The sequence below is a fragment of the Cenococcum geophilum genome, assembly GCF_001692895.1.
Source record: "Cenococcum geophilum 1.58 unplaced genomic scaffold K441scaffold_58, whole genome shotgun sequence".
Taxonomy (NCBI): Eukaryota; Fungi; Ascomycota; class Dothideomycetes; order Gloniales; family Gloniaceae; genus Cenococcum; species Cenococcum geophilum.
Window position 1 is genome coordinate 925220 of NW_027137616.1, and position 72089 is coordinate 997308.

At 36.0% G+C, this 72089-nt stretch overlaps 3 protein-coding genes across 3 annotated transcripts; 1 reads left to right on the forward strand and 2 right to left on the reverse strand.

Annotated features, from left to right (window-relative positions):
* Positions 1-15318: 15318 nt before the first annotated feature.
* Positions 15319-15566, reverse strand: K441DRAFT_467384 (uncharacterized protein; the record flags this gene model as incomplete). The annotated part of the gene is made up of 2 exons (XM_067641828.1): positions 15319-15480; positions 15546-15566. Coding segments are annotated over 2 exons (183 nt in total), but the record flags the coding sequence as incomplete, so codon positions are not given.
* An 892-nt stretch (positions 15567-16458) lies between these two features.
* On the reverse strand, positions 16459-20358 carry K441DRAFT_699996 (TRP-domain-containing protein). Its single transcript, XM_067653213.1, has 4 exons — positions 19592-20358; positions 19467-19542; positions 19336-19418; positions 16459-19287 (listed from the first exon to the last, which is right to left on the reverse strand). Exons 1-4 carry the CDS (start codon positions 19887-19889, stop codon positions 16931-16933), a joined length of 2814 nt encoding a protein of 937 aa, XP_067498794.1. The 5' UTR covers positions 19890-20358; the 3' UTR covers positions 16459-16930.
* A 1710-nt stretch (positions 20359-22068) lies between these two features.
* Positions 22069-23907, forward strand: K441DRAFT_645324 (argininosuccinate lyase). Its single transcript, XM_067646791.1, has 3 exons — positions 22069-22373; positions 22456-22877; positions 22934-23907. The coding sequence occupies exons 1-3, from the start codon at positions 22319-22321 to the stop codon at positions 23858-23860; spliced, it is 1404 nt and encodes a 467-aa protein (XP_067498795.1). The 5' UTR covers positions 22069-22318; the 3' UTR covers positions 23861-23907.
* Positions 23908-72089: the final 48182 nt, after the last annotated feature.

Sequence of the window (72089 nt, forward strand, 5' to 3'; positions counted from 1 at the left end):
GTGCGGTAAAAAAGGATATTAGTCTATAAGGTATACCCAAAAAGAATATAACAAGTCCAGAAAGAGACTTAATAGCCGTATTAACCAGTTCATTTTGGAATACGAAGAAAAGGAAGTAAAAGAGCCCCCTAATAAGCTAATAAAAGCCCTTATAATTGACTTTAACTTAAACTGTATAATTACAGCACCTGTCGTACCAACCGCGTGCTTACGCGTTCGGTACGCCGAGTACGCGTTTACGCGTTTGGTGCACCAACCACCCGCTTACGCGTCTGGTGCACTTCTGAAGCACTAACTAATTAGGGGGGAGGCGCATCAGTATATAGACTACGTAGTCTGCTTCATACAATCGACAGTCACCATCTAAATAAGCATACGATACTACATGTATTTCGTGCCCGTGGATACGACTCACTTATGCTATTAAGTTAGTACGAACACTGATTAGTAAGCGCGCATAGATCAGCAATCACTTAATACCTCCCCCCAAGCGATACACACGATAGCGACCACCCGTTTAGACTCCTAGTACGACATACTAGAAGGTCGGAAGTTAGGGATTACGGACTTATCTCTAACTCTATATACTTATTTAAGTCTTAGTATGGTTTATTAGAAGTTATAGACGCGAATATAGACCTATACGGAACCCCTATCCTTAACCTCTTCGAACCTTAAACCCCTATTCCTACTACACCCTCTTTTAACACCTCCGACGTCTTTTTAGACCCCTTACAGAGACCCCCTACCCTTCTGCGAACCGTTATAGACCTGTTAATTACCTTTACGGACCGTTACGGAGACCTCTTACCCTTCTACAAACCACCACGGACCCGCTAACCGCCTTTACGGACCCTATAAGACCTCTACCACCCGCCACGTACTACACAGTATGGCAGACATTAGCAAGCAAGTTAGCGAAGGTTAAAAGAAGTAGAAATAAGGCGTCAACGTTACGTCTATAAACAACGTTAACGACTACATTAGCTTTAAAATCCTTAAATATAGACACTTTAAGCTTATAAATAACGACCTATAGGAGCAATATAAGGAAGACTTTACGGACTTTACGGAAGCCATTTTTAAGGCTTGCAACCCTACTACCATCTATAACCTACGAACCCTTTTACGTTACTAAGGCGTATAGGTTAAAAGGGACAAATAAGTTACTGTTGCACGGTCTCTATATAATACACTACGTGAGGAGGACCAAACGGAATAGACTAAGGAGTAGATCTTAGATTATATTAAAACCAGCAACCTCTTTACCTCCTTTAAACTTAACAGAATCTCTGGCCTTATAGCTGACCTATTTAACCAAATTTATTCCACAAACCTAAGTGGCATTAGAATTAATCTTACTAGCTAAAGTATACCTAATACTTAAGTTACGGACCACAATACCCCCGTAACCCAAATTACGGACTATAATACCCCTATAAACTAAAATACGGACTAAATTACCCCCGTTGTTTAAGTCATAGATCTATAAGCCATATATCCGCAAGCCATAGATCCGTAAGTTACAGATCCGCAACCCACCTAAGTAAAGACCTACGGCAAGGAGCTAGCTAACCTGGCTAAGCTCTATACCGACGAATCTAAGTACAGCAGTGAAAACGATAACTTTGACTTTAAACTCACTATCTTTACGGACCTCTGTTAGAAGGCTGATATTCCCAAATAGGAATTTAGCTAAGCCTACTCCACTATACTGCGCGGCCTAGCACTTAACCACTACTACACCAACCTTAAGAGTAACCCCTTTGGTGTCCCCTTTGATAAGCTATACAAAGCTACCCGTAACTACTTTAAAGGACCAGAATATAGACGTAATATCCTTACCTAATAGAATGCGACCAAGCTACGGACCGTAATCGACAAAAACACTAAAAAATTGACTATAGAGTGCCTGCAAATTCTTATTAAAGACCTCCGGCACCTATAGCACGGCCTTAACACTAAGCTTTAAATAGACGACTTCCTGTATAATAAACTTATTACAGCCTGCCAGGAAGTAGAGCCCTATAAGTACGCCTGCTACAAGCCTATAGATACCTTAGCTGGCCTCATTAATGACCTACGCTCCTCTATTATAACATATAAAGTCTTAAACCCACTAGGCAGCACTTAAGCCTTTATTGCGGATATTTAATATCCGCAAACAGACTTAGACGTCTACTTTACGGACCGCCGCTACCGCCAGTAGCACCCGTACCGACTAAGTCCCACCTATAACCCCTATAGCAACCCCCGTATAAAAATATACCCCCATAGATAAACCAACCAGAAGTACTTCGTGTGCGGTAAGGAAGAATATTGGTCTATAAGGTATACCTAGGAAGAACGTAACAAGTCTAGGAAGAGACTTAATAGCCGTATTAACCAGTTCATTTTGGAATATAAAAAAGAGAAAGTAGAAGAGCCCCCTGATAAGTTAATAGAAGCCCTTATAATTAACTTTAACTTAGACGCTTAGGAATAAGAGACTTTAGAGATATTCCTAACCACTTTTAGACCTTTTACGGATAGCTAAGCCTTTAATATTACGACCGTATTAGCCGACCGTTCCTTTATACACTTAGTTGCGCCTAAAAACTATCCCGTAAGTACCCCTATTACGGATGTTATAGATTATAAGTAGGACCTATTTGTATATATTACTACAGAACGCTATACCCCTAAGGAATTCTATAGTGTTATAATTAATACAGGTGCCTCTAAGAAGTCTACCGCAGGCTACGGACAATACCTCGTATATAGGACTACTACAAATAACAATACGGATATTAATATTACGTAAACTGGGGCTGTAAACGTCTAATTCAGCATTAGCTCAACCGCATTAATTAGATTAGTTAAAGTTAAGACTCTAATTAGCCTAGTTAACTTCTACGTAGTAAAAGCGGACACCCCCTTCCTACTCTATCTTGCAGACATAGATAGGTTATAGGTTTACTATAATAATATTACGGACACCTTAATCGGCCCCGTAACTGCCCTAGGAAGCAAGCATATTACCCTACCAATTATACGACGATTTAGACACCCGTTCCTTATATAGGGAGAGACTTTATAGACCTATATTTAGGAATCTTTTAACTATAACCCATACTACCTTACCAGTACGGAGATTAACCATCTACACCGCCGTTTCGGCCACCTATTAGCCGAAAAGCTATATAGAGTCCTTAAACGCTCTGGACACGACAACGTTAACAGGAAGGCAGTTAATTACCTAACTAAATACTGCTCCTTTTGCCAGAAATACGGACGTTCCCTAGGCCGATTCAAGTTCACCCTTTATAAGGACCTTAACTTTAACCACTTAGTGTATGTAGACATTATATATATTAACGGCAGCCTAGTATTATATATAATTGACGAGGTAACCCGCTACTAAGCCGCCCGTTGGTTGTAAAATATATCCGCAAAGTATACTTAGGATATTTTACGGACCTACTAAATTGACACGTACGTTAAACCTCCTGAGTATATTACCTACGACGCCGGTAGGAACTTTATTAGCAAGGAATTCTAGTAGTATGCTACGGCCATAGCTATATTAATAAAAGCTGTTCCAGTTAAGGCGCATTAGTCTATTAGGCTTATTAAGCGAGCTTACCTAGCTCTACGGAGAGCTTATTAGATTATTATAGACGAGTATAAGGACATCTAAAAGGACCTAGCTTTACAGATGGCCGTAAAAGCCGTTAATAATACCGCTAGCCCTAACGGACTAGTACCTACTCTCTTGGTTTACGGAGCCTACCTAAGGATAAGCAACCTAGGCCTCCCTGCCCCGTCTATTACGGAATAAGCAGCTATAATACAGAAGGCAATAACTGAAATAGTTAAGCTACGGGCTAAGCAAGCTATTAATAACGCCCTATACTACCGCAATGGACCTAACACGACCCCAGTATATAACCTCCCGCTTAACTCTAAAGTCCTTATATGGCGTGAAAGCGGCAGTTGGAATGGACCTTATTATCTACTAGCCGTAGAAAACGAGACGTGCTGCGTATAGCTTCCTAGCGGGCCAACTAGCTTCAGAAGCACGTCCGTAAAACCTTACTTTCGGCCTAAAAACACCTATGATGTTAAGCTAGACAAACTAGAAGCAACTACTAAACTAGATAAACCAGAAACGACTGCCGAATTAAATAAACTAGAGGCACCCTTGCCTACCCTAGAGGTCCCCTAAAAACCCACTAAACCTACTAAACCTGCCGTAAAGCGTGGCCGAGGACGCCCCTATAAGAATCCCGTAACGGAGAACTACCTAACCTCCGTAGGCACATCCGCAAAGTAATCTCCGCCTGCGGATATATTAGTTCTAGTATAAGAAACCCCTTTTACGGACTTACGGCGTAAAGAGATTAACGGACTACTTAAAAAGGGTATTTTTATAATTATAACAGAGAGAGACGTTCCATAAGGCGTCCGTATATTTAACTTACGCTTTATTAACAAGATTAAGCACCCTAGTACTAATAAAGCCTTTAAGAAATTAAGGCTCGTTATATAAGCTTATAATAACCAGGGAAAGGACCTAATCCTTACACAATCGCCTATAATTTAACGGGTTAGTTAACGGATTATACTTATACTTACGCCTAGACTATAGCAAACTAAATCTATAGCCCTTTACTTACGGGACATTTTATAAGCCTATATACAGTCTAATACCTACCTAAGTAGGGATATCTTTATACAACTACCCTATAAGCTCAATCTATAACTAGGAACAATTTTATAAATTATAAAACCTCTTTACGGAGTACCAGAAGCCAGAAACCATTAGTTTAAGACATACTACTAATACCACGTTAGTAAACTTAAAATAGAGCAGTTAACCTATAACCCCTACCTCCTATACAGCCTATTAAACGGCCTTAGTATTGTTAGACTCCAAATAGATAATACCCTCTTCTTAGCAGACCGGACATTTGCGGACGCTAAAGAGACTAAACTATAAGAAGCTAAGTTCCTAGCAAAGCCGTAAGAGTAGTTAACTAAGTAGACTCCAATTAAGTTTAACGGAGGCTTAATTATATAAAAGGGTAACTTAATTTAGCTAACCTAGGAACGCTAAGCTTAAAACCTAAAGCTTGTTATAGCAAAGCCTATAGACCTCACTAGTTCCTATGGAGAGACCCGTAAGACCGTAAATATAAAGGACTAATACGCTGCACAGCGTGCAAGAGGCGCCTATATTACCACAGTCTGTCAACCTAAATCTACCTATAATCTGTCCTTTGCGGCCTAGGCAGTAGACCTATAAGAAAAAAATATTAAGTAGCTTAATAAGCGCATCTAGTAGCAAATCAATAATGCAGTAAGGGGATTTACTTTTATACTACTAGACCTAAATTCCCTTAGCCTACTGGTATTTACGGACGCATCTTTTACTAATAATAAAGACCTATTATCACAAATTGGCTTTATAATTATACTTACGGACCGCAATTAGGACGCAAATATACTATACTAGTCTTTAATTAAGTGTAAATAAGTAACCCGTAGTATACTAGCTTCTAAACTATATGCACTAGCTTATAGATTTAATATAGCAGCCGTAATTAAATTAACGGTCTAGAAGATTCTACAACTAGAGCAGTTACCCCTGGTTTTATACACCAATTTAAAGTCCCTTTATAACTGCCTAGTTAAACTAGGTATAATATAAGAGAAGAGGCTTATAGTTGACCTAATGTGCTTACGTTAGGCCTATAAACAACGTAAGATTACAGAGGTTAAATGGATTAGTAGCGGAGACAACCTAGCAAACGCTATAACTAAGGTAAAGCCGTATTAAGCTCTTAAAACCCTAATTAATATAAATAAGCTTAACCTAAAGGTTATAAAATAGGTAGAGCGAGACTAATGGAGCATTTATGGTTCAGCTATGGCCCGTCAGAAGGCCGTACGGTGCATTCACGGCCCGTCAAAAGGCCGTACAGTTCATTTTACGGACCGTAAGCAGGACTTACAGCCAGCTTGGAGCACCATTTGGAAGGCAACCCAGAAGGCACCTCAGGAGGGATTTCTTATGTATTTTCTTATGTGTTTTATAGTTCTATTAAGACAATTACGAAGGCTATACATAAGTGGTTTTATTTTCCAAGTACCGCTAGTGTATAATTATAGCACCTGTCGTACCAACCGCGTGCTTACGCGTTCGGTACGCCGAGTACGCGTTTACGCGTTTAGTGCACCAACCACCCGCTTACGCGTCTGGTGCACTTCTAAAGCACTAACTAATCAGGGGGGAGGCGCATTAGTATATAGACTACGTAGTCTGCTTTATATAATCGACAGTCACCATCCAAACAAGCATATGATACTACATGTATTTCGTGCCCGTGGATACGACTCACTCGTGCTATTAAGTTAGTATAAACATAAACACTTAGGAATAAGAGACCTTAGAGATATTCTTAACCACTTTTAGACCTTTTACGGACAGCCAAGCCTTTAATATTACAACTATATTAGCTAACCGTTCCTTTATACACTTAGTTACGCCTAAAAACTATTCTATAAGCACCCCTATTATAAACGTTATAGATTATAAGCAGGACCTATTTGCATATATTACCACAGAACGCTATACCCCTAAGGAATTCTATAGTATTATAATCGACATAGGTACCTTTAAGAAGTCTACTATAGGCTACGGACAATACCTTATATATAGGACCACCATAAATAATAATACGGACATTAATACTATGCAAACTAGGGCCGTAAACGTCTAATTCGGCATTAGCTTAACCGCATTAATTAGATTAGTTAAAGTTAAGACCCTAATTAGCCTAATTAACTTCTATATAGTAAAAGCGGACACCCCTTTCCTACTTTGCCTTACGGATATAGACAGACTATAGGTTTACTATAATAATGTTATAGATACCCTAATCGGCCCCGTAACTGCCCTAAGAAGTAAGAATATTACCCTACCAATTACACGACAATTTAAACACCCGTTCCTTATATAGGGAGAGACTTTACAGACCTATATTTAGGAATCTTTTAACTATAACCTATACTACCTCACCAGTACAGAAATCCACCGCCTATACCGCCGTTTCGGCCACTTGTTAGCCGAAAAGCTGCATAGAGTCCTTAAACGTTCTAGATATAACAACGTTAATAAAAAGGCAATTAACCACCTAACTAAATACTGCTCCTTCTGCTAGAAATACAGACGTTCCCTAAGCTAATTTAAGTTTACTCTTTATAAAGACCTTAATTTTAACCACTTAGTATACATGGACATTATGTACATTAACGGCAGTTCAGTATTATATATAATTAACAAGGTAACCCGCTATTAAGCTACCCATTAGTTGCAAAATATATCCATAAAATATACTTAGGACATTTTACAGACCTACTAGATTAATATATACCTTAAACCTTCTAAGTATATTACCTATAACGCTAGTAGGAACTTTATTAGCAAGGAATTTTAGCAATATACTATAGCCATGGCTATATTAACAAAAGCCGTTCCAATTAAGGCGCATTAGTCCGTTAGGCTTATTAAGTAAGCTCACCTAGCTCTATAGAGAGCTTATTAGATTATTACGGACGAGTGTAAAGATATTTAAAAGGAATTAGCTTTATAGATGGCTGTAAAAGCTGTTAATAATACCGCTGGCCCTAACGGGCTAGTACCTACCCTCTTAGTCTACGGAGCCTACCTAAGGATAAGTAAACTGGACCCTCCTACCCCGTCCGTTATAGATTAAGCAGCTATAATACAAAAGGCAATAGCCAAAATAGTTAAATTACGGGCCAAATAAACTGTTAATAACGCCCTATACTACCGTAACGGACCTAATATAACCTTAGTACACAACCTCCCGCTTAATTCTAAAGTCCTTATATAGCGTAAAAGTAGTAATTAGACTAGACCTTACTATCTACTAGCCGTAGAAGACGAGACCTGCTATATATAGCTCCCTAGCGGACTAACTAGCTTTAGAAGCATGTTTGTAAAACCCTACCTTCGGCCTAAAAACACCTATAACGTTAAGCTAGACGAACTAAAAGCACCCACTAAGCCAGATAAACTAAAAGCACCCACTAAATTAGGTAAACTAGAAATACCTACCAAATTAAATAAACTAGAAGCACCCTTACCTACCCTAGAGGTCCCCTAGAAACCCACTAAACTTACTAACCCTACCGTAAAGCGTGGCCGAGGACGCCCCCGTAAGAACCCTATAACGGAGAATTACCTAACCTCCACAGGTATATCCATAAGGCAATCTCCGCTTATAGATATATTAGTTCTAGTACGGGAAACCCCTTTTACAGACTTATAACGTAAAGAGATTAACGGATTACTTAAAAAGGGCGTCTTTACAGTTATAACGGAGAGAGACGTTCCGTAAGGCGTCCGTATATTTAACTTACGCTTTATTAATAAAATTAAGCACCCTAGTACTAATAAAGCCTTTAAAAAGTTAAGGCTTATTATATAAGCTTATAACGACTAGGGAAAGGACTTAGTCCTTACGTAATTACCTACAATTTAACGGGTCAGTTAACGGATTATACTTACACTTACGCCTAGATTACAGCAAATTAAACCTATAGCCCTTTACTTACGGGACATCTTATAAGCCTACATGCAGTCCAATACCTACCTAAGTAGGGACATCTTTATACAACTACCCCGCGAGATTAACCTATAACTAAAAACAATTTTATAAGTTATAAAACCTTTTTACGAAGTACTAAAAGCCAGAAACCATTAGTTTAAGATATACTACTAGTATTACGTTAGTAAACTTAAAATAGAATAGTTAACCTACAACCCCTACCTTTTATACACCCCATTAAACGGCCTTAGTATTATTAAACTCCAAACCAATAATACCCTTTTCTTAGCAGACTAAACCTTTGCGGACGCTAAAGAAACTAAACTATAAAAGGTAAAGTTCTTAGTAAAGCTATAAGAGTAGTTAACTAAGTAGACTCTAATTAAGTTTAATAGAGGCTTAATTATACAAAAGGGCAACCTAATTAAGCTAACTTAAAAACGCCAAGCTTAAAACCTAAAGCCTATTATAGTAAAACCTATAGACCTTACTAGTTCCCGCGGAGAGACCTATAAAACCGTAAATATAAAGGACTAATACACTATATAGCGTGCAAGAGGCGCCTATATTGCCACAGTCTATCAACCTAAATCTACCTACAATCTGTCCTTTGCGGCCTAGGCAGTAAACCTATAAAAAGAAAATATCAAGCAGCTTAATAAGCGCATTTAGTGGCAAATTAACAATACAGTAAGGGGACTTACTCTCGTACTACTAGACCTAAGTTCCCTTAGTTTACTAGCATTTATAAACGCCTCCTTTACTAATAATAAAGACCTATTATTATAAATCGGCTTTGTAATTATACTTATGGACTATAATTAGGACGCAAATATACTATATTAGTCTTTAATTAAGTATAAATAAGTAACCCGCAGTATACTAGCTTCTAAACTATATACACTAGCTTATATATTTAATATAGCAGCCGCAATTAAATTAACGGTCTAGAAGATTCTATAACTAGAGTAGTTACCCCTAGTTTTATACACCGATTTAAAGTCCCTCTATAACTACCTAGTTAAACTAGGTACGACATAAGAGAAGAGGCTTATAGTTAACCTAATATGCTTACGTCAGGCCTATAAACGACGTAAAATTACGGAGGTTAAATAGATTAGCAGCGGAGACAACCTAGTAGACGCCATAACTAAGGCAAAGCCGTATTAAGCTCTAAAAACCCTAATTAATACAAATAAGCTCAATCTAAAGGTTATAAAATAGGTGGAACGTAACTAACGGAGCACTTACGGTTTATTTACGGCCCGTTAAAAGGCCGTACAGTTTACTTTACGGACCGTAAGTAGGACTTACAGCCAGCTCAAAGCACCGTCTGGAAGGCAGCCTAGAAGGCACCTTAGGAGGGATTTCCTATATATTTCTTTTATGTTTTATAGTTTTATTAAAACAATTACGGAGGCCATATATAGGTGGTATTATTTTTTAAGTACCGCCAGTGTATAATTATAGCACCTGTTATACCAACCGCGTGCTTACGCGTTCGGTACACCAACTACGCGTTTACGCGTTCGGTGTACTAACCACCCGCTTACGCATCTAGTGCACTCCTAAAGCACTAACTAATTAGGGGGAGGTCGTATTAGTATATAGACCACGTAGTCTACTTTAATATAAGAGATAATCACCACTATCCCAAAGAGCATATAATACTATACGTATTTTATGCCCTGGGATATAACTCACTCGTGCTATTAAGTTAGTACAAACAGTATCCTTTTTGTAGGTTTTCCTAGATAAACTCTTTTAATACTCTACCTTTTTCTTTAGTAAGCTTATAGATTAAAAAGAACTTTAAACTTATTTCTAGTTCTAATTTTATTTTATAGTCCTATACTATATACTCTAACAGCTTTTTACTTTCTAGTAACTATAGTTTTTTGCTATACTTATAGTATCTCTTTAGTATATAGCTTAGCCCTTTCTCTATTTCTTTATAGGTCGCTTCTACTTAGTACTATACTATCTTAGCCTATTATCGCATCTTACATTATTAAGTATCCCTAATATTAACCTAACTTATAACTTAATTAATCCTTAGATTATATTTTTATAACTAAGGTATTCCTAATACTGCCTTATTATTCCTTAATGGTAATATATTAAAAGACATCTTAATTTATCTCCCTTTAATAGTTAACTAAATAGGTCCTATTTTAAGATTAATAATACCTTCTCTATAGGCTATCAGATCTCCTAAAATCGTTACTAATAGGTAAAAATACTCCTTTTTCCTATATAGTAACCCTATTCTTTTAACTGCTATTAATAATATATAGTTCCTTATTACTCTACTATCTATTAATACTTTAAACTATTAATCTTACCACTTAACTTATAGGTTTAGGTGTTATCCTTAAATTCCTTTAAGGGTTTAAGGCTCTACTACTAGTTCCCTCTAGTCCTATAGGCCTCTACTTTTCCTAACTATTAGCTGCTTAATTCTATTTATACTTAGTCTACTTTTAGCTAATACTTAATTTACTTTTTATCTTTAATATACTATAGACATATATTCTTTAGGTATTCCCACTACTATTATTTATCTAGGTATTCTTCCGTAAGGAATCTTCCTAGCTAAAGTACTAAGTCCCCTTAGCTTTATACTTCTACTAGGTGCTAACTATATATATATTTAGCGTTTTAATATTTCGCTTTATCTAGTGCCTAATATATCCTTACTAGGTACTTCTAGTTCTTATCCTTAGGTGCTCTATATATATTATATATATAATCTATATATATAATCTATACTAATATATAGCATACTTAGTGTCTTAGGTTAACTCTTAGCTTATCTTTATCCTTAAGTTTAAACCTTTTCTATGTTAATCTAAGCGTTACGACTTTATTTACAAGTACTAAGATTTGCCTCTTACTCCTCTAGTCCTCTAATCGCTCCTTTAGATCTTTTAATATTATAATTAAGGCTCCTTTAATATAACTTATAGCCTTTTCTATAATCGGGTAGTCTTAGATAACTTTTTCGTCTAACTATATATAGAAATCTTCCTACTTATTATTATGCCTCTACCTATACTACTTTTAGTATAGCTACTGGAGTATATACAGCTTATCTATAAGGAAGTATCTTCTTATTACTACGCCGTAATAGCCCTTTATATATCGTTCTTTAAACCTAGTTAAAATCCCTAAATCCTCTTCTTGTTCTAGTTTAGTAAGCCACTTAGCTCTTAGTATGCCTGTCTTAAATCTATTAATAATTCTTTATATAGGTGCTTTGTCCCTTATATAACCTAGTACGCTAGACCTCTTATTTAGTTTCTGCTCTTACTATAAGGTAATTCTTACTCTAAATTCCTCTATAGTTTCTTTTTTTTATTTACATCTTATAAGTAGATCCTTAAAGTCTTCTTACTTCTTAATCTTATTAATAGTCCTTATTTATATCTTAAAATCTTAGTTCTATAGGATTCTTAATCCTAAGCTTACTTTTAGCTTAAGCTTTACTCCTACCTTAGTCTAACTAGGCTTAGGTATTCTTATCTTATCTTAAGAGTCTTAAATCTCACTTATCTTGTTTTAAGAATCTTATACCTATAGGAAACTCTATCCCGAGCTTATTTATATATCTTTAAACTAAGCTATTACTCTACTCCATCGGTTTCTATTTATTGTAGGTCCTTAAGCTTACCTTATCTTATCTTAAGAATCTTAAGCCTTTAGCCTTTTGCCTTTATTAAGTAATAAAGTAGTATTAGCAGTTATCTGCTTGCTTAGTCTTTATAAAATACTCTTCCTTTTATCTTATAAAACAATAGATGCCGTATTTAATGGTATTATAATACCTATTACTAATCCTTACTTTATAGCGGTCTTAGTCTCTACTCCTAATATAACTTCTTTAAGGTTTATATATTCTTAGTAAACTGCCTTTATTACCTTATTATCTGTAAATATTTCGCCTATATTAAACTCGTTATCTTTAATATTTAGCTTACGTAATAGTTTATTAGTTCCTCTATACTTTAAGGATTTTAGGTCCTATAGCTAATAGCTTACACTATACTTAGCGTCTTTATAAATTTAGCATGCATTATTATAATAAAACGCGAAACTTTTAATTAAACACTCTTTTGTTCCTCGTAGTATATTATTATCCCTCTATACGTATATATCTTCTACTAGTCTAGTTTCCTTTATTATATAGTAATTCTAACTATCTTTATAATCCCTTATAAAGTGACCTTATTTCCTATAATTTATATAAGCTCCGTTTTTAAACTATTAACTTTACTATAGAGTCCGCCTAAATGTCTTCTACTACTAAGATCCCTAGTTTAGCCTTTACTCCTTAGTCCTATAATTACTAGATCCTTAACCTTTAAATTTTTATAGCTTCTTACTCCATCTCTTATAGGCTTCTTTAGTACTACTTAGGTCTATTAGCTTTGCGCTATACTATAGTTTCTAATTTAGCTTTAGTCGTTACGTACTTTATATCTTATAGAACTATAGAACTTTATCCTAACCTCTTTTAGCCTATTCCCTTTAGTAAATCCAATTATTAATCTTAATTACTTAATCTATTAACTCCTATAGGGTATCCGCATCTTTTATTAGGATAATTACATTCTAGACTTTAGCCTTAAGTCCCTATTTATACTATACTATAAGCGCCTTATTATTCTACTTAACTTATATCGCTAATATCTGGAACTATATTATATACTTAATTGCTAAGGTTTATTACGTAATATCTTAGAGTTTTCTTTTTACTATAGTTACCACCTCTGGGTTTTTAAATATTTGTATAAGTCGCTTTATAAATCCCTTCTAGCTTAAGAATATAAATTATACCTCCTAATTAGTAGTCGTTATTCCGTTTACTTATATTTCCATAAGGTAAGGCTTAAACTATTTAAGTGCTCTTCCTAATAGGAATAGTTCTATATAGGCTATTCAATCTATAGATATTGGCAGCTTTACCCCTTCTTATATAACTTTAAAGTATATTTATATAAGGAATCCCTTAAGTTTTAATTACTCTCCTAAGAATCTCTTAATTAATAGTAACTTAATCCTTACTATACTAACCCTATTAATTTTTTCTTCTAACACTGCATTATTTGTTATTAACTAGTTAACTATCTCTTATAGTTGTCTAACTGTTATAGGTTGCTATAAGTTAGTATCTACCATACTAGTATCACCTAACCTTAAAGTAATTGCCGCCGTTAATAGCATTATAGTAGCTGCTTTTAGTAGCATATTATTTAACTTTTTATATTTAATACTATAACTAGGTAGTAATTATATAACAGAATCTTATAGTAGGTACTATAATAGGCTCGTTATTAGGCTAGGTATATAGGTAATATAAATTAAAGTTAATAATATAATAATAACTAGTAGAGTGGTTGCCTAATAAATTAACTCTAATTATATTCTAAGAATTACTATAAGGAAGGAACTATCTAGGTAGGGACTAAGGGTCCTTAAATATACAACCGTACTCCTATAAAATCCTTCTTATACGTAATATACGTATGCTCTATCTACTCTATTACGGATTATACAGATCCTACAGATTATACAGATTACGTCACATGACCTCGGTTACCATTCCTCGTTACATGGCTCTATTGGCTCCATTCTGGACCGTGCTTGTATTAACCAACTAGCTTCTTCCGACTCTTCCCCAAGTAGTCGTAACATCGTACTTAAAGCGTCCGTAACAAAATTAGTATTATTAGGAGGTTAAATATATAGGAGAAAGTGTCTCTTATATAAAATTACGAAAATTAAAGTTAAGTACTAGAGAGTTCCGCACTAAAGGCCCTTAGACCAGACTTAAGGCTAGTAGTAGCTGACTGGTTAAAAGAAAGTGGCGTTTTCTTAGGTAGAGGCTAGTGACACTTTAGTGTTAGTGAGTGCGCCTTAAGCTCTTCCCTAGCCGTCTGAGTCGCTTACTGAGATAACACCGAGGGTCCGACCCACGAGATAATTAACTCCAACGGGCTTTTTCACTACGACTTTACCTGGAATACCCCACAATTTCCGATTTGGATATGTGCAAGCATCCAAGGAGTTACTCTAACATCACAAATTATCATAATCAAGACACAGGTTTTCTGAATTCTAAAATTCGTGTAATCCATGAGCTGAGCAAGAAAGGGGTATGTAGCGTAGCAACCATAGCATCCGCTAACTCGCCATCAATCCACCGAACCACCCGCTAAAAAGAAAAGGGAAGAAGAGGCAAACCGAACCCAAGTCCATGAAGGGAGAGGGGAAAAACAGGGAAAGTGCAGACCAAAAGCACAATGCAGGAGTAGGAAAAGTTAAAAAAGCGATCCGGTCGTCGAACCCGAAAGCCGTAAGACATCGAAGGGCTGCGTAGGCGAAGAGCACCAATGATCGAGAGCCGAGTAGCGGCTGCCTTTCTAGCTGCAGAAGCCGAAGCCGATGCCGTCGCTCAAGCATATCCCCGCGCGTGCAAGTCGTGAAGTCGTACACCCGTCGTCGTCCCGCCGTCCGGACGGCGTCCTCAAAATTTCCGTCCTGCCCGCGCCATCAACCATCCGCTGCGAACATGACCCACGCACCCAGGACACGCTCGTCATGGCATGAAAACGGGAACAGGTAGTGATTGTGTGCTTCCCCTCCTCCTTGGCGCGGACTAGATCCTACTCGTAGTCATGTGGCGGTGATGCCCACCCGTCATCCGAGTACGCCTTCGTCCGCTGCGGCCGCAGGTGAGGCATGAGATGACGATATCGAAGAGGGAGACAATGGCGTTGATGATGGCTTTTAGGGCGGCGCCAATGGCGTTGACGATTGTCATAAGGCAGTTGCCAATGGTTCGGAAGATGGCCTCGACCTGTGAAAATTTAGTACCTGAATGATAGTTTATATTCGTATGTAAGTGAATTGGATTATACGTACGCAAGATACGACGGCACCCATGATGTCTGAGTTATGAGGAAGTTCTTTTCGGAACTGAGATGGAGGTTGTGCTTGAACTAAGAAAAGTCTCTTGATAGTTGCTGTGATGAATTGCGATGTGACTCTGCAAGATACCAATGGTGGTTGGAAAGTTAGTGTGGAAGATCGGGTTGAGATCTTGTATTAGAGTGGTGTCACGGCAAGCACGACGATGCCGCATTTATAAACAAATGACCACTTCACTACAACGTCATCGCTCCTGCATCCCATTCACGATTCTCGCAATCTCCACGACATGGGCTCACCTGCCCCCAGCCGACGATGTGCGTCTCACACATTACAACCGCAAGCAGCAAAATGTTCCTCAGAAAACCTGCTCTGCACCACTCACCTGCGTGTCTGACGTTACTATTGCGAATTCCGGTTTCACCTAACGCGGCAGCGATCTGCCCTCATGTCCGCATCGGTGCAATGTGGCTTGAGGACGAGGATATGCGCCACATGCTTAAATTCCTCTGACGTCGTTGGCTTTGCTGTGGCTTGCATCCTCACGCTCTTCCCCAGGCAAATACAGTAGTGATCCTCGCTCTTGTGGCTAGTGATCGAGATCATGAGCCTCTCTTATTCATCGGCAACTGAGCGATGTACACTTTGAGACGAGGCCCGATGGGCACTTGTCCAATGCCGTGATTTGTGATATTGCTGACAGTTTTGGTGATGACGTAGATGCGGCTTTACTTTTCCATTTCTTGTTACATTTTCGGTGGCTGGAAAGCTTTGACCCATTACATGCACGGATGGAAAGCAATGGTAATGCCATCTTTCCATACCCATCGTGTTTTCTAGACATTTCGATAAAGGTCTTTGTTTTTAACAAGGATGTTAACATTCACATCACTGTGATTCAAGAAGGTTCAAGATTTCCTATGCATCCATATCAAATTCATTTCACCTATCTCTTATCTGAGCATTGCTCCAATAAGCCATCCATTACTCATCTACTCACCCCTCCTATCAATTTGTCCAATGCTAGAAAGGACGACGCCATACGCCCACACAATGGCCCCTTTATGGGATGCGCAATGCGTCTAATGCAAGGTAAAAAGGAATGGATTGTACAGATGCAGAAGTAGACAAAATGAGCGTGATTTTCAGAGCTGCCTCTATGCAGCAATGCCTCCATGCAAAGTCCGAACTCCCCAAAACTCCAATGTGAAATCAAAACACCCAAAATGGTGTACATCATGAAGGCCAAATGGTCCTACCGTCCCTTCGAATCCGTACTTTTGGACTTCGCTTCCCTGTTCGTAGAGTCGTTAATCTCTCCAGCTCGTACATCGATGTAATGCCTATGAGAACTTTTATATCGCACTCCCCGGCTAGTTTTATTGCTTCGAAACGGGTATCTCGTTCTCGCTAACCAGCGTTTTTAATGGCGGTCGGTATGGTGAGGAAGGTGATGCAGTCGGGTTCCGACTCCTAGGTACAGGTAGCGGGCTGGGTACTCGATCGGCGTCAAGTGGTGTTAGTGGCCTGCTGATTATGCCAGAAAGCGGACTTGGGCCCCGCTGTACAATGCTCTCCCTGCTGTTCATGTATCGAGCATTCAAGCCAATATTTTGACTAACACGCCGGGTCTCTGAATCTGGTACAAGCGGTATCGTTGAGCTTGTCGTTCGCTTGCGTTCATGTGCGTGGAATTCGCTGAATTCTCGCGAACTCCAGCTAGCACGGTGGACGCGTGCTCCATACGGAAGGCTGGTGTAGGATATTTGACTGCGAATACTACCAGCTCGGCTGGCCCGGGTAGGAACATCTGGCAACCCATCATGCTTACCCATCATACCTAGCGAAATTTGTGAAGCATTCGCATCTCCACCAATTTCGGCAACAAATTCAGGATCCTCATCCTCGATCTTAGGCATTCGCCTAATGGAGTTGACATTGAAGTATGGCCCCTTCGGTTCTTCCGGAACTGGTGGTGGAGGCGGTAGGGGGAGAGGGACATCCTTTTCGGCTTGATCAAGATGCTTGAAATACTTCTCTCGGAGCGGGATCCATCGTTTGGGTTTAAACTCATCCCTATTACGCATGACCGACATGTAGCTGGAGATGGCACCAAGGACAATAGCGATCAAGAGCACAATGGTGAGAATTCCTTGGATAACAATTATAACAATGCCGATAACCGTTGTGGAAATTCGCGGTAGGTTAAAGCGAATATCGAAGGCTGCTGAGAGGGCGAGTGTAGCGACCTTGCTGAAGCCCAGGAGATAGACGACAATTGCATTAAGGCGTTGCCCTTCAAACGGACGCATGATGATGATGGCGATGAAAGCAATGAACTCCACGACAAGGAGACCGAAGACTTGGGTCATAGGATGGCCAGATGCACCAGCATAAAAACAAGCTCTGACAAACTCGTAGACAAGCCACACGGCGAAGAACCACCATCGAGTTCGACGGAAGCGAGCAGCTAGCCAACCAAACTTTTTGACATAGTCTTCATCCTCGTGTATTGGCTTTGTTGACTCTGGTGCGACTGGAGAAACTCGCCACCACGGAATGGAACCGGCGTAAATCTTCTCCTCATCGTTTAGTTGTTCACTCGCTCTCGCAAAGCCATACCACGGAATAACCTTCAATACCCTCTTCCTTTCTAGGTTGAGACGGTCCGGTTCTGATATGTAATTGCCAAACTTGATTCGGTAGAAGCAAGCGTAGGCAGCAAGCCCGAACATTCCGACGAACACGATGAGGAATACAATCGCCGCAATCGCTAATACACCAGCCGCTCCCATGTATGTGAACTGGAAGATACATAGGAAGATGATCATGAAGAACCCAATGAAGACACTTCGGAGGACTGCAACAGCGGTATATCCAAGCCAGTGAGTCCTGAAAAATGCGAGACGGTCATTCCTGATGATTTTGACACGGCTTAGCCCTTCCAGAAGCCACTTGAAGCCCACGACAGCTGCAGCGATAATTGCCAAGAGAATGAGAAACCAGAGGAAACCAGTCATGAATGCATTTGAAGCAGCGATGCTCTCTTGACCTAAAGTACCCGCGAACCCGGAGAAATTTCCTGGAAGCGGAAGTCCTGGCTTGACTGGTTGACCATACCAATTGAAACCGTCTGTGCTGTTGGCAAGATCTCTTTTGGCTAGAGTCCGCTCGAGATGTCGAGCAACGCGGTTGAATTTAGCCCGACGCATCAGTCCGGGGATGTTTAGGGCTCTCTTGTATATTTGATGGATGTCGTATCCACCTCCTAGATCCTCATTCAAAACGCCAGTACCAGCAGCACCAACAGCAGTAGTGTTGCCTTTGTTCGATCCAATGAATTTGTTGATAGAGTTTTGCATCGATTCGGCGTATATCATTCCACCAGCCCAGGCATAGTTGCTCCAAAAGGCCACTAAAACGCTTGGCCAGTTCATGGAAAGTGCTCCAGTGAAGAAAATGTGTTGAAACACGGCAAAAATGACGAGGACGGATATGGAGTGTGCATAGTGTGTGCGCATCACTGGTATGTTGTTTCCGTAAATTGCGGTAGCGAATGAAGCTAGAAGTGCAATGACTGTAAATACTCCTAGAACAGTACCAACCGACCTAGGTTGGGAGAAAGTAGCTCCGTTTGTAACGACGGCGGAGAAACAACCGATTTCGGTCTCGGTCGAATTGGCAAAGATTCTGAGGATAGCTTCTCCTTCAAAGTCGGGAATGGTCAATGCGATACCTGGTTGTTGTTAGCATTGCCGGTGCTTCCTGACTGTTTATGACTTACTGGGAATTCCAGCGACATCACTCTGGCTAATGGGGATAATGCCGTTTGCTTCTATAGGGACTCCGGCCCTCATAGGGCATAAACTGTGCATGGTTAGCTTACGAAGCTTACCATGGAGCAATTATCCGTACCTGTTGATGTTGGCGTAGCATGGATTGAAGGTCAAGTCGAACCGACTCTCTCCATACGCGAAGACGCCAATATACACTGTATATCATCAGCTGCTGCCCAATTTATAAATCGCAACATGCCATACTCATGAGAGATTCATTCTTAATCGCGGTGTTTCCTGCCAGGTGAAACAACACAGTCATGTTGTCCTTGTAATACGCAGCATCGAATCGAGTGACGTTGACATTGCTGCTACCTAAACAATCCCCAAAATTTCCAGTATACAGAGCCGGTCTACGGTTGTCCTTGAGATATACTGTGTTGCCCTCTGCATCGGTTCCCTGAACATATTGGTTGTCTTCGGCGGAGAGTGATAATTGGAATAATGAGAGAAACGCGACCAGAACGACGAACGCCGACCGTGAGAAAAATGGAAATGCCATTATTATTATTGTAGACGACCTGGCAAGGGTGTTGAATGAGAGGTTTTATGTGACGAGTGTGTTGGAGAGTTATGTGGCTGTCGTGCTGTGAACGGCCTGTCTTCCAGCCTCCGAATTTATAGGTAGGCCGAGAGTAGTTGATAAAATTCCTAAGACGTTGGATTGGCTCTCCTACGTATCGATGCGACCTTAACGAAAGACGAGAGACCTTAGAAGGCTCTCGGGGAGCTGGAGAGAATGACAAGGTGAATCAATTGCGGGGGGTGGTGAGTAACGATATCGATGTTTCCTTTGTCGCGAGCAAAACTTCAGGTTCCGGAGAGTCCGCAGCTCACGGAACACCTTGAGGACGCAGGACAGTGAGTGAATCGGGCATCGTCCAGGTAGCAGAGACCCTGGTGAAGGTATTACGAAATGGCGAAGAGCGAAAAGTTGTTAATAGAGAAGAAGAGTGAAACGACAGACGTGGTGTTCAACCTTGAGGATGGGAAGGTGCTGGCTCGCCCCGGAACCCAACTTCCCTGCTCAGCGACAAGTCTATGCCGCTTTGGGGCAGCGTCAGCAAAGGAGAGCGCGCGGTGATACACCGATTGGAAAACCCCAAGCGTTGCTGATTGGCCGCGTATTCAACGTGAGATTGATTTGTTTATAGTATCCGAAAACAACACATGCTAGCCCTGCGAAGAAATTATCCCTCCTCGGCTTCAGCGGCTCCACTACTCCGCTACTCCGCTTTTTAAAAGAATGCTTGAGCCCTCCCTGCACATTTGCCCCACGCAGGAATGATAAGGAGAATATACTAGCTATCTGAGCAATGCTGGATCGCCAAGCTTCATGAGGGGGCCATCTGAGGACGCACACTAAACACGGCCAATCGGATAACAAGGAGATGCGGTCGGATCAAGGGCGACTTGAGGGATCGTGTCAGACGCTTTTCGCTGCCACTCTTTTCTAGCCACTCGTCCAATCCCTTTTTAGGAGCCTCAAACTCGCATCGCTCTTCCGAAACGTTCAACAAAGCTTACGTGTCGCTCAATAAACGCCCGTGCGACGTCACCAACCGCCAACTTGCGTCTTTTCCTGTCCAAAGCGTTCGCAGACAACGATCAGGTCGTGCAGATGGTCGTGCAGGTTTAAATCATCGAGATCTATGCGCCTACAAAAGCTCTGGCTTCAAAACCAGATCTACATCTTTCCATCAAGCAAAGGATTCAGCAATTTGAGCTCCTGCAGTAGTTATCCGATTGTATGAATCATCAATTCCTCTATTTTCTTCGCCCGAGACTTGTCCCAAGGAAAAGCGCCTCGAGTTCTCACACTTATCTCCCCTATCCTTCCACGTCCCATTAACCTTGAATGTGGTACCATCATCATTCGAGTTATATCCAGAAGGCAGTTCTGCACGCAAAACCTTTCGCTAGCTTCTTTCTCTTTTCTCTTTTTCTTTTTTTTTTCTTTCAAGTTTTTTTCCCCGGCCCGTCTCTGAAAGCTCTGAAAGTCGGAGCCACCTGACCATCCTGCGCCTTGTTACCCCGGATAGTCTTCTCAGAGCCACCACGTTTGCCGCACGATCAGATCACAATGTACATGCCGAGCGCCGCTAACATATGATCTCACAATACCTGCCCCACTAATTGTAGCACCAATGGGAGTGGGAAGACGCCTCCTTCCAACCTGTTTTACCCCCTCATGATACCAATCTTAACAGTCCCATGAACTACCATTGAAAGATTTTGAAATAAATCACAAGCATCGGATGCTCGCTTCTTGAATGCCTTGATAATACCTGCTAGACTTCTGCTAGATTTCCAGGATTCTGAACCCATCCATGAACTCTGAATATTGCCACCCAGTGAAATCATACTTAACCATTTTCCTGTTCTTAACGTCTGACATATACGAACGGTCTAAATGAGTACGGATTTCAAGCAGGATCTCAACAATTAGAACGTGAACGCTTCCATTGAACCTCCCCGAACTTATCCCTTCGTATAGTAGCGTCCTACGAGCGTGGTCCGTGCGTAAAAGCTTCGAATTCCCGAGTACAGATACTAAATTCAGCTCCTCTAATTGGCTAGCTCTTATCGATACCGGTAGGACGCAAATTACTGTGCTAAGGGATACTCTAGAAAATCGACATTAACTTCAATTACCTCTGAACTATTTCTCCCGTATATACCTTAGATACAATTTTCATGGGCTGCAGGTCACACTGACCCCCCAACTCGCGACAACACAGATGCAAAGCTCTCAGATCTCTCTGCACTTAGTCATAAAAGTCATCAGCCCGCCAGAGATTTTATTTTCCTTGCAAGCCCCGGATAATCCTTCCTCCGCTGCATGTGAAGCTCAGATATAATGTTTGGCGGGGACAGCAGCCATCCCACTCACCAACCCACAATCCCTCCAATCGTACCCAGACACACACAATGGCCTCAAAACAAGCGCCCGCAGAGAACATGCTATGGGGTGGCCGATTCACACGTATGTAATTACTCAAATGCCCAAATCATGCTTCGTATCTATCACCAGAGGGCTGGAGATCGGATTGCTGATAGCTAGATAGAGGGCCTTGACCCACTTATGGTCAAGTATAACACGTCACTTCCGTACGACAAGGTCTTTTGGTCGCAAGATATCCGAGGCTCCATTGCCTTTGCTCGTGCTAACCTCGCCGCCGGGATCCTCACACAAGCTGAGTTCAGTGCCATTGAGAAGGGCTTCGCACAGATCGCGGAAGAATGGCGAACTGGGACATTCGTCGAGAAAGAGAATGATGAAGACATTCATACTGGGAATGAAAGACGGTTGAGCGAGTTGCTGGGCAAGGAGGTCGGCGGCAAGTTGCACACAGGCAGGAGCAGGAATGAGCAGATTGCTACGGATATGAGGCTTTGGTTGCGAGATGAACTAAGGGTGTTGGAGGGATACTTGGAAGATTTCATCAAGTGTGCGATTGGGAGGTCTGAGAGGGAGATTGATGTCTTGGTAAGCATTCCTTTCTCTTCTGGTAGCTGAAAGGCACTGTGCTCACATAACCTCAGATGCCCGGTTACACCCACCTCCAAAAAGCTCAACCAGTCCGCTGGTCTCACTGGCTTCTATCTCACACCACCGCCTTTGCCTCAGAGCTCGAGCGTCTACGCGAAGTCATTGCCCGCGTAAACCGCAGTCCTCTTGGATGTGGTGCTCTTGCCGGGAACCCTTTCAAAATCGACCGCGTAGCCATGGCCAAAGAGCTAGGCTTCGACGGCCTGCTGTACAACTCTATGAACGCAGTCGCAGACCGAGATTTCGTCCTCGAAACAATGCAGTGGGGCAGTTCATTCATGCTCAAGATTTCACGATGGGCAGAAGACCTGATCATATACTCCTCTCTGGAATTCGGGTTCGTGAGGTTGGCGGATACATACTCGACTGGCAGTTCGCTCATGCCACAGAAGAAGAACGCAGACTCTCTCGAGCTGCTGCGCGGAAAATCTGGCCGAGCATTCGGCCAGATGGCAGGCCTATTCTGCACAATCAAGGGACTACCGACTACTTACAACAAGGACCTACAGGAGAGCGTTGAGCCGCTGCTCGACCACGTCAAGACTGTTGCGGACAGCATGCAGATTGCCACAGGCGTGCTGTCGACACTGACGATCCACCCGGACAAGATGCTCGCGGCGCTAGCGCCCGAAATGTTGGCGACAGAGTTTGCCGATTACCTGGTCAGGAAGGGCGTCCCATTCCGCGAAGGCCACCATATCTCCGGCCGCGTGGTGCAGCTGGCGGAGCAGAACAGCGTGCCCATGGATAAGTTGACATTGGGGCAGCTGAAAGAGGTGGATTCGCGGTTCGGCGAGGACGTGCAGAGCTGCTTGGACTACGAGCGGGCGGTGGAGCTCAAGGATGCCACTGGAGGAACGAGCAAGAGCGCGGTGAAGGAGCAGATCGCGGTGCTAATGAAAATCTTGGGAGCGAGATGATGATGCATATGACTGTACGTAGACGAAAGTGCTTAGATAGCTGGAGTATTTACTGGATACCCATTTCTGCCATATTCCCCCCAATGGGTTTATGAATTTGCTTTTTTTAATTGGATGAAGCACTGAGGAATGCTGCAAGTTCTCCTACACGTAGCATTCGCGCTTCCTAAATACTGCCCCCCCCTTTTGGCGAGCGCTGCGAAATTTCAATTCGTTACGCATATCCGCCACCAACCGTACATAGTAACCGTAGCGAACAGACCTGCGGAGGATAGCCCTCTCGGATAATAGACCTATCAGCTGATAGTATCTGGATAGTCTTGGCAAAATCCCCTAATATAGGTACTTACACTTGTAATGCACCCCTGTAAGGGATATTATTGCGGTCACCTCGGGTTGCCCTCAGGACAACCCCCGGACCCCCCTCGGATGGTCGCCGGTCGCGTGCCGGAGGCACGTGCCGTAGTATATAGTCTCCACGATCCCAGAGGCCTTACCTCCTCAAGGATTCGTCTCCTCCACAATCTATCTATTCCTACAATCGTGCCTTATAGCCCCCTGTCTACAAAGTCCCCTCATATTCAAATCCTTTATATTCCATTTAGAAAGGTACCTAGCTTTAAGGACCAGATTGTTTGTTTATATCTTTTTTTTATATCTACTGCTCCTCCTTTAAAATTTCGCGATAACTAAACGGAAACTCTACGGATGCCTTATAAAAAGCCGTTGTGTTAAGGCAGGAAGGTCCTTTAACAGCAAGAGATTACGATAATATAAACCTTTAGGCAGGATAGCCGGATGTTAGCGACTCAGTCAATCGAGGCGTAAGCACGGCAAAAAGGATGCATGCAAGCCTGTATGATTGGATTATCTGTAAATGAGGATCCAAAGCTAGAGAAAAGGAAAAGAAAGGAAAGGACAAGCAGCGCCGCTCGAAGTCTTATACAATCTTTTAGTTACATAACTACAGCTATCTGCCAAGTTCTGCCACAATCTGCCGTTTTCTGCCAGTGCCGTAACATTACCCCCCCCCCTTAAAAAAGCCTGCCCTTAGGCTTTATAGTTATTGCTACAAACAAGGCAGTAAAAGTTAGTTAAGTTAGCTGCTAAAAGTCTTAGTAAAATAAATCCGACTAATTAGATAACTTTAACTATAGTCAAAGTTCTATAATATCTATAAATCTAATATAACTTACGGAATTGGGTAGGCTTACATTAGGGCCTTAGGGCGTTCTTATCCTTATACTCTTTTAGTAACTTATTATCTTTATTATACCAGCATTCCATCCATTTATTAAGGTACTTTAGCGGTCTAGGTTTATTAGGGTAACGACTATAGAATTTCTAAAGCTTATAAGGACTACTTATAAAGTTTTATATAGGGTACTAAGTAAAGTTTAGGTTATATCCTTTCCAACTAATATAATACTTTAGCATTCCCCTTGCAAGTTTATAGGCTAGTATTTCTTTAATTTCCTATTTATTGTTACTATTAACTTAAATTAGCAACGGCGGTTTATTCTTTTATCTAGGTAATAGGTTATCTATAGCTTTTTATAGCTTATTGTAACGGGACTAGCCCAGTTACAGTAGGAACGTCTTGGTGAAACACTCAATAGATAAATTCCGACATATTGTCCAAATTCTGCCAAATTCTATTAGCTTAATCGACTTCTGCTAAGTTCTACTAGATCTATTAAATTCTACTAAAGTCCGTTAAAGACCGCGTGCGTATATACGTACGTATTAACTACCAAACCCCTAACTATTTAATTATATAATTCTCTTATTATTCCTTTCTCTTTTTTACATAATGTCTTATTCTTAGCAAAAGCTATATACCCTTAGATTTAAATAGAATTTATATTATTTCTTTAGATCTTCTTTAAAGTCTCTTTACGCCCTTATATTACGTTATATTAAAATAACTATTATTAAATATAAGGTAAGGATGTGGATAGGGAGTCCAATAATAGAATAATAGGTATATTGTATAGACAGAGACAAATCCTTAAGGGAGAAGGAGGAGTCTGTATATAAGGTAGGAAGGGTTTTCCCTAGGCACGTGCAGAGTACGTGCCTTATGGGTAAGTCACCCCTAGGTTGCCCCAGGGTCACCCATACCTTACGGCTATATAACTATTTACTTGGGTTTTACCTAATAATGCCCCCCCCCTTTAAAAAGGGTCGTCCCTAATCCTTTATATACTTAAGCCTTAATAAAACCCTATAAAAAACCTTAGTAAGGAAAAAATTTAAAGGGGAAAAAGCGTCTTAATTTTGCGTATAGAGAGATAGGTAGTATATATACGCGGCGCGAAGATATTAAGGAACTTTAACTAGCGGTTAAAGTTATCTAATTAGTTAGATTTGCCTTGCTAAGACTCCCCCGCATTTAACTGAGCTAGTAGCAATTTTATATACCCGGTATAGAAAATCCTAATTAGTCTATTTAATAGGTAGAGCTAATAGAGCTTAATACTGTCGCCTAAATTTAGTAGACTAGAAATATTCCAAAAGCTTACTTATATAGGCAGGTCGCTAGTACCTCGCGGGTTAGTTATAGGTTATTCGTATATAGCCAGATTTATAGANNGTAAGGCTATATACCTATTAAATCCGCCNCTAACCCTNCTTTAGCCTTACGCTATACNGGCGTAGCGCNNTATATACTTCGTAGGTAGGTTATAGGTTACTTATATATAGCCAGGTTTAGGACGGTAAGGCTATATACCTATTAAATCCGCCGCTGACCTATACTTTAGCCTTATGCGTTATCTATAGTATATACGTGGAATAGTATAAGTTATTAGTATAGGTTGCCACTAGCGGGTCACTAGTAGGTTGTGGACCCCGGTTAAATAGACCCCGGTTATAAATAGGCCTATTCTCTAATATATAAACGATCTGCTTAGCTAGTATAGAGTAACGGACTAGGTCTAGAAAGGGTGCTTTCTAAATTAAGCTTTATTGCTGGTATACGCCGTGGCCTCACCTATAAGTTATAGCAATCGTTGCTTATTCTTTAATCCCTTTAGACGTCCTCTGTTCCGCTTTAATATAGGTTATATTTTAATAGCGGCGCTTGCTTTTCGCCTGCGCTTCAGCTATAAGGCTAGGGTGTCCCACTTACGGTACTTATCTAATAATTATTAACAATTCTTAAGTTCTGTCTTATATTTCTATTTATTATACTTATTTAGCCATCCTAGCCATTTAATAAGGTACTATGGTTATCTAGCACGATCTTAGTGGGCGATAATTACTTTTACTTCCTAGCTACCTTTTTTAAGCTCTTTTACTACTAGGGGTTAAAACCTAGGGCGTAACCTATAAGGCTTTAGTAGGGAGATATAGAAGACTAGGTGGAGCCATGCTATAGTAGGTAGAAGTTCTAGCTTATATGCTTACTGCCCTACGCGCTCTAAGATCTAAAACGGTCCTATAAACTTATAGTTAAGCTTTTTATAGGGACGTTTTATATGGATGTTCTTAGAGGAGAGCAGGACTCGTTTACTAACGGCGAAGTACTTAGCCAGGTGGTGACGATTGTAGTATTTTACCTAAAGCTTTTAGGCGTGTATTATTGACGCCGCCACTGCCTTATATATAAGGCGTAGGCGTTATAAATACGTCTCTATGAGTTGGATATTTATTAACTTAGACCCCTCCCTACCTTATTAGGCGTTTTGGACGCTATCTAGGACTTTATCTAGGATATTTAGTAGCTAGCTATAGGCGAGCTTAATAGGGGAACGCTTTATTATAGTATAGACCTTAGAGTTATAGGTAAAGGCTACTTCTTTAAGTAGGGAGGCCTAATTAGACTGTTCCTAGTTTGTAAATATGCGTAGGTATACCTTAAGCTCCTAGTTCTAACGCTTTATCTAACTATCTATCTACGGGTGGAATATAGTACTAAGTTTATGTTAAACGCGGAGATAATAGTATATAATGCTTTAGTACTTGCTTATAAATATACTACCCCTATTAGAGACGATATTATTTAGAGGTCCTATTTATATAAAGACTCTAAATAAGAGTTCTGCGAGTTGCATAGCATTAATTATTTTACGCACTAGATAGTAGCGTACTAGCTTTATAAAACGGTCTATAAGGATAAGAATGGAGTTATACTCTACGCTATTAGGAGTCTTAGACTCTAGGAAATCCGTAATAAAGTTAAGTAAATAATACCGCTAGGCTTAAGTAGGGGCCTAAAGAGGCTGCAGCTTACTATAGGGTTTATAACGGCGCAATTTAGAGCGTTAGTAGGTATTGTAATTATCTAGGTATTTATAGAGGTCCTAGGTAAGGCTGTTCTAAGTATACTTTTGCGCGATTACCTTAAAAGTATAATTAAAACCATAGTGGCCGCCTATAGAATCGTTATAATTCCGCTTAAGGATCTTCTATTATAGTAGTATATAATTCGGCACCTAGACCTTATTATTTTACCTTAGGAGTCCTTAATTATTAAGGGTGTAGTTCTTATTACCGGTAGGAACTTATTTCTAGGTTAACTAATTATATATAAAGTATATAAAGGCGTCCCTTTTTTATACTCCATAAATAAAATTAACTAGTGACTTAGGGGGTTGTTCTATAAACGCCGTTTCGGCTAAAGCAGCTACTACTACTTCTTACTATGGCACGAGACTCTGCATAATGTTAGTGCTAGTAAAGTAATATATAATATATAGGTGACTTACTAGGTTATCGCGGGGGACTATAGCCTAGGCTAAGGGGTCTTCTCTAGGGTTAAGCGCCATTAGGCCAGTTAAGGTGGTTTTAAAGAGAATAGCAGGACGCTCTAGTCCGCCGGCGCTAAGTTTATAAAGGTCGCTTGCATACTACACATATACTACTCGCTAGTTTAGTATAGTAGCATTAGGGCCGCCTATAAGGTCTATAACCCGTAACTTTTACTGTAATATAGGCAGCATGGCATTAAGGATTATCCTCTTACTACTATTTTTAAAGCCTTTAGTATAATCCAGGCGCCGGGATAGTATATTAGTAGGATTTATCTTACCTAGCTTATATTTAATTTTAAAATTAAACTTAGCTAGTTCTTTAATATATTAGGCCTAGCAAGCAAATAAGCTCTTAGTGGTTATAAAGTACCTAAGATTATTATAATTATAGAGCACGCGCGTTATATACGCGGCGTATTTAAGGTAATAGCGCCACGTCTTAAAGTATTATACTATAGCGAGTAGTTCTTTATTATACGTATTATATTATATTTCTAGGCTAGTAAGCTTCTAACTACAATAGGTGATTAGGTATTAGTGGAGTTAATCTCCTTACCCTAAAGGCTGCAGAAGTATACCGCTATAGGCATAGTCAAAAGCATTAGTAATTACTATTAGGGGTAGATTAGGGTTAAAGTGGCGAAGTAGAGGAGCCTATATAAACGCAGCGCGTAGCTTATAAAACGCCTACTATACGTTATCGGGCTAGGACCAGGGTTAATACCATTTAGTAGGCCCTTTTAACTTATACTTCTTCTTCTTCTCCCCATCTAACGTCGGGTCGCGATGTGCCTATATAAGGTATGCGTGTAGGGGGTATGCGGTATCTAAGTAGTTCTAGATAAATCGCCTATAGAAGTTGGCAAAGCTAAGGAAGACCTAGATATCTCTATAGGACTTAGGCTTAGGCCATTCCTTAATAGCTTTTACGCGGTTAAGGTCTATTATAATATCCCTAGGGGTGATAATAAAGCCTAGGAACTTAATGTTCTTAGTATAAAAGATATATTTTAACAGTTTGGCGTATAGGCCCTAAGCGCGAAGCTGTCGTAGTACCTGCTTGACGTGCTTAACGTGCTTATCCTTATTATTTAAGTAGATAAGAATATTATTTAGGTAAACTATATAGATAGTATCTACTAGGGTTCCTAGAGCTTTATAAATATAGCTTTAAAAAGTTATAGGGGCGTTAGTAAGACTAAAGGGCATTATTAGGTACTTAAAGTAACTATAGCATATCTTAAATGCGGTCTTCTATTTGTCTCCCTTTTTAATGTAAATTCTATAGTACGTATTATAAAGATCTAGCTTTATAAATATCTTTGTATGGCTAAGCCTATTAAAGAGCTTACTAACCAGTAGTAGGGGGTACCGATTTTTGATTGTGATCTTGTTTAGGCGTCTATAGTCGACATATAGCCGTATTATACCGTCTGCTTTTAGTATAAAGAGGATAGGCGCTCTAGTAGGCGACTTACTAGGCCTAATCTAGCCCTTTTTAAGAGCACTGTCTAGGTACTCTTATAAGATCTATAACCCTTTTTATAAGAGGTTATAGAGGGGCATTTATAGTAGCGTCTTACCTTCTTTTAAGTCGATCGTATAGTTATACTTAGAGTTTTACGGTAGTATATTTGCTAGCTCGTTAGAAAAGATATTAATTTCCTCCTTATATACCTTTAGTAGGCTAGGGGCTACGGAGGTTAAAGCGACTATTATATAGTAGTGTGCTTCCGGGAGCCAGTGGAGAGAAGGGTACGGCCGATATATGTTTCGTAGGTATACTTATATAGAGAGTGCATATAGCTCTACTGTAGTATACTTAATAGTTTTAGGGTTTTAATTACCTCCCCCTTATATATAGGTAATCTGCGCCGGCACCGGAGGGTCTCTATAGGTACTCGCTGCTGGTAACGGCAGGTCTTCTACTATGTTTATAACCGGTGTCTCTATATCTAGAGGGTCTGTATAGGTACTTACTGCTAGTAATAATAGGTCCTCTATTATGTTTATAACTGGTGTAAAGAAGGAGTCTTCTAGTTATAGCGAATAGACTATTTTACTAGCCTTAATGTCTATTAGGAGAGCGTTAAGGGTAACTATTTAGAGGCGTTTAGGGTCTAAAGTACCCTAGACGAACTATCTAGAATAGAAGCTAATTAATAGATCTGCTTCCGCGAGCTAATCCTATTTAAGAACTATATTATAACTATTAAATAAGCCGCCCTAAAAGGTCTGCGGGCTAATAGTATAAGAGGTACCCTAGGAGTCGCTAGTGGTAACCGTTAGATTATAAGCATTCTAGATTATTATTTGGTTGCTATTAAAGAAACGTATAATAGGTTTACATAAACGTAGCGCGTAGCGTATAGGTAGATTAAACCTATGGATAATATTTTAATTAATAAGGTTAATTTAGCACCTATTATTATATAGAGTATATAGGCGGACTTCGCCCTAGGGCGTATCTATCGCGACGTATACCATAATACGTTTCTTCTCTCCCTCTATATTAGGCCCTAGTTATAGTTAAAAGAGATACGCTACTAGGGCTTTAGGTTTTCCAAAGCTTAAGCTAACTTCTCTTTATTAGCCTGCTTTTAGTATTTCTTACGGTAGCCGCCTGCGGTTCTTTAACTTACTTGCGTAGCACTGGCGTCTAGGGGGTCCCCTAAGCTATTTAGCTTTTAGGTAGTCTTCCCAGAAGTTTGCTTAGAAAAGCGTTGCCCTTTTTAAGTTCTATTCCCTAAGCCTAACTCTATAGAGCCTATGCTACAACCGCGCTTTATACGCAATAATTTGCTACTATTACTTACGCAATCTTCCGTAAGCTTTGTGGTATCAAGCAATTGCTCTATACGGCGGATTTTGTTAAAGAGGTCTTTAGCGGTTCTTACCCATTAGGTGAAGTTCTGGCAGAAGAGCTCTGCTTATAGGTGGGCTGGAAGATATAAGAACTAAAAGTCTACCTATTGTTTAGGATTGATAAAAGGGGTATATAAGAAGAGGTCCTCTAAGCTATATATATAGGCTAGGAAGACGTTAAACCTCTAGTTCTCCTTTATAATAGCTATATAGTATATTATAGCGTTATTAAAGCGTCTTACTATAGGGTTCCTAATCTAGTCTTGGACCATAGTCTTAAATTTGTCCTATAGTAAAGAACCCTTATTCTTAGTGCCTAACCGGCAATAAACTAGTTAGGTAATTATCTTCTCTTTTATAAGACCTTTAATAGCCTAGCGCGTGCGTTACTTATAGTTATAGTTAGCATTATTAACCTTAAATCGGTTCTTAACTATGGCGATCCACCAATTAAAATACTATTAAGTAATACCGCTAATATTGGGTAGTAACTTCTTAACTAGGGCGTTAAGATTTATTCGGCGTATATGTTCGCTATAATACTTATACTCTTTACTAGAGAGGCAATGGGAGGGCTTTATTAAATTAATAATACTCTATAAGTTAGCTATTTTTTTAGCTAGCTTATCTAGCTCCTTTATATTAGCGGTATTAGGTAAAACGCTAGTAACCTTACTAAGCTCCTGTTAAGCCTAGGTATATAAGTTAAACTAGTCTTTAGCGTTTATAGATGTCTAATTGTTTTAAGATTTAGAAAATAGCTTAGATGCTACTAGTATACTTTTAGCGGTTTCGTCTATACTAGATCCTAAGGCGTTTTGCGATTATATTGCTAGCGTATTACCGTCGGGTGCAGGCGTCGGTTTTCTTTTTGGAGGCATTATAGAAAAATTAAACCGGCTATCCTCCTAAGGGAATTAGTAAGGATTTAAATATAAGATAAGGATGTGGATAGGGAGTCTAATGATAGAATAATAGGTATATTGTATAGACAGAGACGAATCCTTAAGGGAGAAGGAGGAGTCTGTGTGTAAGGTAGGAAGGGTTTTTTCTAGGTATGTATAGAGCACGTGCCTTACGGGCGAGTCACCCCTAGGTTGCCCTAGGGTCGCCCGTACCTTACGGCTATATAACTATCTACTTAGGTTTTACCTAATATTAAAATAGTAAATAAACTTAAACCTACCGCGTTAACTATAAGTATTATAGCCCTAGTTAGGGAATAGTTAACTATAATACAACAGTCCTTTACGGATACTTTAGCCTAATAGTAAGGGATATTAGAAGCTTAGTACTAGTAATTAATAGGAGTAATCCGCGAAGAACTCCGTAACCTTAAAGCACTTATATTAAAGACCCTAATAGTAATACCTATAAATAAAAATAAAATAACTATATATAAACCCGGCCTATTAAATACGAACCCTAAACTAGTAATAGTAGCTTAACCTATACCTATAATAAACCTAATACCTACTATAAAATCTAAAAAGCTCCCTAACCCTCTAATATTTAATAGAAATTAAAATAACCTATATCCCTTTATAACTAAGCTCCGTCTTAAACTTTTAATAAACTATAACTAATACCCTACTAAAGCTAGCAAGATTAGCTATAGAATGTCTTATTTAAGTAAAAACACTATATAAACTATAGACCTATTCTTCTATAATAGCACCTTTATTAATTTTAAAATTATTATCTCTTTACTAGAACGAATATATAATAACGCTAGCCGTAAATATATAGCTATTACTAAACTTAAAAACCTATAATAACAGAACTAAGACTTTACTAGCTTCTTTTTTGAATTTTTAGGCCTTATTAGTAAACTATATTAGAATAAAGCCGCTAAAGTTACTGCTCTCTATTAAGCTATTTTAGATAAAATTAGAGCATAGTTAGTAGGTAAAGAACTACTAAAGGACTTACCTAAATTTGCTATAATATATTAATGAATTAATAAGAACCTTTAATATAATAAATAGACTTATTTCCTAAAGCTAACTATACCTTATATTTAAAACTTTATAAAACTAGTATATACCCTAAAGCGCAATTTATCTTTAAAACCAAAAAGCCTTATATATAACCCTATAAACCTTAATACTACTTAATCCTATATACCCTTAAGAACCGATAAATAAATAATATAAGCTGTAAATAGAGAATGCTTTAGATATAGTAAAAGGGGATATATTTAAAGAAATTGCCGAACTTACCCTTTTAAAAAGGTCTAATATAGTTCCTTTTAGTCCTTAAATTATACTTATTTTATAAATTATATTTAGTCGCTATAAAGTATCTTACCTTTAGTTAATTTAGAAAACAAATTATCCTAGGGCTAAGTTACGCCTTAAAATAAAAAGTAGAAGAGTATAAGTGTTTAGGCTCTTCTAGCACTAATATATAATATAACTCCCTTAATATACTTAGCGAAATTTAAATACTTAAAAAATAGAAGGAAATATAAATCCTTATAGATAGCGGAGCTACTAAAATAGGCTTTATTAATACAAACTATATAAGAACTTAACGCTTAAATTTAAAGAAACTTAATAAGCCTTAAGGCCTATAAGGCTTTAAGAGCAAGCCTTTAATACACGGTAAATTAATATACTACGCTCTTATAAAAATATAAATAGGCATATACCTTAAATACATTTCTTTATTTATAACACCCTTAAAGTATTATAAGGTAATACTTAGATACGGATAGCTAAAATAACACAACCCTTTAATTAGCTAGGTTAAAGAAATACCAAAATTCCATATAACCTATTGCTAAAGTTATTACTTAAAATATAACTTACCCTATAAACATATATATAACTATTTAAATTTAATATAATATAAATTAACCTTACTATAAACCCTAAACTAATATAATAAAGTTATAACTACTAATTATAGTAAAGAATGCGAAGATAATATATTAAAACCCCTTAAATTTTATATAATATAAGCCGTACCCTTTTATTTATTAATAAGAAAATAAGACTATAAGATCTTTACTATAACACTAGAAGATATTAAGAAGGCGTTAGAACTAAAGTAATATATTAACCCCTAACCTCTTATACCTAAAGAATATTATAATCTAATTAATATATTTAAGAAATAATTTATAAACTAACTACCCCCGTATTAAAATAAGCACGATTTTAAGATAAAACTTAAACCTAGTATAACGCTAAAGTTCGGCCCGTTATATGGTATATCGCGAGAAGAGCTGCTTATAATATAATAATACCTTAAAAAGCACCTAGAGAAAGGATTAATTTGCCCTAGTTAATTACTATTTACCTTACCTATACTATTTATTAAAAAACCTAAAAAAGGCTTAAGGTTCTATATTAATTATTAAGCCCTAAATACGATTATAATTTAAAACTAATATCTAATTCCTTTACTTTAAGAAACGCTTAATTATTTAGCGAAAGTATAATACTTTATAAAGCTTAATATAGTTACTGCCTTTAATTAAATCCGTGTTTATAAAGGAGATAAAAAGTATACGGCTTTCTATACATAATAGGGACTTTTTAAATACCTAGTAATACTATTTAGTATAAAGAACGGTCTTAGTATATTTTAGCAATATATTAATAATACGTTTCGCGAATTTCTTAATATATTTATTACCGCGTATATTAATAATATCTTAATCTATTTATCTTCGCTTTTTAAGTATTAGAAGCATATCTAAATAGTTTTTGAACACCTATAAAACGCGGGCTTATAATATAATATTAAGAAATACAAGTTCTACGCGTCTAAAATTATATACTTAGGCCTAATTATATCCTATAATAGAATTAAAATAGACCCTAAGTGTCTAAATAAGTTCGAACGGGAATTTATGGACGCAATTACATAAGCTAGGCGAGCTTAGGAAACCCCTTAAATCCCACCTATTTATGTACAATTAAAAAAGAAAGTCACCATTATCTAAAAGAGCATACAATACTATACGTATTTCATGCCCCTGGATACGACTTATTTGTATTATTAAGTTAATATAAACAATAATTAGTAAGCGCGTACAGATTAGCAATTACTTAATACCTCCCCCAAGCGATATATGATAGCGACCACCCGTTTAAATCCTAGTACGACCTACTAGAAGGTCGGAAGTTGGGGATTACAGACTATATTACCATCTCTATATACTTATTTAAGTCTTAGTATAGTTTACCGGAAGTTTGTAAACGCGAATACAGACCTTTATGGAACTCTCTACCCTCCTACAAACCATTACGGACCTATTAATCGCCTTTACGGACCATTATAAGACCTCTTAAACTATTACGGACCGTTATAAGACCTCCTCCACTCGCTATAAGCCACTACCACCCGCTATAAGCTCCTCCTAACCCGTTACAGCCTATATAGATATACTACGCTATGTAATATAGCAGATATAAGCAAGCAAATTAATAAAGGTTAAAAGAAGTAGAGTTAGGGAGTTAACCTTACGTCTGCAAATGGCGTTAATAACTATATTAATTTTAAGATCCTTAAATACGGACACTATAAGCTTCTAAATAACGACCTATAGGAGCAATATAAGGAAGACTTTGCAGGCTTTACGGAAGCTATTTTTAAGGCTTGCGACCTTATAGCTATTTATAACTTATAAACCCTTTTACGTTACTAAGGTATATGGGTTAAAAAGGATAAGCGAGTTACTATTGTATGGTCTTTGTATAACACACTATATAAGAAAAACTAAATAGAATAGACTAAAGAGGAGACCCTAGATTATATTAAAGCTAGTAGATTCTTTGCCTCCTTTAAACTTAATAGGATCTCTAGTCTTATAGGACCTTTAATATATATAAATCCACCATTGCCTGGAGGAACACTAGCAGGACTTTTGTAATATATAATGTCACAAACTCCGTCCGCACAAACTCCGCCTGTGCAAGCCCCATCCGTGCAAGCTCCGTCCGCGCAAGCTCCGTCTACACAAGTCCCGTCCGTACAAGCTCCGTCCGCACAAGCTCCGCCCGCGTAAGCCCTATCTGCGCAAGCTCCGCCTGCGCAAGCCCCGTCCGCGCAAGCCCTATCCGCACAAGCTCCGTCCACGCAAGCTCCGTCTGCACAAGCTCCGTCCGCACAAGCTCCGTTTATACAAGCTCCGTCCCCACAAGCCCCGTCCGTACAAGCTCCGTCCGCACAAGCTCCGCCTACGCAAGCTCCGTCTACGCAAGCTCCGTCTGCGTAAGCCCCGCTAGCTTTACCCTCTTCACTAACCAAAGCCAAAGAGCTACGGCAGCTAAGCTTGTACAAACCTCCGCAACCTACCTAGTAATTACTACCTGCGGCAACCGCCTCTACCTTCCCCCTAGTAACTGCTCCTACCCCACTTAGTCTTTCTTCCGCCCAGTATCTTCACCCTAATACTGCCAACGCCGACCCTAATATGCAGCTGTATATAGACTAACTAAGAAACTAGCTAAGGAACTAACTAAAGGACCGACTAAGAAACCAACTAAGGGACCGACCGAGGAACCGACCGAGGAACCGATTGAGGAACTGACCAAGGAATCGACATAAATACGGTCAAGTTATAGGTCACTAAACAAGTAAAGAGAGAACAGGAGATAAGGAAGTTTGTTTACGGCCCATCGGAAGGCCGTATGGTCCATTTACGGCTCGTTAGAAGACTATATAGCTTATTTACGGACTATAAGCAGGACTTACGGCCAGCTTAAAGCACCGTTTGGAAGACAGCCAAAAAGGCACCTTAGGAGGGATTTCCTATGCATTTCTTTTATATTTTAAGGTTTTATTTTTATATATTTTGTATTTTATAGTTTTATTAAAGTAAATTACGGAGGCTATATACAAGCGGTTCTATTTTTAAGTACCGCTAGTATATAATTATAGCACCTATTATACGGAGGAATTTTCTATATATTTCTTTTGTATTTTATAGTTTTATTTCTTATATATTTCTTTTATATTTTATAGCTCTATTAAAGCAATTACGGAGGCTATACATAAGTGGTTTCATTTTTTAAGTACCGCCAGTATCTAAATAAGTTTAAACGGGAATTTATGGACGTAAATACATAAGCTAAGCGAGCTTAGGAAACCCCTTAAATTCCACCTATTTACGGAGGTCCCTAATAAAAGTTCTTACACCATCCTAATTAGGAAGTTTTAAACTAACGTACGCGTAAGCATAGGTGCGTATTTTACAGCCTACGTAGCGTATACTAGAGTCTATACAGCGTATATTAAGGCACGCAAACTTTAAATATTAATTTACTAGCCTAATACTACATATAATAAAAATTCCCTATTAGATTTTTAATTTATACTTAGTAAGATAATATATAAAAATATAAAAAGCAGTAATAAGTATTATTCTTCCTAAAACTTCCTAATTAGGAAGGTGTAAGAACTTTTATTAGGGACCTCCGTATATATAATTAAAAAAGAAAGTCACTATTATCTAAAAGAGCATATAATACTATACGTATTTCGTGCCCCTAAATACAACTTATTTATATTATTAAGTTAATATAAATACTGTTACGGCACTGACCTAACGCATACTGTTTTATACTGTCTTGTACTATTTCCTACTATTAGCTAGCCCACCACTAGTGACTTAGCGGCCGGCCCTACTATTTATATACAATACCCCCTTTTTACCTTCTTCCCCTCTTTATACTATAACGTAGTTATTTAGTCTACTTTATTATAGCACTATAACAGTTTATGGTATCTTTAATTTACGCCCTATCGCGATTACTAATTCCTTATACCCTAGCTAATTAACCTCCGCCCTAGAGTAATCGCGACCTATACGCGCCTCTGCTAAAACTAATATATCCCTAGTATAGTCCTAGAATAATCCTTAGTTTTTACCTAGCGCCTAAATAGGCAACACTAATAATGCTAAAATGGCCGAAACTTAGAACCCCCGTGACGTTTTTATAGACCTCTTTATAAAGATATACCCCAATATTACGTAAATAATCCGCCGCTCCCCACTGTACCCTAAGACCTTTAAGCCTAGTAAAGTTTATTTTACCCTTATTAACTATACTAACAAGTTCCTTAATAACATTAAAGTAGGACTATAGTGTATATATAATACAAACACCGCTAATAAAAAAGCTAACGAAAACCTTAGTGCCCTTATCGCTTTTTAAACAGGAACTATTAACTCTTAGGCAAAAACTATCGCCGTTCTAAAATAATTAACCCCTATAATAACAGTAGTAACCTAGCAGAAAAAACGGAGATCTAAAGACCCACCAATATTTAGCGGAAAAGGCACCTTACTAGAATAATAAGCTAATTTTAAGACCTAGCATATTAAGATTAAGGGAGTCTTTAACCAGGACTAGAATTACTTTAATACAGTTTAGTCCCAGATCCTTTATATTTTAGATATACTAAAAAATAAGGCTTATAAGTTTATTAAGTAAGGCCTAAAGCTTATATATAAGAACCTAAATAATATATCTACGTAGAAATGGCCTACTAAGGAAAATATGCTTAAAGACCTTACTGCCTACTATAAGGTCCTTAATATAACCTAGGTTATAAAAAATAAGCTTAACTATTTCCCCTAGGGTGAGCGTAATTACTAGTTTTAAAAGGGAGAGCTTAATAAGCTAATAGCCCGCACTAAGAAGATAAATAAATAGAAGGTAAACCTACTCTAAAAGTTTATTTCTTTAAAGATAGAAGAGCTAGTACTTAGACTTGCCTATAAAATTAATAACAGCAACTATATAGGTTAGAGTAAGTAGATAGATATATTCGCTAAAAACCTTGCAAACTATACACACCAAGCCAACCTTAAGAAGAACGTTAACTACTGCCTACCTACCTAAGCCCCTGCCCCTATATTAACCCTAACCCTAGCAGTAACTAAAGAACCTATAAACCTTAATAGAATCTTAAACACGGAGCGTAAGCGCCGCTTTAATAATAGATTATACCTTACCTATAGCCTGCCTAGCTACTAAAAGGGTGCCTATAACCCCGCTAAGATAGTAAACCTAGTCCTAATACTACCCTATTAAATAACGCGAACTAATAACCGCGGACGCAGTGACTATAAAGTCTATTATAAACGCGGCAACTACGGAGCCTATTATAGCCGCGGCGGATAACCCCCCCCTTTAACCCTATGGCTTAGTTACTCTAAACTATACCCTATATAAAAGCCTAACCCGTTAATAACGCCTAGTATTAGCGACTCCGCGCTAGCGAATATAAATACGGCTATATTATTAGTAAGGTATTATCTTCTTATACCCTAACTAAGACTAAAACTAATACCGCTAGCTAGATAGATACTAGACTACCCTACTAAAACAGCTCTATACCCTAGTTATTAAAAGGCAAACCTTTAAACTAAGTTGTGTTTAAGGGTCTAAACTATATAAGGAGGAAGATAAGAAGATTAGGTCCCTATTACTAGATTAATTAATCCTTTCTATTAGTAAGCTGCTACTTAATTTTAAATTACATCGGGAAAATATGGTACCCTTTCAATGGCCTCAATGGCTGGTGGTTAACGCAATTGGCGCGCAGTTAAGGTCATTTGGCAACTCGACCGACTAGCCTATATCGTGTTTTTTTAACACGCAGCCTGCGCGTAGCCTACGCGCAACCTGCGCGCAACCTGCCAGTAATCTGCGCATTTGGCAACCATAATTATATTTACCTCTTTTATACTAATAGCATATTTTAAATAAATAAAAGCTACTTTAAAGCTATTTATAAGGCTAGCAAAATAAATATTATTATTTTAGATAATTTAATATAATATAGCGATGGTTCTCTTCTACCTATCTACCTATTAACTTACCTACCTACCTATATTGCCTACCTATCTACATTACCTACTTGTCTGCATCGCCTACCTATCTATATTTACTTACCTATCTGCATTTGCTTACCTATTTATATCTATATACCTATCTATATCTACCTACTTATCTATATTACCTACCCGTCTATATCGCCTACCTATCTATATCTACTTGCCTATCTACATCTACTTACCTATTTATATTTACCTACTTATCTATATCTACTTACCTATTTATATCTACTTACCTATTTATATCTACTTACCTATTTATATCTACCTACCTATCTATATCTACTTACCTATTTATATTTACTTACCTATTTATATCTACCTACCTATCTATATCTGCCTACCCATTAGTATCTCCCTATTTATACCTACCTATCTATACTACCTTAATTCAATTAATTAATTAAATCGTTTATAGTATTTGCTGGCTAGTTGTTATTGTTTAGCTCTAGCAACAGTTATCTAGTTCTAGTAATGGTCGTCTAACTCTAGAGATAGTCGTCTAGTTCTAGCAACGGTCGTCTAGTTCTAGCGACGGTTATCTAGCTCTAGTAACAGTTATCTAGTTTTAGCAATAGTCGTCTAACTTTAGAGACGGTTGTCTAGTTCTAGCAATAGTCGTCTAGTTTTAGTAACGGTTGTCTAGTTTTAGTAACGGTCGTCTAGTTCTAGTGACGGTTATCTAGTTCTAGCGACAGTTATCTAGCTCTAGCGATAGTCGTCTAGTTCTAGCGACGGTTATCTAGTTCTGGCGACGGTTATCTAGTTCTAGCAACGGTTGTTTAGTTTTAGCGACGGTCGTCTAGTTCTAGCGACGGTCGTCTAGTTCTAGCGATAGTTGTCTAGCTCTAGCGATAGTCGTCTAGCTCTAATAACGGTTGTCTAGTTTTGGCGACGGTTGTTTAGTTCTAGTAACAGTTGTTTAGTTCTAGTAACGGTTGTCTAGTTCTAGTAACGGTTGTTTAATTTTAGCGACGGTTGTCTAGTTCTAGCGATAGTTATCTAGTTCTAGCAACGGTCCTCTACTAGCTGCCGTTCTAGTGCCTCCCTAGGTAGAAAGGATATAAGGAAAAAAGGAAGGGTAAAAAATAAGGCGGCTATATAGGCAGAGACATATGTAGATGCTATTGGGAATATAGCGGGGACCTAATGCAGAGCTTTGTGTAGAGCCTCTATACGCAGAGCTTTACGCAAAGCTTTGCGCAGAGCCTTGTGCAGAGCCTCTATACGTAGAGCTTCGTATAGAGCTTTATATAGAGCTTCGTGTAGAGCCTCCGTATGCAGAGCTTCGCGCAGAGCCTCGTGCAGAGCTTCGTGTAGAGCCTCCGTACGCAGAGCTTCGCGCAGAGCCTCGTGCAGAGCTTCGTGCAGAGCTTCGTGCAGAGCCTCCGTACGCAGAGCCTCGCGTAGAGCCTCGTGCAGAGCCTCTATACGTAGAGCTTCGTGCAGAGCTTCGTGCAGAGCTTCGTGCAGAGCTTCGTGCAGAGCCTCTATGCGCAGAGCTTCGTGCAGAGCCTCTATGCGCAGAGCTTCGTGCAGAGCCTCTATGCGCAGAGCTTCGTGCAGAGCCTCTATGCGCAGAGCTTCGTGCAGAGCTCTGTACGCAGAGCTTCGTGTAGAGCTTCGTGTAGAGCCTCGTGCAGAGCCTCATGTAGAGCCTCTAAGTATAAAGACTATATAAGATTGTATAAGATTATATTAGATAATATATAATAGTTAAATATATAGCATATAACTTTACCTTAATTATATATTAAGAAATATACAGTTACCTTTTAAAGTTGCTAAGTAGGTTAACTGCGTATTATTTAACTTTTAAATATATTAAGTTAATTAATTGCGTATTAATTTCATGTTAAGTTAGTTAAATTATATATTAAGTTAATTAATTACGTATTAAGTTAGTTAAATTGCGTATTAAGTTGGTTAATTGCGTGTTAAGTTGGTTAAATTGCGTGTTAAGTTAGTTAAATACGTGTTAAGTTGGTTAATTGCGTATCGAGTTAGTTAAATTGCATGTTAATTACGCGAAACGCGAAAATCAAAGTCTACTTAAATCTCATCCTGCGAATATTTTCCCGATATAGCAAATAGTAATAAGAAATTAATCCTTATCTAAACCTAACTCTCCTTATTACGTAACCTATACCCCTAAGTTTATATTAATATAGTAAGCCTAGTGGACTCCGGTAGTACTATAATAGCATTTACTAATGTAGAGTTTATTATAAGAAAGTATAACGTTATAACTAAGAAGCTGCTAGCACCTAGGCTACTACGCCTCGCAGATAGCATTCTATCTTTACTTATTATAGACTACTTTACTACCTAAATATTAATCGGCCTTTATACTAAAGCTATGCTCTTTTTTATTATTAAACTTTTGCCTACTACCCTAATTATCCTAGGTATGCCCTAGCTTTAGAAGTATAAGCCCTATCCTAGCTTTAGGAAACTTAAGATCCGCTTTAACTTAGACTACTACTCTAGGCACTACCTCCTATAGGGAATAACTAATAGTAATAGGGACGCCCTATATAGATACTTAGCACTACTAAGCCTAGTGCCTAGAACTATATATAAAGCCCTAATAATAGAAAACATTCCTAATAAAGGGGAGCCTGTATAGCTATAAAGAAACGAGATAGTAAAAGACTAGACTATTTTAGCACTTCAGACTAAAATAATAAGCTAGCCAGCCCTACCGAGACTAAGGAAGAAGGTCCGCTTTATACTATTATTACTAAGAATCCAACCCTAACCTAGGCACTATTTAAACCCTAGCCGCCTAGCCTAATACCTAGAACTAAGCCATATGCTATATATGCATACTATAGCTCACGTTATAGCAAGGACTAGCTATAGAACTACTAAAACCCAGATAATAGAAACCGTGCCACTATAACGCCTAACCTTATACCTATCTCCCACACGTACTATATAGGGCCGCCGCCTTATTTCCGCCCCCTTAGGCCGACTAAGTTATATTAGCCTAGCTATAGCACCGGAGAACTAAATACACCCTAAACTGGACGATATTAAATACACTTATACTATTAATTTTACCTAGTTCTATAAATAAAAAGACGTAAAGGTAATAAGGATTTATATAGCGGAGCTAATAAAACTAGTTAAATAAGATAAGCACTGATAGCTACTTAAAGAGCTGCCTATAGGCCTAATAGAAGTACCAAACCTATTAGAAAGGGTTTTCCGCCGGCTAGTGGAAGGCGACTATACAATAAAGAAAGCCCGTAAAGTACTTCCCCCCTATTTTTATAACTTCCTTAAAATAAATCTAAAAATTAAACCCAAGCTTTTACGTTAGAAGATAGTTAATACTAATATTAAAATTTTCCTAAAAGGCAAACCAGGATTAACCCGTAAAGATATTCTATAACGCCTACTAAAGGAGTTTTATAAATATATTAAGCACTTCCTCCTTAAAAACGCAGATAAGCTGCCCCCTTACTAACTATAAAACTATAAAATTAAGATTATCCCCGGAAACTAGGCCCTATACTATAAAAATAAACCACTTTTACCTACTAAACTTAGGTGTATAAAGAAGTGGATTAATAAGATACTAGATAAGGGTTTTATCCGTAAATTAACCTTACTAGCTACTATACTACTCCTCCTTGCTACTAAGCCCGGCGGTAATATATAAATCTACTATAACTACTAAGGCCTAAATATAGTTACTATTAAGAATCAGTACCTACTACTACCAATTTATAAGATACTTAACGTACTTTATAGTGCTAAGTACTTTACTAAACTTAATATAATTGCTATGTTTAACCGGATCCGGATTATAAAGGGCTATAAGTAACTTATAATATTTATTACCTAGTTTAGACTCTATAAGATGCTAGTTATACTATTTAGCCTTTATAACGCACCCGCTATATTTTAGAACTATATTAACTATATTTTATATAACGCCCTTAATAACTACTGCACTGCCTACCTTAATAACGTCCTTATCTTTTCTAAAACACGCGCTAAGTATACTAAGTATATAAATAAAGTTATCCAAAGACTTAGTAATTGTCGGAACATTAATTACGTAACGTAGTCATAAGACTATGAAGCGAGACTAACTGTCTAACCTTGGAGCAACCCCTTTCTTCTAGACAACAATTAACTACTAACTTTAACACCGCATACGTACCACTATAAGTGATATTCATGCACGTTAATAAAGCGAGTATACTAACACTAATCAGTAGATATACAGATCAGGAAATACGCAATAGCTAGCGCTTAAGAAGTAGTACTGGAAACAGTTCACAATCGCCTAGTTCTTATCTATTTTATCAAAGGAGAAAGCTATATTACCCTTAAAGCTTAAGACCACGTATTAACTTAACTGCTAACGCGTTAGATCGCCTAAAGAATTATATCTTTACTTAGAGAAGATTATAACCTCCCTTAAGCTTAAGAGAATTTATACTAGCTTTATAGCTAATATAACAGATCGCTAAGAGAATAGCAATCTTACTAAAAACACTTTATAGGCCTAACGGCTGTAGAGAACGTACACACTACCCTTAACCTTAACCTTAACCTTAACCTTAACCTTAACCCTTAACCTTAACCTTAACCTCGAACCTTAAATCCTAAACCTTAAACCTTTACAACCTCCACCTAAACGTATACTACTTTACACTACGATAGAGTGGCAAGAAAAGATATTAAAGCATAGTAATAGAATCGCTGCTACTATAGCTTCTAAAGATAAGCTAGGAGACTATGTAGTAATAAAGGTCTACATACACATATAGGAGAACTTCATAGACTACACACTATGGACAGTATTTAAGGAGGAATTTAAAGGCTTTACCACTAAGGATTTTAAACGCATGCGAACCGATATAAGAGTAAAGTTACGCATCTATCTACTTAAAAGAGAAGTGTATATCAGAAAGTATAATAACAGATATTCAATCTCAGAAGCACTATTCAACCTCCTCTAAGAAGAAGAGTTTCACAAATGGACGGACAAAGAGATTAGTCTAGCCCTTAATAATATTAAGCCAATAATTACTGTAGCTCTATAAGACCGACTTAATTCGACCTTAGATAAGCTTACTATAGCTCTACTAGCGTCAATACCTTTTTATAGTCCCTTACCAGCTACATAAGCATTACTAGCTCTTTCACCAGCTATTCTAACTGTTGTACCGCCAACTACTCTAATTACTGCACCACTAGCTACTCCAATTGCTATACCACCAGCTACTCTAATCGCTACCCCTACTACCCCTACTACCCCTCCTGGTCCTTAATCCTTTAATTATAACCAAATCTACACTCTTATTAACTAATTACTATAGTCACAGCAACTATAGCAGCCGCAACAGCTATATATATATACACTACCTAAACTAGTCGTGCCTAGTATAGAGTAAGGACCTAGGCAAGGGCCTAGATACAATAAGGAGGTAGCTATAATTGTAAAGATCTATATAGACGACTAAAAGTATAATAGAGTCAGTGACAGCTTTAACTTTAAGTTAACTATCTTCTATAACATCTATAAGAGATCTAGCTTACCACTAGAAGGCTACACAGTAGCATTCCCTAGCATGCTAAAAGGGCTTACTTAGGACCATTACTATAATAGTAACCTTAAGTTAAGACCTTTTACGGAAGCCTACAACCATATATAACAGTTCTTTAAAGGGCCAGAATACTACCGCAAGAACCTTACGGAGTAGAACAGCATAACCCTCTAAGGAGTTATGGACAAGAACCCTAATAAGTTAATCTATTAGAACTTCCAACTGCTTATAAACAAGCTACTAAAACAACGTCATGGACTACACCTAGACTTCTGTATAAACCGCATTCTTATAAATAAGCTAGTTACTACTTGCCAGGGAGTACTAGCATGCCATATTGCTGTCTCTAACCCTTTAGAAAACCTCTCTTAGTTAATTAGCAAGCTATAATCCTCCATTATTGCGTGGGAAAAACAACACCCCCTATAGGCCTTAATAAGATCGTCTCACCAAGCTTTTTTTATAAATTAACGCTACTACCGAAATAACCAGAATTGAGACCGAAACACTAACCGCTATAGTAGCAATCGCCCCTATAGAACTAACGGCAGACTAAAGGCCAAGTACTACGTCTGTAAAAAAGAGGACTGCCGTTTATGGAAACATATAAAGGAGGAGTGTAATTGGTCTAGAGACAATTATAAGAGACGCTTTATTAATATTAAGGGCCGTAATAAGGGTAACTTTAACAACCACTTTAAGCAATATATCGCTGCTTGCGAAAAAGATAAAGACGATAATTTAGACTTTAAAGCCTATACATAAGACGCTAAAGATACTGACGACTCTGGGAACGATGCCGGAGAACCTAACAATAGTTCTGCCTATATCACCACCTTTAAAACACTTACTACGGAGGAAGCAACCTCTATAAGCGTAGAGCTAGCTAATAAGGCTTATACGCACCTACTTACGGCTTTAATACTCACTACGGAGTCTACTATAAAGCCTTACATAGAGACCGACCCATTTGCCTACAGTATAGCTACAGCCACAGCGTCACGGTACACCTCAACGGTCTTTATAGGAATTATAATCAATACAGGTACTTCACGCAAGTCTATAGCTGGCTACGGTTAATTCTAAGCTCTACAGGCCGTAGATAAGTCCGTAAGTCTTAACACGTTAACTAAGGGCTAAGTAACTATCTAATTTAGGATCGGTGTGACGGCTCGAACCATTGAACAAATGTCTTAACGTAGACTTGAACAAATGCTTCTGACACGAAGCGAACGAATGCTGTATTACGAAGATATCAAGGTGAGGAGCAAGAGAAGGTGGTGAGGCCACGTCTATATACACACGCCAAGTCTTAAGCGAACCCCTGACTAGGTGACGCGCTCCAGCGCCGTCACAATCGGAGCCTTTACGTCTATCGGAACTATAGACGTTAACAGCCCCATAGGTAAGGTACAATTCCATATTATTAAAGCAGATACTCCCTTTCTACTTTACTTAGCAGATATGGATAGACTCTATATCAAATACGATAACCTAAAGGACATCATTATTACTCGCACTAAAAAGGTGCTAGTAGTTAGACGATTTGGCCACCCATTTCTCTTATAGAGCTTCTCCTTATAGTCTTATTTAGTTAAGTCTTTTAATACAAACCCTTACTACTTAACTAACGTAAAACTATAACGTCTACACCATTAATTTAGTTACCCATTAGTTAATAGACTGCAAAAGCTTCTTAACAAGGCTAGCCACGGCTATAACACTGATAGATCCGCTATTAAAGAGCTAACCAGACTCTACCACTATTGCCAGAAGTATAGCAGATCTCTAGGTAGATTTCGCTTCACCCTATAAGACGACGTCAATTTTAATTACAATATTATCGTTAACATTATATATATTAGCGGCTCCCCCCTACTATACGTAGTTAATAAAGTAACTTAATTTTAAGCTAGCAGATAGCTACGAGATATTAGCGCCAAGCACACTTAGGATATTCTACGGATATGCTAGATTAATAGCTACTTAGGACCACCAGACCTAATCACTATAAACATTAAGAAGAACTTTATTAGTAAGGAGTTTAAGCACTACGCTGCCACCATAGGAGTAACTATAAAGTTAGTTCTAGTCGAATCACACAATTCCATTAGAATGGTAGAGCGCTACTATAGTCCGCTATAACGAGCCTACCAAATCATTATAACTAAAATCCCTAAAATTAGCAAGGAGATAGCCCTATAAATGGCCTTTAAAGCTATTAATAACACGGCTGGCCTAGAAGGCCTAGTCCCTATACTCCTAGTCTTCGGAGCCTACCCCCAAATGGTTAAATTAGACGCGTTATCATCTTTAGTTACACAGCGAGCTGCGGCTATTAAAAAAGTAATAGTGGAAATCTAGAAGCTATAAGCTAAACAACAAATCGCTAACGCTCTTAATATGCGAAACGGACCACAAACTAACGCCATTTACAGCCTCCCACCTAGTTCGCCTGTCTTAGTCTAGAGAGAAGGTAATACTAGCCAGAGTGGTTATTAGGATGAGCCATATACACTACTTACCGTTAACGGTAAGACCTATACCATAAAGCTACTAAATAGGCCTACGACCTTCCGCTCTACGGTTATAAAACCTTACCTACTGGACCCACAAAACCCAGTTAAACCATAAGAGCCTATTAAATTAGCTAAACCAGTACCTTCACCAGCTAAACCTTAATCGTTACCTAAAGCTAAACTATAGCTACCGCCAAAGTAAGGCAGAGGTCGCCCCCGTAAATATCTATTGCTTATAGCTATTGTAGACACGGCTACTATAGACGCTATAATAGATATAGGTACTTTTACGGATAATATTACAGATATTGCTAATATCGCTATCTACTTATAGAACGATAATAACACCTAATTTAGCGCTTTATAACAAAAGGAGGTTACAGGCCTACTTAAGAAAGGCGTCTTTAAGATTATTAAGCTACACGATATACCAAAGGGGGTCAGACTCTTTAACTTACGGTTTGTTAATAAGATTAAGAATAAGGGAACCGATAGAGCCTTTAAGAAATCATGACTTATTATATAGGCCTATAATAATTTAGAGAAAGAGCTAGTCCTTACTTAGTCACTAATAATTCAACAGGTTAGCCAGCGGCTAATTCTCTATATCGCTGCTATACTACTATAGACACGACTCTACCTCCAAGACATCTCACAAGCCTATGTCCAGTCCACTACGAACCTAAACCGCGAGTTCTATATATAACCACCACACAAGCTAAATAAACAATTGGGAATTAATACGGACTCCATTCTAAAGGTTGTGAAGCCATTTTATAGAGTACCTAAAGCTAGAAACCACTGGTTTAATGTAACGGAACCTTGTAGCAAGAACTATGATAGGCTCGTTATTGGGCTAGGTGTGTAGGAAATGCAAGTATAAAAGTTAAGAACGTAATAACAACTGGTGGAGTGGTTGCCTAATAGATTAACTCTAATTGTATTCTAAGAATCACTATAAAGAAGGAACTATCTAGGTAGGGATTAAGGGTCCTTAAATATATAACCGTACTCCTATAAAATCCTTTTTATATATAATATACGTCTTATATATAAGGTACGTAAGTTTCTCTTATTCCTCTTATTTAATACGTAGCATATTATATAACCTTAGTTACTATTCCTCGTTATATAGTTCTATTGGCTCTATCCTAAACCGTACCTAAATTAACTAACTAGCTTCTTTCGTCTCTTCTCTAAGTAGTTATAATATTGTACTTAAAGCGTCCGTAATACTATCTCCCTCCTCTTTATCTTTGTCCTTAAAGATTTAAAATATCTCTAAGTCGTTTACTAGAGGTATAATATCCGTCTAATTAATTTAGTTAATATTATTACTTATTATACCTAAAGCAATTTCTTCTTTATACGCCTAACGTTGTGCCCGCACTATTGCTGCAATATTGTCTCTTAGTAAGATTATACTATCTCTATGTTCTTGTTATTTAAAAGAGGGGTTAGTTTATATTACGTTGGCGAACCTATCTTTATAATAACTGTCCTCTTACTTAAAGTGTACTAAAGCAAATATTTATTTATCCTATAACGTTCGCTTTACTTCTAATACTAAATATACGCGACCTATTACTCTTAATAGTTGTCTAGTTCCCTAATTAATTTGTCTTAGGGTCTTATATTTAATCTGCTGCTGCGCGGCTAGATAGTAAACTGTCGTAAGCCCTTACTAAGTTAGAATGTTCCCGTGACGCGGAATAGAAGGCCTTAGATGCTTAAATTATGGCATCTACTTATCTGCTTTATTTTAAGAAGGTTTATAAGAAGGTTTATTTTAAGAAGTAGAAACTTATAGAATAAGGTCTATAGGAACTAGGTAATAAAAGAACGGATTTTTCTCCAATAGAGAAAGAAATAGATTTAAGTAGTTTGGTAACTGCTCTTCTTAGATCCCCCTTAGGTGACTTATTCTTTGGCGATTCTTCTTTATTAATACTGCCTAACCTAATCTCTTTTAATACTCCTATACCTTTCCTATAGCGTTCTTTAAATTCTCTAGTAGCTCCTAGGTAGTCTTAGTATAGCCTATTTACTTAACCTTATACTATATTTTATCATCAATGTCCTTATAATTAACAATCTTTAAAACTTACTATTTATCTTCTTCTTATCCTCTATATATATCTGCTTTATAAACTAGTGGCTTAATATTCCTATATACTAGCTCTAGCATTGCGATGTGCTGTATAGGGTAGATCTTTATTTTAGCTAGTAGGTTTAACTTAAACGTAACCAGTGAAATCCTCTATATAATTTTAAAAGGTCCTAGTCTAACGTGGTCTAATTTCTTACTTAGTTGTCGACTTTTAAAATTTTTGTGTAGTAGCTATACTTTATCTCCCTCCTTAAGATCTGGTCCCTTAGATCTCTTAGCATTATAGTACCTTTTTATTCTCTACTGTACTACCTTAGCTGTCTCTATAAGGTCTATATAAAGATTTATTAAATCCTTTATTCTTTCTTTAGCTATACTACTTATTTTCTTTACTTGCTATAGTAATAACGATATTCTTAGCTTATATCTATAATTTACCTTAAATAGTAATATGCCTATTCCTTCTTAAGGTGTTATATTATACGTAAACTGTATAACTAGTAATAGTAATACCTAATTATTCTATATATAATTAATATAATGCCTTAGATATTATTCTAGTATCTAGTTTAATCTTTCCGTTTAACTGTCTATTTATGGATAATATACAGTAAAAGTTATTACTTAAACTTCTTACTCCGCTAAGAACACTTCCTAGAATACTACTACAAATCTTAGATCTCTATCCGATATAATTTTACTTAATGCTCTATATCTTACAAATACTTCTTTAACGTAGATTCTAGCAACATCTTCCGCTGAGATTTCTTCTATATATGCTATAAAGTATCCCTACTTTATAAGCTTATCTACTATTACTAAAATTGCGTTATAATCTTATCCGGTAATAGGGTCCTTTAATTTTAGTAACTTAATAATAAAGTCCTATAATATAACCTTCTATGGTTTCTCTAGTATTTTAATAGGTTGTAGCCCTTTATATAGCTTATACCTTATTAGTTTGTTTCTTTAGCAATCTAAATATTCCTTTATAACTTTTCTAGCTATTTTTTAGATTCCGTTAATAATGTATTCCTCCTAGAGTCTCAATACTAAGCCCGTAGCCCTATTATATCCTTAAGTTAGTCCCTTATAGAAGTCTTCTATAAACTACTCTACTATACTTCTTAGGATATACTTTACTTCTTAATTTTTATATATATTTATCTGTAGATCTTCTAGCTATGCTTCTAGAATTCTTTATGCCTAAAAGCTTTCTAGTGTCTTATAGACTTTCTCTAGTTTATCGTCTTCTTAAGTTGTTATAATTTTTGGATAATTATACCTAATTAATCTATCTGTATCTTTCCGTAATAAAGCCCCCAATAGCTTTTCCTTATTTTATAGTTTAGCTTTACGGCTTAGAGCATCTGCCCGCGTATTGTCTATACCTTTAGTATGCTAAATCTTAAAATGGTATTCCGCAAGCATCTCTGCCTATCTAACCTATCTTTAGTTAAGTTCCTTTATTATTAGGAATCCTATTAGGTTCTTATAATCCGTCTTAACTATAAATAGTTTCTCTATGCCTTATAAGAATGCTTTCTATTCCTTTAATGCTATAACTATACCTAATAACTCCTTGTTATAGATGTTATAGTTTAGCTCTAGTAGTGTTATCTTCCAACTATAGTATGCTACTAGGTGCTATTTATCTTAATACCTTTATATAAAGTACGCCCCTAGTATATAGTCTAATATATTTATCTTTATAACCGTCTCTAGTCCTAGTTAATAGATTTTAAGAACTGGCTCCTAGGTAAACAACTCTTTAACTTTCTTAAAGAGTTTTCTTTGCTCCTCTCCCTATACCTATAGTTCTCCTTTCTTTATTAACCGCGTAAATGGCTTAATATCCTTTAACTACTACGTTATAAACCTTCTATAGTAATTATAAACCCCTAGGAATGATTTTAACTATATAACGTTCTCTAGTTCCTACTAATTTACTATAGCCTTAATCTTTTTTAAATCTATACTAAGTTAGCCTAATTTAATAATAAATTTAACAAAATCGGTCTTCCTAGTAAAGAACTCGTATTTCTTAATTACTACTAGCATCTGTTCTTTCTATAGTCTCTTTAAGACCTATTTAACGTATTCCCCGTATTCTTCCTTAGTTATTAAGTAGATAATAATATTATTAAGATATACTATAATAAATTCATCCAAGTATTCTCTTAATATATTATTAATACGTTTCTAGAACGTTACTAGTATGTTTATAAGCCCAAATTATATAACTAATGGTTTATATAGTCCTTCCTTTGACCTAAAGGCTGCCTTCTATTTGTCGCCTTCCTTAATTTTAATTTAATAGTACGCCTATCTTAGATCTATCTTTATAAAGATTTGCGCATTACCTATCCTATCTTAAATTTCGCTAATTAAGGGTAAAGGATACCTATCCTTCCTAGTAATGCTGTTTAACTGTCTATAGTTAATACACAGCCTTAGTTTACTATTTTTCTTTAGTATAAATAGTACTAGATAACCCGCTGATAATTGCGATGGTCTAATATATCCCTTTTGTAGATTTTCTTAGATAAACTCTTTTAGCGCTCTACCTTCTTCTTTAGTAAGCTTGTAGATTAGAAAGAACTTTAAATTTATCCCTAGTTTTAATTCTATTTTATAGTCCTATGCTATATATTCTAATAGCTTTTTACTTTCTAGTAACCATAGTTTTTTGCTATACTTATAGTATTTTTTTAGTATATAACTTAGTCCTTTTTCTATTTCTTTATAGGTTGCTTTTACTTAGTACTATACTAACTTGGCTTATTATTGTATCTTATGGCGTTAAGTATCTCTAATATTAACCTAACCTATAATCTAATTAATCCTTAGATTGTATTCCTGTAACTAAGGTATACCTAATACTGCCTTATCCCGTCCCAATAGTAGGATATTAAAAGACATCTTAATTTATCTTCCTTTAATAGTTATCTAAATAGGTCTTATTTTAAGATTAATAATTCCTCCTCTATAGGTTATTAGATCCCCTAAAATCGTAACTAATAGGTAAGGTTACTTCTTTTATCTATAAGGTAGTCCTATTTTCTTAACTACTGCTAGTAAGATATGGTTTTATATTACTCTACTATTTATTAGCGCTTTAAACTACTAATCTTACCAATTGATTTATAAATTTAGGTGTTGTCCTTAAATTCCTTTAGGGGTCTGAGGCTCTACTACTGGCTCCCTTTAGTCCCGTGGGTCTCTACTTTTTTTAACTATTAGCTGCTTAATCCTAGTGCATTTAGCTTACTCTTTAGCTAATACCTAGTTCGCTTTTTATCTTTAATATGCTATAGATATATATTTTTTAGGCATTCCCACCACTATTGTCCGTCTAAGTATTCTTCCGTAAGGAATTTTTCTGGTTAAAGTACTACGCTTCCTTCCTTTTGGACCTCTACTGGATGCCATCTATATATATATTTAGTATTCCTATACTATTGCTTGTCTATTATTTAGTATATTCTTATAGGGTATTTCTGATTTTTTTTCTTTAGATTCTTGTGTATTTTATATATGTTATTTACGCACGCAATCCATAATAACGTGTGGTATGCTAGGTACTTTAGGTTAACTTTTAGCTCGTTTTTATCCCTAAGTTTAAACCTTTATTATGTTAATCTAAACGTTATAACCTTATTTATAGGTACTAAGATGCGTCTTTTACTTCTCTAGTCCTCTAAATATTTCTCTAGATCTTTTAACGTTATAATTAAGGCTCCTTTAATATGCGTTATGGCCTTTTCTGTAATTGGGTGGTTCTGGATAACTTTTTTATTTAACTATATATAGAAATCTTCCTACTTATTATTATGCCTTTGCCTATACTACTTTTAGTATAGCTGCTGAAGTATATATAGTCTGTTTATAAGGAAGTATCTTTTTATTACTATATCGTAATAGCCCTTTATGTGTTGTTCTTTAAACCTAGTTAGAATCCCTAGATCCTCTTTACTTTCCAGTTTAATAAGCTACTTAGCTCTTAGTGTGCCTGCTCTTAGCCTATTAGTAATTCTTTATACTAGTGCTCTGTTCTTTATACGTCCTAATATACTAGATCTTTTGTCTAGTTTCTATTCTTACTATATAATAATTCTTTACCTAAACTCTTCTATAGTTTCTTTTAGTTTACGCCTTACGCTCTAATCCTTAAAGTTATCTTGCTTCTTAATCCTAGTATTAAACTTTTAATCTTTAGGCTAAACACTGCGTTCCCCTAGTAAGTCTTCTGGGTTTATATATCTGTCTCCTAGTCTAACTGCTGTTTATATTATAGATTTTCTAATCTATAAAGAAGCTCCTTGCCTCTTATCTATAGGTGCCCTTATTTATACTCCAAAATCTTAGTCCCTTAGATTCTTTAATCCTAAGCTTACTTCTAACTTAAGCTTAGCTCCCGCCTTAGTCTAACTAGGCGTCCGTAGTATTCTTATTTTGTCTTAAGAGTTTTAAATTTTACTTATCTCGTCTTAAGAGTTTTATATCTGTGGGAAACTTTGTCCTAAGCTTATTTATATATTTCTGAACTAAGCTACTGCCTTACTCTATTGGTTTTCGTCCATTATAGGTTTTAGGGTATACCTTATCTTGTCTTAAGAATCTTAGTTATCTCTTATTTTGTTTTAAGAATCTTAAGCCTTTAGCCTTTTATCTTTATTAAGTGCCGAAGTGGTTTACTATCCTACTTCTCTTATGTCTTATAAAGCGATAGACATTATATCTAGTGGGGTTTTGATCCCTACTAATGTTCTTTATTCTGTAGTAGAATTATCCTCTACCTCTAGTATAATATCTCTAAGGTCTGCTCGCTCCTAGTAAGCGGCCCTTGTTGCCTTATCGTCACGGAATATTTTGCTTAGGTTAAATTTATTATCCTTAATATCCGATTTACGAACTGGTTTATTAGTTCCTCTATATCCTATAGGTGCTAGCTCTTATAGCTAATAGCTTATACTATACTTAGCGTCCTTATAAATTTAGTATACGTTATTATAATAAAACATAAAACTTTTAATTAAACATTCTTTTGTTTCTTGTAGCATATTATTGTCCCTCTATATATATATATTGTCTACTAGTCTCATGCCCTTTACTACGTGGTGACTCTACCCACTTCTACAGTCTCTAATATAGTGACCCTATTTTCTGTAATTTATATAAGCTCCTTCTTTAAACTATTTCTCTTGCTATAGAGTCCGCCTAAATGTCTTCTACTATTAAGATCCCTAATTCGGCCTTTACTCCTTAGACCTTTAATTACTTAATCCTTATCCTCTAGGTTTCTATAGTTTACTCTATCTCTTATAGGCTTCTTTAGTACTACTTAGGTTTATTGGCTCTGCGCTATACCATAGTTTCTAACTTAGCTTTTATTGTTGCGTATTCTGCGCCTTATATAACTATAGAACTCTATCCTAGCCTCTTTTAGCCTGTTTCCTTTAGTAGATCTAATTATTAATCTTAATCGCCTAATCTATTAGTTCCCTTAGGGTGTCTGCATCTTCTATTAGAATGATTACGTCCTAGACTTTAGCCTTAAGTCCCTATTTATACTATACCATAAGCGCCCTATTATTCCACTTTACTTATATTGCTAGCGTCTAGAACTATATTGTATACTTAATTACTAAAGTTTGTTATATAAGGTTCTGGAGTTTTTTTTTTACTATAGTTGTTTCTTCCGGGTTTCTAAATATCTGCGTAAGTTGTTCTGTAAATCCTTTCTAACTTAAGAATATAAATCGCATATCTTAGTTAGTGGTCGTTATTCCGTTTACCTGTATCTCTATAAGGTAAAATTTAAACCACTTAAGTGCTTTTCCTGATAAGAATAGTCCTGTATAGGCTATCCGATCTATAGGTGTAGGTAACTTTACTCCCTCCTATAAGACCTTAAAGTGTATTTACGTAAGGAATCCTTTAAGCTTTAACCTCTCTCCTATAAATCTCTTAATTAATAGTAGCTTAATCTTTGTTACTCCTATCCCGTTAAGTCTTTCTTCTAATACTATATTGTTAGCTGTTAGCTAGTTAACTATTTCCTATAGCTGTCCGACCGTTATAGGTTGCTGTGAGTTAGTATCTGCTATACTGGTATTACCTCTTGTCCTTAAAGTAGTTGCTGCCGTTAATGGCGTTATGGTGGCTGCTTTTGGTAGCATATTGTTTAACTTCTTATATTAATACTGTAACTAGGTAGTAATTATGTAACGGAACCTTGTAGCAAGAACTATGATAGGCTTATTATTGGGCTAGGTGTGTAGGAAATGTAAGTATAAAAGTTAAGAACGTAATAATAACTGGTGGAGTGGTTGCCTAATAGATTAACTCTAATTGTATTCTAAGAATTACTATAAAGAAGGAACTATCTAGGTAGGGACTGAGGGTCCTTAAATACATAACCGTACTCCTATGAAATCCTTCTTGTACGTGATATACGTCTTATATATAAGGTACGTAAGTTTCTTTCATTCCTCTCGTTTAATACGTAGCACATTATGTGACCTTGGTTACCATTTCTCGTCATATAGTTCTATCGGCTCCATCCTGGACCGTGCCTAAATTAACTAACTAGCTTCTTCCGTCTCTTCTTTAAGTAGTCGTAACATCGTACTTAAAGCGTCCGTAACATTTAAGACCTACCATTTATACTACGTTAATTAGCTGCGAATGGACCAGTCCACGTATAACCCTTACTTACTCTACAGCAATAAGCCTTTTAGAATCGTCGGCCTATAGACTAACGATATACTGTTTCTTATAGATAATACCTTTATAGAGGCTAAATAAAGCAAACTATATAAGGCTAAATTTATGGCTAAGAAGCAAGAGTAATTAACCGCTAATATACTAATTAAGTTTAACGGAGGACTTATTTAATTAACATAAGACAGGAGTATCACGCTAACGTAAAAGCGCCAGTATGAGAACCTTAGTATAGTTAATACTACGCTAGTAAATAGTACTAGCTCTAGAGGAGTTATGCGTGGCCTACTTACGCCAAAGGACTAGTATATCGCTTAACGCGCTAGAGGAGCCTATATTGCCTTAGTCTGTCAGCCAAAGGCCTTATTTAACCTATCCCTTACTACCTAGGTAATTAACCCAGTTAAAGATAATATAAAGAGTCTTAATAAGCAATTAAGCTAGTAAATTAAGAATGTAAATAGAGGCCTAAAGTTTATTAAGCTAGATGTTAATACCTTATAACTCCTAGTATTTACAGACACTTCCTTCGCCAATAATAAGGACTTATCTTCGTAAATTAGCTACGTACTTATACTAGCAGACGCCTTAAATAAGGCAAATATCGTCTACTGGTCCTTAATTAAGTGCAAAAGAGTTACTAGGAGTGTATTAGCCTTAGAGTTATATAGCATGGCGTATAGTTTTAATATAGGCGCTATAATTAAATCTACGCTAGATAAGGTCTTACAGGTTAACTTACTACTTATTCTCTATACTGATTTAAAGTCTTTATATAACTGTCTTATCCGACTAGAAACTACGTAAGAGAAACGCTTAATAATTAATATAATATGCCTTCGCTAAGCTTATAAATAAAGACAGATTACTAAAGTTAAGTGGATTGATGGAGATACTAACCCTACGGACGCTATAATAAAGGGTAAGCCCTATACGGCACTATTATAGCTTATTAACACAAATTAAGTTAAATTACGGGCTGTAGGGTAGGTTAAGCGAACGGATTTGACTTTGGTTTAGCGTTGGCGCTAGTACTAAGCGAGCCAATAGCGATTTTCCATCCCGGGGATGGAAAATCCTAATTGGTTAGCAGAAGTTAGGTTTAGCAGAATTTGGCAGAATTTAGTATTATGGCAGAATTTGGCAGAATTCGGTAATATGGTAGAATTTGGCAGAATTCGGTATTATGGCAGAATTTGGCAGAATTTGGTAATATGGCAGAATTTGGCAGAAAGTCGCTATTGTGTATACGTTACGAGTAGTCTAGAAGACTTAACTTTGGAGTGTAGATTAGCCTTCTTTTTAGAGTTGCTCCAGCGTCGGAACATTAATTACGTGACGTAGTTATGAGACTACAAAGCGAGACTAACTGTCTAACCTTGGAGCAACCCCTTTCTTCTAGACAACAATTAACTACCAACTTCAACACCGCATACGTACCACTACAAGTAATATTCGTGCACGTTGATAAAGCGAGTATACCGACAGTAATGCTAGGCTTTAGATTAATATTAATAAGTTTAAGTTCTACTCTACTAAAACAAAATACCTTAGCTTAATTATCTCGACTAATAGTATAACTATAGACCCTAAAAAGGTATAGGCCTTACAGAAATAGAAGGACCCGATATTAATTAAAAAACTATAATAATTTCTTAGCTTCGCGAACTTCTACTAACGATTTATTTAAGGCCACTTTACTATTACTACACCTATAACAAAACTCCTAAAGAAGGATATTAAATAGCTATAGGGACTAAAACAAGCTAAATCGTTTAAGGCCCTTAAGGGAGCCTTTACTTTAGCACTAGTATTAGCATACTATAACTATATAAAGAAAATAGTAGTAAAGATAGATGTATCGAATTAGGCTTCTAGTAGAGTCCTTTCCCAGTATAATAATAACGGAAAATTAAGACTGGTCGCATTCTTCTCTATAAAGTACTCTATACTAAAGTATAACTACAAGATCTATAATAAAGAACTCTTAGCTATTATTAAGGCTTTAGAGGAATAGCGTTCTAAGCTATAAGGGACTAAGGAGCTATTTAAAATTATTACCAACTATAAGAACCTATAGACGTTTATAATTACTAAGTAGCTAAACTAATACTAAGTCTAGTGGGTAGAGTTCCTTTTATAGTTTAACTTTGTAATTATATATAGACCTAGTAGTAAAGCTACGCTCCCTAACGCCCTAAGCTGGCTACTAGGAATAAGGCCTAAGGATGCTAATAATAAACGCCTCCGCTACTAAGCCTAAGTCGTTATACCGCCCTAAAAAGTTAACCCTATAATCTTAGAAGAATTACTATATAAGTCCTATAATTATAATAATATAGAGTTTGTAGCCGCTTTAGACCCTAAAATAGCCAAAAAGTTACTAGATAAGTTAATCTAGCTAAAATACTAGGAAAACGAACTTATAAGAGATATAGTGGCAGCCCTACGTAATTAAAAAGCTCGCCGTTAGCTAAAGAAGATTAGGAAATTACTCTATTACAATAAATTAGAATACAGTATTATTAATAAATAGATCTACTTCTGCTAACGTCTCTTTATCCCTAACGCCCTAGACCTTTACCTAAAAGTTACCTGTTACTCTTATAGCAGCGGCCCCGCTAGTTACCCTAGCTAGGTTAAGACTCTTAACCTCTTAAACTAAATATACTAGTGGTTAGGAATCTCCTAGTTCACAGCTACCTTTGTTAAAGACTATACCCTATACTTTTATACTAAGACCCCCTATTTTGCCCCGCCCGGTTTCTTAAAGCTACTAAAATTACCTATCTACTTATAGACCGATATCTTAATTAACTATATTATAACGCTGCCGGTATACTAACGCCACGGTAAAGTATATAAATATATCCTTATTATTATAGACCGCCTAACTAAAATATAATACCTTATTTTAGTAATAGGACTTTTAACAAAGGAGCTAGTTAATAGCTTTATTAACAACGTATATAAGCTCTATAGTATACTAAACACAATTATCTCTAATCGTGGTATATAATTTATTAGCAACTTCTAGTAATAACTAAGTAAACGCCTTAAGACAACCTTATAATTAAGCTTAGCCTAGTACCTAAAAATAAACGGCTAAACTAAAATTATTAACGCTGCCGTAAATAAATACCTTTATGCTTTTGTTAGCTTTATATAGGACAACTAGGTTAACTACCTACTGCTTACTAAGTTTGCTATAAATAACTAAGTTAATAAGAGTATAGGTATCTCCCTATTTTTTATAAACTATGGCTTTAACCCTCGCCTTAAAATTAAGCCTGCTAGCCCCTACCTACTAACACTATCAGTATAAGTAAAGAAAGAGTTCTTCTACGCAAACTCTATAGCCAACCGCTTTAAGCGGATATTAATATGCCCTAGCCTAGATCTTATAGTAACGCTATAAAGACAATACTAATACCTATAGGGATAAGAGCGCGTTATTCTATAAAGGTAATATAGTTATAGTAAGCTTAGAAAATATAAAGATAAATAAACCTAAGAAGAAATGGGACGATAAATAGGACGGCCTATACCCCGTACTCGCAGTATACTAAGGGGCAGTTATAGTAAATAAATCCTTTTATATATCTAAGGTCCGCCTCTAGGCTACTAAAGAGATCCCTAGCTAAGTAAATATTAATACTATAGAGCGCCGTAATATATAAGGATGAGTGGCAGAGAGAGATAATAACGGCAACATAGAAGATAAATAGGAGTTTAAGAAAATCCTTAATATATATAACAAAGACCCCTAGGGCCTAACTTATAAGATTAAATAGAAATATTATAAGGATATAACCTAGCAGCTAGAGGAAGACTTAAAGGGTTATAAATAAGCTATATAGCGCTTTTATAAGCAACACCCTAAGAAGCTAAAACCCCTAGACTAGGCATAAGATAAGAAAAAGTTACGCTAAGGTCGCAACTAACCACCGTATTAAAATTTATGGTAGTTAAGATGTTATAAAACTTTAACTAGCGGTTAAAGTTATCTAATTAGCCAAATTCTTACTAAGAAACGCCATATAGATTAATTTAGGTGATAGTATAGAGTTCTGCCAACCTTACTTACTAAACTAACTAATTAGGATTTTCTATGCCCGGTATAGAAAATCGCTATTAGCTTAGTTAAGGGCGGTAAGCGGAACTAATATCTTTACGATAAAAAATAAGTAACCCTATATACTGCCTATTTTTAAGTTATTTATTTAGTTTAGGGACTAAACTATCTAGGGGAGAGGAGTACTGTTACGGCACTAACCTAACGTATACTGTTTTATACTATCTTGTACTATTTCCTACTATTAGCTAGCCTACTACTAGTGACTTAGCGGCTAGCCCTACTATTTATATATAATACCCCCTTTCCACCTTCTTCTCCTCTTTATACTATAACGTAGTTATTTAATCTACTTTATTACAGCACTATAATAAATATTAAGAAAATTGCTATAATTATAAACTAGGAAAGTCCTAGTAGTATATAAAATATCTAAGGATTTTTAGGATTTGCAAATTTCTATTATTAATTTATTAATCACTTCTTAAAAATTGTTTAGCTATTAGTAAACTTAATAAAAAAGAACATAAGATTTAAATAGACTACTAAATATAAATAAGCTTTTAATAATCCAAAATATCGTTTTATAACTACTTTAATTCTTACTTACTTTAATCTGGACCTTAAATATATTATTAAAATAGACTTATCTAATTATATATTAGGAGGAGTATTATCCGTAGCCTGCGTAGCTGCGCCTTGCCCACCCACCTCTTAGGTAGGTAGTAGACAGCTTAATCGCTAGGACATCTTAATCGCCACACTAAAAACTAGCAAATTCACACCTTAATATCTTAACAAACACTAAATAATAAATTCTAATAATTTATATTTAGGCTTTTTATATATACTCTATAGCTTTTATTAAAGTTATATAATAAATAGTTTAATAGTTTTAAAGATATAGTAATTTGGCGTCGTTTTAGCCCCCAAATTTTAGTATCTTAAAAACTACTAAACTATTTATTATGCAACTTTAATAGAAGCTGTAAAGTATATATAAAAGCCTAAATCTAAATCATTAGAATTTATTATTTAGTAGTTGTTAAGATATTAAGGTGTAAATTTGCTAGTTTTTAGTGTGGCGATTAAGATATCCTAGCGATTAAGCTATCTACCACCTACCTAAGAGGTGGGTAGGTAAGGCGCAGCTACGTAGGCCACGGATATCGCAATATAATAAAAACAGCGAGCTATACCTAATAGCCTTTCTCTCCCGGAAACTTACCCATACTAAATTAAACTATAAGATTTATAATAAGGAACTGCTTATAATTATTAGATATTTTAAATAATAGTATTTAAAACTTAAAGGATTATTATTTCTAATACGCGTATTAACAAACTATAAAAACCTATAGTACTTTATAACTATAAAGTAATTAATATAACGCTAAATTTATTAGGCCGAATACCTTTTATAATTTAACTTTAAAATTATATACTAACCTAGCAAACTTAATTAGAAGCCTAACTTATCAATATAATAATTATAGGACTTACTTATTAACGCCTCTAATAAATAGATTATAAATTAATTACAAATTCTACTACCCACTAAACGCTTTAAAAAACTACGCCTTATATTTCTAGATATAAAGCTTAATAAAAATAAATTGGAAATTAATAAGTAGGATATAGAAATTAATAAATTAATAGAGCATAAATATAAGAACGACCTTTAGATAGTAGATATAATAAAAGCGATTTAAATAGGGAAATGGTAATATAAGGATATTATACTCGCTAAATGCGAAATCCGTAATAATCGGTTATACTATTAATAGAAGATAGTAGTCCTAAATTCCAAACCCTTATAATTTAAGATACTCGAATTTATATACAATTCCCCTATAGTAGGGCATCCTAGCTATATAAAGACCTATAAGATTATCTAATAAGTATATTACTAGCCTATAATATATAACTATATACGAAAATACGTTTAAGTATATAGAATATGCGTATATAGGAAGACCTCTTATATAAAGAAGTAAGGAGTACTTTAACCGTTGCCAATTCTAATATAAAGATAGTAAGATATCTTAATTAACTTTATAGTTAACCTACCTAACAGTAATAGGTTTATAAATATTATAGTAGTTATTAACTATCTTATAAAAATACAATATATAATTCCTATAGACTTAATTAATATAATATTAGTAGCTAAATATTTTATTAAGTATATCTTTAAGCTATATAGACTTCCTAATTTAATAATATCTAACTATAGAAGCTAGTTTATTTTAGACTTTTAATAAGCTTTATATAAATAATTAAGCATATAAATATAACTCTTAACTATATTTTATCTGGAAATAGATAGTTAAACTAAAATTATAAACGCAATTATAGAATAATACTTATAAATATACTACTTCTACCTATAAGACGACTAGGAAAAGTAGCTATTTTTAGCTAAGTTTACTGCAAATAATATAAGAAATAAATTAATAGGCGTAACGCTATTCTACGCAACCTACGGATAAAACCCTTAACTTAGATTTAAACTATAACCTAAAATTAATACAATAGGACCTATAATTAAGAGGATTTAACAAATTAACGCGTATAACTTCGCTAATTAAATAAAGCAGTTAATAGAACTATTATAAAGTAAATTAGCGTACGCTTAAATAGTATAGGAATAGCATATAAATAAAGAATAAGCTCCCGCGTAGGACTTTAAGGAAAGTAATATAGTTTACCTAAATATATAAAACCTAAAGACTTAATAACCCTTAGAGAAACTTAATTAGAAGTTTATAAGCCTATACTAAATTAAGAAAAAACTAAGCCTATATACTTATAAGCTTAAACTACTAACTAAAATAAAAACATATCTAACGTTTTATATAAGCTTGCTATAATCTTTAAAGGGTAAACCTATAACTTATAAAGTACCGCTGCTACCTCCTATAATTATTAATAACGGTAACGGTTCTTACTTTATTAACTTAATTAATAATATATAATAAAAAATACGATCTAAATAATTTAAACTCCTTATTAAGTGGGAAGGATATAAAATATAAACTTAGGAAACCTATAACTAGATTAAAACCAACGCGTCTTTCCTAGTAAAAGAATTCTATAAAGACTATTCTTTATAGCCTACTTTAGCTAGATAGACACAATATAAAGGTAAATAACTACTACCTAATATAAATATATAAAACACAATAGTAAAAAGCTTAAAATTAAAAAGAACTTAAAATACGTTATAACGTTTATAATATAATTACGTAACACATAAGATATTAAGGAACTTTAACCGCCGGTTAAAGTTGTTTAATTAGTTAGATTTACCTTACTAAAACCTATTATAAAGATATTAGTTCTGCTTACCGCCTTAACTAAGCTAATAGCGATTTTCTATCCCAGGGATAGAATATCCTAATTAGCTTATTTAACAATAGAATTAGTAAAACTCTATACTGCTACCTAATATAACTATATAAACGCGATAAGTAATAAGTCTTAACTAAATTAAATTGTTTTAAACCTTTAGCTAAAAGGGGGAATACTATAACGGGACTAGCCTAGTTATAGTAGGAACGTCTTAGTAAAACACTTAACAGATAAATTCTAACACTTTATCCAAATTCTGCCAAATTTTGCTAGCTTAATTAACTTCTGCCAAGTTCTACCAAATCTATTAAATTCTACTAAAGTCTATTAAAGACCGCGTGCGTATATACGCACGCATTAACCACTAAGCCCCTAACTATTTAATTATATAATTCTCTTATTATTTCTTTCTCTTATTATTTCTTTCTCTTCTTTACGCAACGTCTTGTTCTTAACGAGAGCTATATACCCTTAGATTTAGATAAAATTTATATCATTCCTTTAAATCTTCCCTGAAGTCTCTTTATGCCCTTACACTTATCCGGTAAGAAGATAGGGTAAACCTTTATTAAATCTAGGAGCTTTACTTTATATAAGTTGCCTATCTTTTTAAGGACCTTATATGGTCCTGCTATCTAATAATCTAGCTTATAGCTAGGCCGTCCCGTTTTTTAGTTCTTTATTATAACCTAAACTATATTACCTATAGTAAAGTCGGGCTTACGTCTATACTTATTTTCCTACTATTCTATTGATTTTTAGGCTTTTTCTAAGTTTATATAGTGTTACGGACCTTATATTAGCAGTAGTACGACTACTAAGAAGAGATATAAACGGGTTAGTTAAGATAGTATGGGAGGCGCTAAAACTAATTAAGCCATAGGATAAAGGGTAGCCGAGTTGCGTAGCTAGTTACGTTATAAGTCCGGAACGTAGGAACGTAGGATTAAATAGCTAATAGTTAGGAAAAGTAGAGGCCTACAGGATTAGAGGGAGCTAGTAGTAGAGCCTTAAACCCTTAAAGGAATTTAAGGATAATACCTAAATATATAAGTTAAGTGGCAAGATTAGCAGTTTAAAGCACTAATAGATAGTGGAGCAATATAGAACTATATCTTACTAATAGCAGTTAAAAGAATAGGATTACCTTATAAGTAAAAGGAATAACCTTACCTATTAGTTATAATTTTAGGAGATCTAATAAACTATAGAGGAGGGATTATTAACCTTAAAACAGGACCTATTTAAATAACTATTAAAAGAAGACGAATTAAGATATCTTTTAATATTCTACTATTAGGACGGGATAAGGAAGTATTAGGAATACTTTAGTTATAGAAATATAATTTAAAGATCAATTAAATTATAGGTTAAGTTAATATTAGAGATACTTAATACCGCAAAATATAATAATAAACTAAGTTAGTATAGTACCAAGTCAGAGCGATATATAAAAAGACTAAGTAAGGCTTAAGTTATATACCAAAAAGATACTATAAATATAGTAAGAAACTATAAAGCCTAGAAAGTAAAAAGCTAGTAGATTATATAGTATAGAACTATAAAATAGAGTTAGAACTAGGAATAAGTCTAAGGTTCTTTTTAACCTATAAGCTTACCCATAAGGAGTTAAAAGCACTTAAGGAGTTTATCTAAGAAAACTTATAAAAGGGATATATTAGACTATTGCAGTCATTAGTAGGATATCTAGTACTATTTATACTAAAAAAAAACGGAAAACTTAGGCTATATATTAACTATAGATAATTAAATAGCATTACTTAGAAGGATAAGTATCCTTTACCTTTAATTAGCGAAATTTAGAATTAGATAGGTAATGTGTAAATCTTTATAAAGATAGATCTAAGATGGGCGTACTATTAGATTAGAATTAAGGAAGGCAATAAATAGAAGGCAGCCTTTAGGTTAAAAGAAGGACTATATAAACTATTAATTATGCAATTTGGATTAATAAATGCACTAGTAACATTTTAGAAATAAATTAATAGTGTATTAGGAGAACACCTTAATAAGTTTATTATAGTATACCTTAATATTATTATTATCTACTTAATGACTAAGAAAGAATATGGGGAATACGTTAAATAGGTTTTAAAGAGACTATAAGAAGAATAAATGCTAGTAGTAATTAAGAAATACAAGTTCTTTACTAAGAAGACCGATTTTATAGGATTTATTATTAAACTAAGTTATATTAATATGGACCTAAAAAAGATTAAAGCTATAGTAAGTTAGTAAGAACTAAAGAATATAACGTAGTTAAGGTTATATTTAGGGGTTTGTAACTACTACAAAAGGTTTATAGTATAATAGTTAAAGAATATTAAACCATTTACCAGGCTTATAAAGAAAAAGAAATTATAGGTATAGGAAAATAAATAAAGGAAGTTGTTTAAAGAACTTAAGGAATTATTTACCTAGGAGCTAATCCTTAAAATCTATTAACTAGGGTTAGATACGGTTGTAGAAATAAATATATTAGACTTTATACTAGGAGTATATTTACTATAGAAGTATAAGGACGTATAGTATCTAGTAGCATACTATAGTTGGAAAATAATACTACTAAAATTAAACTATAACATTTACAATAAGGAGTTATTAGGTATAGTTATAGCACTTAAAAAATAAAGAGCATTCTTGTAAGGCGTATAGAAACTATTTATAGTTAAGACGGATTATAAAAACCTAATAGGGTTCCTAATAATAAAAGAACTTAATTATAGATAAGTTAAATAGGTAGAGTTACTTACAGAATACTATTTTAAGATTTAGTATACTAAAGGAACTAAAAATGCAAGAGTAGACGCACTTAGTAGAAAGGCTAAACTATAGAATAATAAGAAGCTATTAAAAGCAATACTACGCAGAAATAAAGACGGATTAATTAGATATAATTACCCTAAGCTAGTAGTAACTTAAGAGGATAATAAACTAGAAAAAGTCTATAAAACACTAGAGAGCTTTTAGGTATAAAAAATTCTAAAAGTATAGCTAGAAGGTCTATAGATGGATATATATAAGAATTAAGAAGTAAAGTATATCCTAAAGAGCATAGCAGAGCATTTTATAGAAGATTTCTATAAGGGAATAACTTAAGAACACAATAGAGCAATAGGCTTAGTGTTAAGACTTTAAAAGGAATACATTATTAACGGAATTTAAAATATTATAAGAAAAGTAATAAAAGAGTATCTAAATTGCTAAAGGAATAAACTAATAAGGTATAAGCTATATAGAGGGCTACAACCTATTAAAATACCAGAAAGACTATAGGAAGTTATATTATAGGACTTTATAGTTAAGTTATTAAAGTTAAGAGATCCTATTACCAGATAAAAGTATAATATAATCTTAGTAATAATAGACAAGTTAACTAAGTAGGGCTACTTTATAGTATACACGGAAGAAATCTTAGCAAAAGATGTCGCTAAAATCTATATTAAAGAAGTGTTTGTAAGACACGGAGTATTAAGTAAAATTATATTAGATAAAGACTTAAGATTTATAGCAGTATTTTAGGAGGTATTCTTAGTAGAATAAGAAGTTAGAGTAGCAACTTTTACTATATATTATCTGCAGATAGACAGTTAAATAGAAAGATTAAATTAGATGCTAGAACAGTATCTAAGATATTATATTAATTATATACAGAATAATTAGGTATTGTTATTACCAGTTATATAGTATTATGGGACGGGGGCAGTAGCTATAAAGCGTATGTATTTAAGAAGTTTATAAAACGTTACGCAATTAATTGTAAGGGTTGAGGGCGTAAGGAGGTGATATACCTACGCGTAGCTGATATAAGCTATACGCGAGGTGTATGTAAAAGTACGGGGCTCTCCTATAGAGGCCCCTGCGGTAGGGTTTTATAATACTACCCCCCCTCTTATAAAGGCGGAGCTCTGGTAACGCTGTGGTTACTATATATATATAAAGGGGATACTTAAGGTATAAAAAAGAAGAAAAAGGGGGGTATCGCTAAAGGCTTAAAATAACGTTATATAATAGGGCTTGGCATCTAAAAATCTAACTAATTAGATAACTTTAACCGCCGGTTAAAGTTCCTAGATATTTTAACGATATTCTAGTTACGTAATCGCACTTTATCGCAATTTAATGGCAATCTAATAGCAATTTGCCCTTATATAGTAATATATAACGGTTTAACTCTATAAGGGCTCCTATAGAGGATTAGGTATAAANTCTNTNCTTAGGCCTAGTTTNTATANGTTNGNGTANTAAAAGTCNNTAATTAGATTCTTTGCATTTTTAAAGTCTTCCTATAGTTACTATTTTGGCTAATTTATGTTAAATCCTGTATATATAGCTCTATAGTAGAGCCGTTGTTCTCTACCTTTACTAAAGTATTTACAGTTAATAATTTATTTAACAGTCTACTCCTTATAGTTCTCGTCTTTATTCTTATCTTAAATTAGTACTAATAGGGGTTTAGGCTATATCTGCCCTAGTAAGGGGTTAGGCTAATAGAGGTATAATAGCTATAGGTAAAATATAGGCTATATCCTACGGGTAGCTAGAGTAGGTAGGAGTTCTAGCTTATATATGGCTCCCCTATTAATAACTTATTTAATTAGATAGGGGCTAAGGTTCTTATAATTAAATGACTTTATAGGCCTCTATATAGAGATATTATATGCATTTAGCTATATGTAGTCGCCAATACGCATCTCTAGTAGTGGCGTTTTATAATAGTCGGCAAAGTAGGCCTACTTTACTTAAGCCTAGGCCATTTCTCCCTTATAGTAGTTAAGTAGATTTTTTATACGGTCTATATACTAGTCGGTAAGTAGCATTTTAAGGCGTTTTCTATATAGCAGTTTCTTATTAATAGGTTCTAGTAGCTCTATACTAGATTAGGGGTAATAACCCTTATTCGCAAATAATGGGGTATAGTAACTTTACCTACTTAATACTTAATAAAGGGCTAGCGCTAAGCAGCTTTACCTAATAGGAACCCCTACTAAAGTAGTAATAATAAAAGCTATAATAATTAGATCTAAACTACTATTATAAGGTTTAATATACGTTACCCTAATCCCCTAGTTTTTTAGGGAGACTATAAGGAATATAGCTACTAGAAGATATAAATCCACAAAAAACTAACTTAGAGCGCCTACCTTTTTCCTATAGAAGATATTAAGATTGGCTATATTATCGGGCGAATAAAGGGTATACTATTTAATAGACTCTTCGCCTAATAAGAGACTAGTAGCCCCTAGAAGTGGCAGTTCTATTAAAAAGTCCTTAATAATTTTAACCTAATATACCGTGACTATAACCTACTGGCCACTAACTAAGCTAAACTACGTGCTCTAAAGATAAGCCCTATTAAATTATTTAATAAATTCTATATTAAATTCTAGGAATATACTAGAGCCTTTACCTAAGATAATACTAAAGATTAGGAGGACCTTCTTTAAAAAGTTACCTATCGCCTTAGTTATGTAGCCGCTAGCTATAACTACAATAATGTTTATAATATAGTAATAGCTCTATAAAAGATCGAATAATGACTAAATTAGATTACTACTACTAATTCTTACCTAAAGACCTCTTTATAGAAGCCCTCTTGTTAGGAATAAAGGTAAGTGGTTACTATATAAGGCATATTGCCGTTATATATAGCAAGTTGCCGTTACGTATAGTAAGTTGCCGTCACGTATTGCCGCGGCACTAGCGTGGCGAGGAGCCTTAAGCTCCTCGCCCTCCCTTATTAAGAGAAGAAAATAATTATTATTATACTACCTATAACTTGTAAATACGTAATATTACCTTATAAAACCAATACTAATTAGTGGTTAACTTTACTGTTATACTATAGAATAGCTAGGTATTCCACCAAGAAGAGATAAGCCACTATACTAGTGCTACTTGTGCTAGAGGAAGCTGTTTTTTAAGGTTAGAACTAGTCCTAAATTTTAAATAGAACTTTTCTATAAATCTAAGGATCTAAAGGCTAGAACTAGTTCTAAGCCTTTCTAAGATTATAGATTCTTGCGTCTATTATATAGAACAACACGCTTTATAAGTCTTTGCGATTTAAGGCTAAAACTGGTCCTAAGCCCTATAATCGCAAATATATATTATAAACGCGTACTAAATAACAAATACATATTACGAACGCGTACTAAACGACAATCCCTAAACTAATAATACTCCCCTCCCTCTAAAAATATGGCTACGCCTACTTTAAACGACTGGGAAGACTCCTTACTACTAGGGGTAGCTATATATACGAAATTTATTAATGAAAATTAGGACGAATTTACTATTAATATAATAACTTATACCACAAAATAAGTTAATAGCTTTCTCCTATACTATATCCTATTCTACTAAAGTAAATACTACGCCGATTTATAACTGTAGGAATATTTTAGGGAGGATTTCGCGGGATAGACCGCCGATACTTAGACACTTAGTAATATTAATATTGTTTAGGATTTCTAAGACTTTCTTTATAGGAATAGGGTATACGTTACTAAGAATAGTAACCCAATTACTAGCAATATTTAGGCCGTTATTATTAGTATAAAAGAACAAGTATAGACGGAAGCTAAGATTATATATTAACTATAGAAATCTAAAACTAACCTATATTCTTTAGAAGGCAACTTTAATTTATATTAAAACCCCTAAAATGCTAATCCCCTATTTAAAGGTACTCTCCTACTAAGAGGTACTCTCCTACCTAGAGGTGCTCTTCCGCTACCCCCTTTACTACCTTTACCCCCTTTATCCTAGCTAACTAGTAAGCCTCTACTATAAGAAGTTATAAATCTAATAAAGGTATATTTAGATAAAGAAAAGAAGTTTAGAGGAGAACTATATAATATACTTAGAGCAAAACTATAGGTCTTCTATAACTGTTGCAATAAGGTTAAAATTTAATCCTATTAGTACCACTACGCTTTCTTTATCATGTTAAAAGGACGGGCAGTAATATTCTATTACAACTATATTATAGGTAAAAACTATACCTTTAATATAATGCTTTAGCTTACTAAAGCTTACTTTAAGACTAATAAAAATTGCCAACTTTATATATCTAAATGGCGGGAAACTATATTTTAGAGAGTTATTGCTTCTAACCCAATAAAGACTTATTTAGAGTGCCTTTAACTACTCTTTAATAAACTCTAGAAAATCTAATATAGCCTTACTAAAACTTACTAAAATAAAAATAGCCTAAGGGACTAGGTTATTTTAGTATGCTATAGCGTTTCTAAGTATAACTTAGTGCTATATAAACCTACGGATACGTTTAAAGGAGTATATACTAAGCTACGCTCTGCTATAGGTACTATAATATAAATATAAGAATCTTAACAGCTCTATACCGAAA

What these genes read in the sequence shown, in the direction of transcription:
- K441DRAFT_699996 (XM_067653213.1), bottom strand. Translation starts at nt 19,889, where the DNA reads ATGGCATTTCCATTTTTCTCACGGTCGGCGTTCGTCGTTCTGGTCGCG. An exon ending in TAAGAATGAATCTCTCATGA is followed by an intron (nt 19,543 to 19,591) that starts GTATGGCATGTT and finishes GATGATATACAG; the next exon opens with TGTATATTGGCGTCTTCGCG. An exon ending in TGATGTCGCTGGAATTCCCA is followed by an intron (nt 19,288 to 19,335) that starts GTAAGTCATAAA and finishes AACAACAACCAG; the next exon opens with GTATCGCATTGACCATTCCC.
- K441DRAFT_645324 (XM_067646791.1), top strand. Translation starts at nt 22,319, where the DNA reads ATGGCCTCAAAACAAGCGCCCGCAGAGAACATGCTATGGGGTGGCCGA. An exon ending in ATGGGGTGGCCGATTCACAC is followed by an intron (nt 22,374 to 22,455) that starts GTATGTAATTAC and finishes ATAGCTAGATAG; the next exon opens with AGGGCCTTGACCCACTTATG. An exon ending in AGAGGGAGATTGATGTCTTG is followed by an intron (nt 22,878 to 22,933) that starts GTAAGCATTCCT and finishes ACATAACCTCAG; the next exon opens with ATGCCCGGTTACACCCACCT.